The following is a 60948-nucleotide window of genomic DNA, read 5'->3' as shown; positions in this document are numbered from 1 at the left end:
CTTATGATTCAGCTATACCACTCCTGGGTATATGTCCAAAAGAATGTATGGCAGCCTAAAATAGACACCTGCACACTCATGTATATTACAGCACTACTCACACTAGTCAAGTTACAAAATAAGCCTTGCTGACCATGAACAGATGAATGTGCTGCATAAAGACAATGTGCCGCATAAAACAAGGAGTTTTACTTATAAAGAGATCTAAACTAGGTCTGAGGGCATGGCTCAAGTGGTAGAGCACCTGTGTAGCAAACACAAAGCCCTCAGTTCAAATCTCAGTAATAGTCCCCCGAAAGAATAAAATGGTGTCATATGCAGGAAAATGGATGGTATTAAAGATTATCATGCTAAGCAATATAAACAAGACACAGACACATATCACATGATTTTTTTCTCACATGCAAAAGCTAGAATTTTTTTTTAAATGTGAAAGTAGGAGATTCTTGCAGGGGAGGAGAGAAGGAGTCATGAGAGGGTGATACAGGAGTGACTTTGTTGCATTAATGCAATACTATGACATTGTGAAAATGTCATAGTGAAACTCATTCTTTTATATAATTAATATACATTAACAAAACAATAAAATTGTCAGGGTACTGGTGTCTCACATCTATAATCCTAGCTATTCAGAAGGATAAGATCTAAGGATTGCAGTTCAAAGCCAGCCCAGGAAGGAAACGCCATTAGACTTGTTTTTTTTTTTTGTCTGTTGTGGGGCTTGAAATCTGGGCCTGGGCACTGTCCCTGAGCACTTCAGCTCAAGGCTAGTGCTCTAGCAGTTGAGCCACAGTGCCACTTCCAGTTTTCTAGTGGTTAACTGGAGATAAAATTCTCACAGACTTTCCTGCCCAGGCTAGCTTTGAACCGTGATCCTCACAACTCAGCCTCCTGAGTACCTAGAATTATAGGTATGAACTACCAGTGCCCAGCTTCTTAGAGTCTTATCTCCAAGTAACCACTGAAAAATCAGAAGTGGAGATGTGGTTCAAGTGGTAGAGCACCAGTCTTGAGCAAAAAATAGCTAATAGCTCCCAGGCCCTGAGTTCAAACCCCAGGACCAAGTACCAGCACATGTGTGCATGCATGCACCCACACCCACACCCCAAAATAGTAGTAGTAATAGTAGTAGTAGTAGTAATTTGAAAGTTCTAAAAGGAAATGATTGCAGCTGGGCACAGTGGCATGTACCTATAGTCCCAGCTATTCCGGAAGCTCAGGAAAGAGTATCACTTGAGGCCAGCACGAACAAAGTAAAAACTCCCCTCCCACATACACTGAGAGAGAAAGAGAATGTGGCGGGGGGGGGGGGCAGGGGAGATATTCTGTGATGACCTGATGACCACACACTGGTTTTCAGGCTTTGTGTACTTGGTATGTGAGTTAATAGTTGGACCTATAGATTACAAATGTGACTGCCTTTTAGCGAACACTTACTTTATGCAATGACTGTGCTTTGCCCTGTTGATTTATGATCTTGTTTAATCTTCTTACCACATCTGTGAAGTAGAAAAGGGTTCCCATCCCACTGATAAATATAATAGGACCAGAGAAGTACACTAATTTGTTCAGTGTCATAAAGCTAATAAACAGAAGATCTGGAATTAGAACTTAGGTTTTCTGATCTTAGTTTTTGAGTTCTTGATCACTGTTAAAACCCCGCCTCTCCTCCTCTTTTTTGCTCATGGCCCCATCTGGCTTTCTCTCAGGGATAGGCTTGGGATTTATTTAATAAAACATCTTCCTGTCATGTGCTGAATTTACTCACCACCAATTTTCTTCAAGTAATTATTCTTACTTATTCTTGTAAGACCAGGTCAAAACTCATGTCTCCTACAGGAAGCCTTCCCCAGTCTTGTCATTTCTCCTCTTTAACAATGGCCTCTCCTAAATTCTTTCCAAAGAAATGTAAGGCCAATTAACTTAATTAATAGTAACCAGAGGCATCTGTTCCTATCTCAGGGAAAGAAATTGGGTTCAAATGTTTATGCAGATGTTTAAGGACACAGGAATTGTCTGATAGGAGAAAAAACAACATGGACTCACTGTTGGCCCACAGTACTCACCTATTAATTTGACCATGGACACAGGCCAGCCTCAGGTCCAAGTCAGTCTTTCTGGTTCCAAGAGACAGAAGGAATTGGTTGTGTTGGTGGTGGAGGAGGAAGAGGAGGAAGAGGAAGAAGAGGAGAAGGAGGAGGAGGAGGAGGAGGAGGAGGAGGAGGAGGAGGAGGAGGAGGAGGAGGAGGAGGAGGAGGAGGAGGAGATGATCACTTTAAGTACTTTTTTCATTACTGTAAATCTGACTATTGCTAGGAAGCTTTTTATCAAACAGCCACACACAGCAAGACTGTTATTTTATCTAGAAATCTATTACAAATTAAATAGAATAGCAATTTCTGAATAGGGACTTTCAGAATGGTAGAATAATAACATCCCCTAACCCACTTATAATAAGCAGCAACAAGCCAGGTGTTGTGGAACATGCCTACAATCCCAGCATTTATGAAGCTGAAGCAGGAGGATAATGTGTTTAAGGTCAGCCTGAGCTGTGTAGTAAGATTCTGTTTCAAACAACCAAAACCCCCCAAAGGCCAAATCAAACAAACCAAAAACAATTTTAAAAACCCACCAGAGATGCTAAGGACTGGTACTGTAGTCAGTGGTTGAGTGCTTACACAGCACACGCAATGTACTTGGTTCCATCCGCAGTACTTGTAAAACAGAAATAAAAACCAGCAATGACACTATTGGCAAAAAGTGTTAAAATTCAACTTTTTCCATAGTGTAAAAATTAACCAAAAATTTCCACAGTCATAGGGGCATCTATTCCAGCAAATCATAGTCAGGGTACAGATCTTTGTGGCTTTTTAACTTGCCCTATTCTCACACTCATCTCTCCTGCTCCATCTTGAAAACCCAGGAAGCTGTAAGACCCAGCTGCTGGCGTCCAACTGCAAAAAGAGTTGGACTCTTACCCCAGATTAAAATTATCTCAAAATGGGACAACCAGATTAATGTATTAGGTAAAAATATCAAACTCCTAGAAGAAAACAGGGTGTACAGCTTCATAATCTTAGAAATTCCCATGAACATTTACAATGAATAAAACAAGAGACACTGTATATTTTGGCCCATGCCTATGGAGTCAGTTGATGGTTATACTTAATATTTATAATTGATATAATTGGTATGGCTCTTATTTGGTGGTACTGGGGTTTGAACTAAAGACCTGCACTTGTTAGACAGGCACCACATGTTTTATAAGAAGGTTTTAACGTCTTTTTCTTTTATTATTACTATATACATATTTTGGCTGGTACTGGGTCTTGAACTCAGGGCCATCACATTCTTGCTAGGCATTTTCTGCTCAAGTCTGGCACTCTACCACTTAAGCCACACTTCTACTTCTTGCTTTTGGCTGGTTGATTGGAGATAAGAGTGTCTTGGACTTTTTGCCCAGGCTGGCTTCAAACTACAATCCTCAGATCTCAGTCTCCTGAGTAGCTAAGATGACAGGCATGAGCCACCAGTACCTGGATGTTTTTCATTACTTTTCAAATAGAGTCTTGCCCATGACCCAGGTGAGCTTGGATCATAATCCTCGTATTTTTGCTACATAGATGGGATGACAAACATGACCCACCGTACTCAACATTTTGGGTTGAGATATAGAACAGTAAAGTTTTTGCCTGGGTTGGTTGGTTTTGAACCACAATCTTCCCAATTTCAGCCTCCCAAGTGGCTAGAATTCAGACATGAGCCACCACACCTGAGTAATTTATACCTTCCAACTCTCACTAAAACATGCCAACAATAGTATTAGAGATAGGTAGCAGTTAGCGATGAATGAAAGGGAACTGCAAAGGAAATTTTTTTTTTTTTTTTTTTTTTTTTGTCGGTCGTGGGGCTTGAACTCTGGGCCTGGGCGTTGTCCCTCAGCTCTTCAGCTCAAGGCAAGCGCTCTACCACTTGAGCTACAGCACCACTTCCGGTTTTCTGGTGGTTTATTGGAGATAAGAGTCTCACGGTCTGTCTTGCCCGGGCTGGCTTTGAACCGCGATCCTCAGATCTCAGCCTCCTGAGTAGCTAGGATTACAGGCGTGAGCCACCAGCGCCCGGCTTTGCAAAGAAAATTTAAAATGGAGGATGAGATCACAGGATCTCTGCAAGATTGGCAAGTGACCTCAGCCCTGTAGACTGGGCCTGGAGATAGGAAGTTCTTATAGACAATCTAAGTACTAAAAACTCTAATGCTGTTGTTCTTACTCTAGAGACAAACTACTTTCAGTCTATCAAAAGTGTATTTGTTGCTGGGCACTGGTGGCTCATGCCTGTAATCCTAGCTACTCAGAAGGCTGAAATCAGAGGATTGTGGTTCAAAGCGGACTGGGCAGGAAAGCCCGTGACAATCTTATCGCCAATTAGCCACCCAAAAACCGAAAGTGGCATTGTGGCTCAAGTGGCAGAGTGCTAGCCTTAAGCTGAATAGCTGAGGGACAGCGCCCAGGCCCAGAGTTCAGGCCCCACGACCAGACCCCCCCCCAAAAAAAAGAAATATAAAACATGGCCATGTATGTAGACCTTAAAGTGAAGCAAGGTGGGTGTAGTGGTGCATGCCTGTAATTACAATACTCAAGAGTTTGAGGCAGAAAGATACTGAGTAGAAGCCATGTATGCCTATGTACCCTGGGCTATCTGTGGAAACCTTATCTCAAAAAGCCCCCTCTAAAGAAAGTGAACAGAATTTTATCAGATCAAAAGAGTGAAACTTCCATGGCTGTAACTGGAAATAATATTGTATTTTTCTCCAGTCCAATGAAAAGAGATGAACAAATACTTCCTTATTCTCTCATAACTAAACAGTTACTAAGGAAAATTGAAGAGTTAAAATTCTTCACAATTTCATCATTAATGCCTTGTAAGGGTCTTATGAACAATTCAAATGAATAATTTGTTTCATATGTGGAGGAAAACATTCATGTCCTTGCAGTAAAATAGAAGTAATTTTTATAAATATGTCAGGATAATTGGCTAGGCATGAGACAGCTTAGTGGAACTACCTCTTCCTGGTGCAGTGAAGCTGGAGCTAAACGTATTCCAGCGCTATTAGATACTGTTAAAGCACTGTTAACGTTAATGATAGGCCTTTGTTAAAAAGCACATTTTAAGGCTTACTCTTCCCGTAAATAAGCAAAGATGTTGGAGGTACAAGGAAATTTGACTCCCTGACAGTTGTTAGACCCTTCCCAGCATAGACTAGCTATACTGAGTGGAGAACTGACAGCCAAGCGGTCCTCTTTGGCAGATGTGTGAATTGCCCTTATGTAAGCCCAGCTGCTCTCAATATTCCACAGACATCTTGAGGAAGTTACATAGTAAAACCACAGCTGCTTACTGTCAAACAATACCTCTGGCTCTAAGAGGAACTATTTCATTTGCAACTGTCTGAAACAGCTTGCTGTGGACTCTTTGCCACCATAAACCTTAGTGAACTCCATCTAGCAGGCATTTTCATCCAGACTAGAGACAGACAACTTTACCTGGTGGTCCAGTGGAAGGTCTATAATTGATGCAAACACAGACCTTCATTTGCATAAAGGACTACATTGTGCCCCAGCCCTTCTTTTTTACAAAGGACTATATTGTGATTGGTGCAAATATAATCCTTCATTTGCATAAAAGACTATTGAGAATGGTGTAAACATACTGTAGTGCTGTACGTTCTTTATATTCATAAGGGATTATCTTGTGATTGTTGCAAATATAGTACTTCAATTTCATAAAAGTTGTACTGGGATTGACATTTCAAGTACACTTGCCACCCTGGGTTCCTCTGGGTACCACACACCTAAGTATTTCATAATCAATCACTCCTGGGTGTTGATTCTTCTGAGCCTTCTCCACGGGGTTGGGCATTAGGGGGTTTCCTCATGGGACCAAGCACCTTGACCTTAAGTGCAGACCCAACCACTCTACTACCCCCACCCCTTGCTCAAGAAAGCGATTGAGCACGAGAGCCCTGAACTGAAGAGAGAGCAAGGGAGCTGGAGAATGAAGAAGGGACCTGGAAGCAAAGCTGGATTGCCTGAGCTAAAGAGGGAGCCAGGTAGCAGAGGGAGCCAGGGAGCAAAGAAGGAGTTGCATAGTGTGGAAAGAAAGAGAGAGCCAGGGAGCTAAGAGGGAACCTAAACAGTAGCTCAAAAGCAAAGAGCACAGGAGCGGAAGAGGGAGCCCGGAAGCCAAAGAGGGAACCTGGGAGCCTAACAGGGAGGCTGGGAGCTGAAGAGGGAGCGCTGGGGAGCGAAGAGGTGGCAGGGGAACAAAGTGGGAGCCCGGGAGCCAAAGGGGGAACCCGGCAATGGAAGAGGGCACCCCAGAGAATAAGAAGGAGGCGACCGGAAACCCTGGAGCCCCAGAGGGAGCACGGGAGCACAGAGGGAATACCAGGAAGTAAAGAGGGAGGGCTGGAAAACAGAGGGGGCTCAGGAGCGAAAAGGGAGCAAATGTTTGGACCTAGAGCCAGACTTTATAGCCAAGAGCTTACATGAACAGGATGGCCAGTGCCTACGAAGTTTCAGAAATAAGATTAAATTTTATTTTTATTATAAAGGTGATGTCCAGAGGGGTTACAGTTACATAGGTAAGGTCATGAGTACACGTCTTTCTTCTTTTTCTTTTTGGTTGGTCTTGGGGCTTGAACTCAGGGCCTGTGCTCTTTTGCTCAAGGCTAGTGCTCTGCCACTTTGAGTCACAGGGCCACTTCCAGTTTTCTGGTGGTTAATTGGAGATTAGTCTCATGGACTTTCCTGCCTGGGCTGGCTTTGAACCTAGACCCTCAGATTTCAGCTTCCTCAGTAGTTAGGATTACAGGTATGTGTTACTCGCACTAGGGGAGTACATTTCTTTTTAAACAGTGTTATCCCCTCCCTTGTTTCACCCGTTCTCCCCCCACTTCCCACCCCCCCCCCAGTTGTAAAATTCAATTCCAACATAGTGTCTGGTAAATAAGGTATCCCAAACCACTCATCAGGACCCCCTCCCCACATCCCCACCTTTTCAAAACTAATTAAATCTCACATATGCTTGAGAATGCTCTCCCTTTTGTTACGGACAAATTCCTCACCTCTACGTAATCCACATTATTCCTAAAGGACTAGTGAAAATTAAGGTTTAATATTGAATATTGTAGTTATGTATGGCGATAAGGAAGAAACACTAGGGGCAAACACATCAGAGTGTCTTCCAACTCACTTGAAAGAAGAGTAAAACAGCCTGCTTATAGTCAGAAAAGGGGGGGTAGAATACACCAACCATAGGAAATGGTTATACAAATAAAGAAGTATAGTTGAATCAATCACAACAGATTTATTCAAATGAAGGGCTGTGTTCACATCATTCCTAGTGTATTCTATGTACAAGTACAAAGTTCTGTTTGCACCACAGTACAGTCCTTTATTCAGATAAAGTGAAGTACTTATCCCAATAAAACTGCAGTCTGCCCAGTGGTAGTGACTCAAGACTGAGTGAATCAGGAGGCTGAGATCTGAGGATCATAGTTCAAAGTCAGTAAGGCAGAAAAATCCCTGAGACTATTCTCTCCAATTATCCACCTGAAAAAATGGAAGTGTACTGTGGCTCAAGTGGTAAAGCGATAACCTTGAGCAAAATAGCTCAGGGACAGTGCTCAGACCCTGAGATAAAGCTTCAGAACAACAAAAAAATCCCTGCAGTTCTTTTAAAATAATGGATTGCTTCAAACACAGATAAAGACTTATATGAAGATGAAACACTATGTTTACACCAATTATAATGATTTATGAAGTATACCAAGTATAATGATTTATGAAGATTAATACAGTATAGATGAAGCAATGTGTTTCTGCCAATCACAATAAAGTCCTTTTATACAGATGAAAGGCTGAGTCTGGAAAAGTGGCTTAATGGTAGAGTGCTTGCCTTTCATGCATAAGGTCCTGGGTTCGATTCCTCAGCAACACATAAGCAGAAAAAGCCAGAAGTGGTGCTATGGCTCAAGTGGTAGAGCACTAGCCTTGAGCACTAGCCTTGAGCTGAAGAGCTGAGGGACAGTGCCCAGGTCCAGAGTTCAGGCCCCAGATTGACAAAAAAAAAAAAATAGAGTCTCCAGATGAAAGGCTGAATCTGATCAATCACAGTATAATCAATTACAGAGATGAAAGACTACTAAGAACAATATAATACAGTAGTTCTATGCAAATGAAGTACTATGTTTCTGCCAGTCACAGAAAAGTCTTTTATGCAGATGAAGGGCTGAGTCTGACCTATCACAGTGCAGTCCTTTTCAGAGATGAGAGGGGGTTTTTACCAACACGAATACTATATAGTAAGTCTATGTAAATGAAGGACTATGCTTCTATCAATCACAGTAAAGTATTATGCAAAAGAAGGGATGACTCTGACCTATCACAGTTCAATCCTATATAGACAAGAAAGACTGTGAAGGGATGATTTGGACCTATCACAGTACAGTCCTTTAAGGATATGAAAGACAGTATTTTTTTTGTTTTTGTTTTTTGTTTGCCAGTCCTGGGGCTTGAACTCAGAGCCTGGGCACTGTTCCTATGCTTCTTTTGCTAACGGCTAACACTCTACCACTTGACCCACAACACCAGTTACAGCTTTTCAGTGTATGTGGTACTGAGGAATCAAACCCAGGGTAAGCACTCTATCACCAAACCACATTCCCAGCCTTAGGAGATGAAAGACGGTTTAAAACTGGACGCTGGTGACACATGCTTGTAATCCTCACTATGCTGGAGGCTGAGATTTGACAAACGTGGCTCAAAGTCAGCCTGGGCAGGAAAGTCCATGAGACTCTTATCTCTAGTAAACTATTCAGAGAAAGTGGGAAGTGGCACTGTGGCTGTGGCTCCAGTGGTAGAGTACTAGCCTTGAGCAAAAAGCAGCACAGGGAAAGTGCCCAGGCTAGAGATGAAGCCCCAGGACTAGCCCCCCCCCCCAAAAAAAGTAAGAATGGTGGTTTCTACAAACATAGATAAAATACAATAGCTCTATAAAAATGAAGGACTGTTTTTCTGCCAAGCACTGTAAAGTCCTTTATGCAGCTGAAGGGCTGAATCTGATCAATCACAGTGCAGTCCTTTACAGAAATGAAAGACTGCCAATTTGAATATAATACAATAGGTGCATGCAAATGAAGGGCTTTGCTTCTACCAATCACAGTAATATCCTTTACGTAGATGAATGGATGAATCTGACCTATCACAGTATTGTCCTTTACAGAGAAGAAAAACTGTAGTAATATGAATAGACTAGTGTAGGTCTATGCAAATGAAGGACTGTGTTTCTACCAATCATAGTAAAGTCTTATATGCAGATGAAGAGCTGAAACTGACCTATCATAGTGTAGTCCCTTAGAAGAAATTCTCACAATATAAACCCAATAGAGTAGGTGTATGCAAATGAGGGGTGTGATTCTACCAATCACAGAAAGGTAATTTTTTCTTCTGTTCCATCTGGAGCTTGATATCTGGGCCTGAGCACTGTCCCTGAGCTCTTCAGTTAAAGTCTAGCACTCTGTCACTTGAGCCACAGCATCACTTCCGGTTTAATGGTATTTCATTGGACAGGAGAGTCTCACGGACGTTCCTGCCCAGCTTGACTTTGAATCACAATCCTCAGATCTCAGCCTCCTGAGTAGCTAGGATTACAGTCATGAGCCACTGGCACTTCGTAAAGTTCTTTATGCAGATGAAGGCATGAGCCTAACCTATTACAGTGCAGTCGTTTCTACAATCATACATAGAGTACCACCATGAACATGAAGGACTGTGTTTCTGCCAATCACAGTACCTTTCCAATACAGTATCACCTGAGCAAAGCATCCCAAACCACTCAGTAGGACCTCCCACCACACCACATCCCCACCTTTTCAAAACTAATTATGCAGAACAAGGTTTGAAGCCACCTTGCTTGCAGTTTGAAGCCCAGTGGGACAGGAAAATCTGCTAGACTCTTACATGCAATAACCTACTCAGAGAAAGCTGGAATTAGCAGTATGGCCCCAGTGGTACAGTGCTAGCCTAAAGCAAAAAGAAGCTCAAGGGCAGTACCTACCTAGGCAAGAGTTCAAGCCCCAGCACTAGGCAACAACAACAAAAAAAAAAAAAAAAGGAAAAAAGGCAGTTTCTACCAACATAACAGTAGCTCTATGAAAATGAAGGACTGTTTTTCTACCAATCACAGAAAAGTCTTATGGGCAGATGAGGGGTTGAATCTGCCCTATCACAATGCAGTCCTTAACTGACAAGAAAGACTTTCAAGAGGAATACAATATATTAACCCTATGCACAAGGAGGACTATTTCTGCCAATCACAGTATAGCTCTTTATGCAGATGAAGTAATAAGCCTGACCTATCACTGTGCAGTCATTTACGGAGATGAAAGTTTGACGCTGAGTGCTAGTGGCTGGTGCCGATAATCCCAGCTACTCAGGAGGCTGAGATCTGAGGAACAACAATTCAAATCTAGCCCGGGCAGGAAAGTCCCTAAAACTCTTATCTCCAATAAACTACTCCAAAAAAAAAAAAAACAGAAGTGGTGCTGTGGATCAAGTGGTAGAGTGCTCACCTTGAACAAAAGAAACTCACGGACAACACCCAGGCACAGAGTTCAAGCACCAGGACTGGCAAAACAAACAAACAAACAAACAAAAAATCCCGCCAACAACAACAACAAGAAACAACTGTTTGCACCAAGTACATTACACAGTACCCTATGCAAAAGGAATGTTCGTACCAGTCACAGTACATTACTTTATGCAAAGGAAGGAATGTTTAAGCTAAGCATAGTTCAGGCATTTAGGCAGATAAAGGATAAGTGCAGTCCTTTGTGAAGATGAACTGTGTTTGAATCCAACATAGTACAGTCCTTTTTGCAAATGGACTATTTGCACAAAACACAAATTGAAACCTTTATGCAAATGAAGGACATGGGAAGGAATATGTGTGCACCAGAGTTGGATCCTGCATGAAGGGGAAGGGCTCTATGCACAATCCTTTATGCAAATAGACTGTATGTACCAGTCACAGTACAATGTTCATACTAAACACAATATAATCCTTGATGAAAAGCTGAATCTGATGAATCAGGGTAGTCCTCTATGAAGATGAAGGACTATGTTTGCACCCAACAGTCCGTTTGTTTTTGTTTTTGTTTTGTTTTGCAAATGAAGGACTGTGTTTGCACTCAAAACAGTATAGGCCAGATGCCAGTGGCTCATAATTCTAGCTACTAAGGAGACAGATCTGAGGATTATGATTGGAAGCCAGCATGTACAGAAAAGCCCCTGAGATGTGTATTTTTTTTGCCAGTCCTGGGGCTTGAACTCAGGAACTCAGGGCCTGGCACTGTCCCAGACCTTCTTTGGAAAGAAGCCAGCACTCTACCACTTGAGCCACAGCACCACTTCTGGCTTTGTCTGAGTAGATGATTAGAGATGTGTCACATTGCTGGGCACCAGAGACCCATACCTGTAATCCTAGCTACTCAGGAGATCTGAGGATTTTATTTCAAAGTCAGACCAGGCGGAAAAGTCTGTGAGACTCCTTTTTTTTTCTTTTTTTGGTCCATCATGGTGCTTGAAATCTGGGCCTAGGCGCTGTCCCTGAGCTCTTCTGCTCAAAGCAAGCACTCTACCACAGCCACAGAGACACTTTTGGTTTTCTGGTGGTTCATTGGAGATAAGAGTCTCAAGGACTTTGTTGCTCAGGCTGTCTTTGATCTGCAATCCTCAGATCTCAGCCTCCTGAGTAGCTTGGATTACAGGTGTGAGGCACAGGTGCCATGCTTATGAGACTCCTATCTCCAATTAACCAGGAAAAAAACAGAAGTTGCACTGTAGCTCAAAGTGGTAGAGTGCTAGCCTTGAGGGAAAAATTAAGAGACAGCCCCTGGGCCCTGACTTCAACTACATGACCAACACACACACACACACACACACACACACACACACACACACACACACACACACACACACACACACACACACACACACACACACACACACACACACACACACACACACACACAGAATGTATTTGAATCACAATATAATCCTTAAGGAAGGACTGTGTACTAGTAACAGTACAATCCTCACACACACACACACACACACACACACACACACACACACACACACACAGAATGTATTTGAATCACAATATAATCCTTAAGGAAGGACTGTGTACTAGTAACAGTACAATCCTTTGTGCAGATGGATTATTCAGACCAAACATATTATAGTACTTTATGCAGATAAGGGCTGTAGTTTTTTATGAAGATGAAGGACTGTGTTTGCACCCAACAGAGTAAAGTCCTTGCAAATGAAGGACTGTATTTGTGCCCAGCACAACTCAGGGCTTTTTTTTGCAAATGGATTAATTGCACCAAGTATAATACTTTATGTAAGCACATAAGGGTCTGAGTTTCATCTGCCACAGCCCAGTCTTTTAGGATGATGAAAGTCTATGTTTGTACCCAAAACAGTACAGTCCTTTTTGGAAATAAAAGACTCTTTATACAAAAATAAGTAAAGAGTTTTATGCAAATGAAGGACTATAATTGCTCCAATTGCAGAATAGTTCTGCCTAAGGATGAAGGTCTGTGTTGTACCAAACACAGTCCACTCCCATACAGAAATTAAGGACTGGGTTTGTACCACAGTGCAGATCTTTATGAAAGATTGTGTTTACAACCAACAGGGTACAGTTCATTTTGTAAATGAAATTCTGTTTGCAAAAAGCACAGTACAGTTCTTTATGTAGATGAAGGGTGTAAGTATAGGACTGTTTCCACCAAGAGTAGTACAGTCCTTTAGGCAGATGAAGAACTGTTTGACCCATCACAATGCAGTCCTTTATGGAACAAAAGACTATTTTGTACCAAAAATGTTCACTCCTTATGCAAATTAGGGATTTTAATTATATCAATAATAATACAGACCATTATGAAGATGAAAGCCTGTATTTGCACCAAAAAAAATTCTGCTTTAGAGAGATGTAGAATTATGTTTGGAGTTCTGCAATTGGACACTCCAACTGGAGACGCCAGTTCTGGCTTTTTGTGGATTAATTGGACATAGTCTCATGTACTTTTCTACGTGGGCTGGCTTAGAACTGTGGTCCTAAGATCTCAGTCCATTGAGTAGTCAGATTAGAGGCATTTCTCTAAATTTTGACCAAACTGTAAATTCAATCTTCTATGTGTTTTAATATAATGTACTTTTTTTTTCTTAATGTGGGCACAGGTTTGGACCTGAAGATTATAGACTTAGACTCCAAAAAAGTTTCAGATTTACTTATGTCAGCTGTTCAAGAGCAGTCACAAGGCCAGTAGGATTAACAACTCCAGTGAGATTTGTTAGAAAGATAAATCCAGGGACCTATCAGATCAACTGAAAAAGCAACTATAGATGGAACCTAGCAATTTGTGTTTTAACAGGCCCTCCAACTGATTGTGTTTGGAGAAGTTTGAGAATCACTGGCTTTGGTTGCCTGCTATACTGTATTTTGCTTACAATTTCTGGTGGGTGCACCATTCCCTGCAGTGAAAGCCCTTAAGAGCAAGCCCAGAGCCGGTGGCTCACGCCTGTAATCCTAGGTACTTAGGAGGCTGGGATCTGAGGATCACGGTTCAAAGCCAGCCCGGGCAGGAAAGTCCATGAGACTCTTTTTTTTTAATTTTAATTTTAATTTTTTGTGAACATACTGTACAGAGGGGTTACAATTATATGGACAAGATAATGAGTACATTTCTTATCAAGCATTGCAGCCTCCTCCTTTGTTTACCCTTCACATCCCTTGCCAGCCTCCCCCGGCCCCCCCATGAGACTCTTATCTCCAATAAAAACCACTAGATTACCCTTCACATCCCTTGCCAGCCTCCCCCGGCTCCCCCATGAGACTCTTATCTCTAATAAAAACCACTAGAAACTGGGAAGAGGCACTGTGGCTCAAGCGGTAGAGTGCTTGCCTTGAGCTGAAGAGCTGAGGGACAGCGACCAAGCCCAGAGTTCAAGCCTCACGACTGGTCAAAAAAAGAAAGAAAACCCAAAGAGTTCAGGAGTACTTCAAATGTTCACGCTATCAAGTCTGTGCATCTTGTACAACATTCCTACTAAGATTATACAACAAGGGGAGATCTTGCTCTTAGGTAATACTGATTTCTCTAGAGTGGTCCCTGGGTGTTGTATAGGCAAACACTATAAAAAAATAAACTAGCTTGATGTGAGCATTGGTGGCTCATGCCTATAATCCTAGCTATTCTGGATGCTGAGATATGAGGATCATGCTTTGAGGCCAGCCTGAGTAGGAAAGTCCTTGAGACTCTTATTAACCACCAAAACAAGCGAAAGTGGAGCTGTGGCTCCAGTGTTAGATTGCTAACCTTGAGCAAAAGCTCAGGGACAGAACTCAGGCCCTGAGTTCAAGCCCCAGGACCAACCGGCATGTGCAGACATACACTCCCCCCTCAAAAAATAAAACATAAAAAATAAAATAAAAAAAAAACCTAGCTTGGTGCTTATGTTCTCTCTGTTTCCGGTTAGCACCACAAGACCTAAACCTAAATATGCTTGGATAAGCAAATTGTCTGAAGGAAACTTTTCCCTTTTGTTTACTTCAAAACAGAGGTTAAAACGCCATATTCAAAAAATGTTTGAAACTTCATAATCCAGGGAAATCAGGTTCTTCCCAGCAGATTTTTTAAACCGAGTATGCATCTATGTCTAACTCCTTACCTATGATTAAAAGCAGATTGCATCCCTCGATCTGTAAAAGGTGAGAATAAAGTCTAAGGGTGAGAAAATAAAGCCTTTCCTCAAGCAGAGGCTCTAACACAGTACTCAAAACAGAGCAAGTACAGAATTCAGAATCTGAAACTATCAGCTTTGATCATGCCAGTATAATCACCCTAAAGGGATTCTGCTCAGTCTTATCCATGCCCGGCCAACGACCCGTTTTAGCTGTTTCTTCCATCCGGTCGCCAGCTTTTTATAGCTCCTGTCTCCAACAAAAGATGTAGAACATTTGAACGTGAACACGGACTACAATTAAATGCCCGCTCAGTCCCATGGTTACGTCATCAAACTGCACCCACCAGGGCACTCGGTTCGTCACTTTCTTCCGACTCCACATCTTCATTCATTTCTGTTCCGCTTTCTCCGCTAAGCTGCTAGCCAGAAGTGCCGATCTTTCGTCGGATAAGTATTCCAAACGTATGCTTCGTCCATTTACCTGTGCCCGACGGCCCTGCAACCTCAAAGAATTAAGGTGGTGTCAGTGTCCAAAGGGTCATTGTTCCGTACGCTCCATATAAAGGCAGACACGATAGAAAGTGCACAGCTTATTTCCTTTGCTCCCACAATCCTCTTCGCCCCACCTCCAGCCCTCATTTTAACCCCTTTGCAGCTAGGAGTTTTTGCGTGAACTTGCATATTGAGGCCTTTTAAGGTAAAAGGCGTAAAAGCTTGTCCAGCGCCGGTGGGTCACGCCTGCAATACTAGCTACTTGGGAGGCTGAGATCTGGGGATCGCGGTAATAAACCAGCCCGGCCAGAAAAGTCCCCGTTAGGCTCCTCTCCAATTAACCACTCTAAAACCGGAAGTAGCTATGTGGCTCTAGTTGTAGAGCGCCACCTTGAACCCAAAGAGACTAAGGGACAATGTCCAGGCTCTGAGTTCAAGCCCCAGTACTGGCACACACACACACACACATACACACACATACACACACACACACACACACACACACACACACACGAAAAAACAGCCCGGCGCCGGTGGCTCATGCCTGTAATTCTAGCTACTCAAGAGGCTGAGATCTGAGGATAGTTCAAAGGCCAGGGCAGGAAAGTCTGTGAGATTCTTATCTCTAATAAGCCACCAGAAAACCGGAAGTGGCCCTGTGGCTCAAGTGGTAGAGTGCTTGCCTTGAGCTGAAGAGCTCAGAGAGCTCTCAGAAGAAAAAGAAAAAAAGAGCTCAGAGACAAATGAAAAACAAACAAACAAACAAACAAACATAAAAGCTGCCACAAAGGAGAGGACTCAAATAGTAATGGTCATAAGAAGCCCCAAGCTGCCTTTCACTGTGACACATAGGCCCCAATATTGCCTACTTAAATTGAGGCCACTGAAGAAAAAAGTACAAAATCCTCTCTTCATCTCACATCACTGTTGTGATAAAGCTGGATAGTATCAAAGATTTTGCCTGTTTTCAAACAATACTGAGACTCTAATATACTCTTTTGACTCCAGCCAAATTAGTGACAATTTCTATATTAGCTGTTTCTATGGTCAGATATTTCAGCCTTCCAGAAAGAATAAGGAACTCCTCTTTCCCAGATGAAACAATACAAGAATAATGTTCATTCTTGGAATGTACAGGACCCAGGGCTCACACCCATCACACTCAGTTCTCCGGCAGGTACAAAGTTCTTTCTCCCTGTCCCCAGGGAAGGAATAGTGATGGTGAAAGAACACAGGATGTCCCCAAGTTTCCAGTGGTAAATGAGGCACAATGCCTTTGCCCCACCTCTAAAGCTTCCACAACTCCCTGAACTGCTTCTACTCCCTCCTGGCATTTCAGAGCCTGTTGTCCTTCATGCCTAGGAAATCCTCTGTATTTGAATTGTAGATGAACAATGTTGTCTCCCCCCCCTCCCCACACACACACCCAACCAAACCAATAACATCACTATGCCTTGGCTTGGCCTTCTACTTAAAGGTGAGTAAATGTAAAAAGGAAACAGATGCCATGATAAAGATTTTTGCTCAATTTTCTCCATTTGTTCTTGGACTTAACATTGACTCACATTGTGGTGCTCCAGAATTACTCTTTGAGACTATACTAAAGCTGGTTTCCACCCAGCTTAGTTTTGTCTCACCTCCTTTTCCTGCTTCCTTCTTGCTCCTGTATGTAAGAGCACTCCCTCAATAAGCCACTTATCTAAAAATTATGTCCTACATAGACTCTGCTTTAAGGAATCCCTTATGGAAGACTCACACTTATTTCCTGGTTGTTAAGAGGACTATGTAAAGGTGAACCTATTCACCCCTCCATTGTGGGTAGAGAAGCTATATCTGTCTCTGGGGAGATCAGGAGTAACGTAAGGTACAAGTAGACAGGATCCCTCAAATTGAATTTAGGCTTAATGCTAACTTGAATCAACACAAGGCTCAGCCTATTCCTTATTGTTGGGAGCCAACTATCTCACTGGAACATCTTGAGGTTGAGTTTACAGAATCCTACCTTTTCACCCCGCCCTAAGTAAACACCCTGCAGCTACTAACGACCACCTTTTCACCTTGCCCTAAGCAAGCGCCCTGCAGCTGCTTTGGCCAATGAAAAGGCTTCCTTAACGGCCAATGAAAAAGCTTCCTTATTCCAAGCATATAAATACCCCTGTGTGAAAAATAAAAATTGGCAGCTTGATCAGAATCCTTGTCTTGCTGTCATTCTTCGTGTCTCTTGTCCCTTCATTCCTTCTTGCTTAGGTTCATTGCCCTGGTTGAAGTCCTGCGGGTCGGGACACTTATATATCCTGCTGACACTAACACCTGTTCTGTCAAATTGGAAATGAAGACATAGGTGCTCATGCTTCATTTTAAATTTTTTATTACAGAATTTGAACAAGACTTAGAATTGTTAGAAAAAAAGTTTGTATAAAAATTTGGTTTTGTTACTATTATTTTGTGATAGTAAAATAAGGGAGCTGAGTCTAAGTAATTTCTCACAGCCGTCCTGGTGCCTCTTGCTGGGTGGAGGGAATTCTCCCACCTGCTCATCTCCCAAGCGCTAACCTTCCTGGCTCCTGGCTCCCTTCCACGTATCCAAGCTCCCTCATGCCTTCCCATTCTCTCCTGTCTTGCCTCTCAGTTTGCCTCCTCCTCTTTCGGTGAAGATGCATCCACCATCTCCTCGGCACTCCCCTCATGACTACTCACTTGCTCTCTGGAATGACACACTTCCCTTACCATGGACTATGGCTTCTTTCTTCTCCTACCCTCAATCGGCGCTTTTGTAAGGTCCGCTCCTGGATGGCGAGCAGACTCCACCCTCCTCGCAGCAAAGTCTCCACCCAGTACCTGCGTTACCTAGGCAACTGGGACACCTGGAAGAGGTCACATCTGCATCCGCTGAGGTCACATCTGAATTTGATGTGGCCACACCTTTCCCCACCCATACCCTACATAAGGGCTAGCCCAGGCCCAGACTCCCTCCCTTTTTTCTCTCTCTGTTCGTTTCTAGCTCTTGCTGCTCTTTTCTTGCTCTCTTGCTCTCTCTCTTTCCCAGCCACGTGGAGTGCCAACCTTGCCTGGTCCCAGCAGGTCTACCCCTTACCTGAATACCACGTGAGTGCTACTGTTCTTACCCCTCTCTCTGCTCTTTTCTCTCTCTTTCCTCTCTTCCCAGCTCTCTCTCATTCCCAGGCCTTTCCCAGCCACATGGAGTGCCACCCTTGCCTGGTCCAAGCAGGTCTACTGAATAAACCTACCCCTTATCTGAATACCACGTGCGTGCTGTTGCAGTTCTTACTCGGCCACCTCTTTTTAAAAAACCTAACATAAATGGTGCCGTGACCCGGATAAAGGCTTAAAGTCAGGATAGCTGGGATTTCTCTGTTTTTTTCCCCTCGTTTTTTTTTTTTTTTTTGTTCTTCCCTTTTTGCTCTGAGGAATACCCGCAGTTCTGACGGCCTTTTGCGAACCAGTCTGTCTGCGGCGGAATCAACGCATCGATACCATTGCTGCCTTCACATCCACGTCCACACTTCTCTACTCTGGTGAGTGAAACTACTCTACGGCTCTCTGTCGCTCAGTCTCTGTCCAGACGTGGCGCCATGCCAGAGAGCTCCTACGGCCTTTAGCTGAAAGGCGGTCACCTCTGAAGCCGAGGACGCTTGGCTTTGGGGGCTTGGCCATTTCACTCTAGAGGGCTCTGGGGGAAGTCGGGACGCCGCTTCTGCCTGGTCAGCTCTCCTTCACTCACCAGACTGACTCTACTCATTTAATGGGGTGCTACGAATCACGCCTGAGTCGTGAAACCCCTTTGAAATGTCTCCCGCGCTCCCTGGAAAGCCAGAGAGCCTCATTTTTATGCCATTCTCAGAAGCACAGTTTTTGCTACTGCAATGGTAAATGGTCAGAAGTTTAATTACAGGCTCTTTGCTCTCTCTCTGCCATTCATGGGCAACTTTCTACCCTTTTTTTCTACAACTTTTTGGCTTGTGCCTTGAAGAGTGCGACGCAGGCTGGGTCCCAGGGACCCCCCTCTAGGTTCCCTCTCAAAGGCTAGCCAATGTAGGCTTAATCTATTCAGGCTTTCTTTGCATTCTTTCAGAAATTCGCCATCTTGAATCTGCCATCTTGGCCACGTGGTGGGTTAAGGGTTTGGCCCCATCTGACCCTTAACCTTCCACTAAGTTTACTACTCCATCTATTCTAAGGTGCCTTGCTAACAAGTTGCTCTTTTCACAAGCCCTAGTAACTGAGGCCCAACCATCTGATGTGCTTTGTTAGCAAAGATGTCTAAATGTTGTCAAAATTTTAGGTTTTGAGTTTTGCCTTTTTTGTTTTGTGTTGTGTATTCTACTACTGACTACGTGATTCTAAAATACTGGGCATATCTATGCTAAAATTTTCATCACATCTAATGAGTTTTGTCATTTCAAAATATTTGTTGGCAATTCTTGATAAGAACCAGGTAAGCTCTACTTATTCTACTTGATCTCCTTGTTGCCTTAATTGGAAATAATAAAGGGCTTTTGTGGCAAAGATTTCAGTTCAAAGCCAGCTCGGGCTAAAAAGTCCCTAAGACTCCGTCTCCCAGCTAAACTCTGCAAGTGGTACTATAACTCAGTGTGGTAGAGTGCTAGCCTTGAGCAGAAGTGCTCAGGGACAGTGCCCAGGCCTTGAGTTCAAACCTCCTTAAATACTAGTGGTACTATAACTCAAAGTGGTTCAGTGCTAGCCTTGAGCGGAAGCGCTCAGGGACAGTGCCCAGGCCTTGAGTTCAAATCTTGAATACCAACTGGGACAAGCCATCCCAGCAACGAGCACCTAGACTCAGCCAGTCTAGGGAACAAGGGAACGTGGAAAGGAGTAAGAGGAGATGATGTCACATCAGCTACTTTGTGCCTGCCCTTTCAAAATTAACCTGAGCTGGGAGGTCAGTAGGAGTAAGAAGCCTGCCCATCCAATGTCTATACCTGTCTACCTATTAACTGAACAGGGATTTATATTCTTGCCTTTGTCACCTGAATTCTCTACCTAGTCGCCAGCTGTCAGAAGTAACTAGGGACATTTCTACCAACATTTTCAGCCCCAAGTCCTTCCTCTTGCCATTTATTTGCTCTCTAGTATTTTTTTTTCCAGCCCCTCAATGCTCATGAGACTTCTCCAGATTTCATCTAAGGACTCACGCAACCAAGGGACAGCTGCTGTTCACTGCCTTCTCTGGGAGGAGACCAAATTCCAGCCTTTTACCCCTATTGTCGACGCCCCTTGTCAGCAGGAAGTAGCCAGAGAGAATCCTCTCCCTATTTCATGATTATTAAAAGGCTGGAATGTAAGGTCCGCTCCTGGATGGCGAGCAGACTCCACCCTCCTCGCAGCAAAGTCTCCACCCAGTACCTGCGTTACCTAGGCAACTGGGACACCTGGAAGAGGTCACATCTGCATCCGCTGAGGTCACATCTGAATTTGATGTGGCCACACCTTTCCCCACCCATACCCTACATAAGGGCTAGCCCAGGCCCAGACTCCCTCCCTTTTTTCTCTCTCTGTTCGTTTCTAGCTCTTGCTGCTCTTTTCTTGCTCTCTTGCTCTCTCTCTTTCCCAGCCACGTGGAGTGCCAACCTTGCCTGGTCCCAGCAGGTCTACCCCTTACCTGAATACCACGTGAGTGCTACTGTTCTTACCCCTCTCTCTGCTCTTTTCTCTCTCTTTCCTCTCTTCCCAGCTCTCTCTCATTCCCAGGCCTTTCCCAGCCACATGGAGTGCCACCCTTGCCTGGTCCAAGCAGGTCTACTGAATAAACCTACCCCTTATCTGAATACCACGTGCGTGCTGGTGCAGTTCTTACTCGGCCACCTCTTTTTAAAAACCTAACAGCTTTCTCTCTACATTCTTCAGGGCTTTCACCACACTCATGCACACTGATTCATTTTCCTGTCCATTGTGTGTCTTCAATCCTCCCCCCCCTCCCTGGGCTCTTTTTACCCTCCCTGCAGTTAGCATTCCCCTGCCTTCTTTAGGGCCTGTGCCTCTTTCCACTCTTCGGCCTCCTTGTTGTGCTTGTGGCACCCCACACATCTTTCCACTGCCTTTGCTCAATTGGCAGAATCTCCCATAGTCCCCTTTCTTGCCACTAGATGCATCCCAGGCTGGCTGTACTGGTGTGGCACAGCAGCTGAGACCCTTGTAATGTCAAGCTAATTGGGCAGTGGTGTCTCCTCCTGTGGTCTCCATTAGTTGCTTCTCACCTGTGCAATGCCCATTTTCTTTTCTCTGAACAAAGCAATGCAGTATAGGAATAGTGGCTGAGGCACTATTGTCTTCCTTTCAGAAACAACAAAGGTAGGCTGGGAAGGGAATCAGTGGTTGAGTACTTGCCTTGCATGCATGAGGCACTGGGATCGATTCCTCAGCACCACATAAGCAAAAACAAACAAACAAACAAACAAAAAACTGCAAGTGGCGCTGTGGATCAAGTGGTAGAGCCCTAGCCTTGAGCTGAAGAGCTGAGGGACAGAACCTAGGCCCAGAGTTCAGGCCCCACTACTGACGCCCCGCCCCCCCCCAAAAAACAGAAACAACAAAGGAAATCATCCTTAGGAAACAAAAACCCATGTACAATAGACTAGTGGGTAAAAGATTTGTCAGGCTGAAGGAACTTTACTCAGTATGAAAATAAGTCGAATCAAAGGAAAGAAAAAAAATCAAACACAGCTGTTCTCTTTCCTTTCTCCCTGTGTTCAGCAGGAGGAAAGGATTTTTCAAGTAATTAAAGAAAAGCTCTAGCACTTTATTGTCCTGCTGCAAATGCAGCCTCCTCCACCCTTAGATTTCTTATTGTTCCATCGTCCTGAATACATGTAATTATTCTACGTCTGGTATTATCTATTCCACACAAACAGCAGAGTATCTTTCTCAACTTTTGTCCTATACCACAAGGATCTACCAAAAATAAGCATCCACAGAATAGGAGGAATTGAAAGGATGCTTCCCTGTCTAGTGGAAAATTTAGAGGAAAAAGATCCTGCACTTGCTATACACATGAGCACACACACACACACACACACCCCTGAAAAGTTACATGGTTCTCTCAGGACTCGAAAAAGGCATAATTATAATGCGTTACAGCCCTCCTATTGCACTATGCTTGGGCTATACTGTAGGGATGTAGTCTTCACCCACACACAGCCTGGAAAGTGACAGGCTCGTCTTCAAACTGCCTCAAGAGTCATCTTTCCTCTGGTTGCAAAATCGGCTATGATTTCCTCCTGGGCACATGGCTCAATATATGTTTTTACATAGACAGGCATGGATGAGAAAGTCATTTTTCAAGAACTCACATCTTCAGATGTACATATGTATAGACACATAGCTGAGCTTGGAAACTTTGTATTGAGGGGGGACATCTTGTGGATTATCTTGGAATTGAGCATTTAAAGAAGGAAGGCCAGTAACAGAAACACCAAGGCAGATGATGGATGATACAGCCACTTTATGAAGGACTTCCTATAAGTCAGGCCCAGTAGTAGGAACTTTACATACATTTGCTCACTTGATCCTCAGAGTAAGCCTAGAAAGTAGGGAGTCTTTTCTTGTTCTGCAGGTAGGAAAACTGAAATTCGGGGAGACAAATAAGTATCTTACCTAAAGCTTCACATCTGCTAAATGGAAATGCCAGGACTCAATATAGATTTCTGAGACTCAAAAGTTAACCCGTTTTCCTTGTAATATCACCAATACTCTTAGCAACACTATGAGAACTGGCACTCTGTAGTTCGTTGGTTAAGAGTGCAGGCTTTAGGGCTGGGATGTAGCTCAGTGGCAAAGCGCTTGCCTAGCAAGTGCAATGTCCTGGGTTCGATCCCCAGTACCAAAAAAGAAAAGACAAAAAAAAAATACAGTTAAGAGTGCAGGCTTTGGCGCCACACTGCTTGAGTTTGATTCCAGCTCTGTTGGGTAGCCTTGACAAAGAAACATATCCAGATGACCCTATTGGCTCACTTCCTCCTTCTTTTAGGTAGTTTAGCAGAGAGCTGGCTCAGCTGCACCAAGCCTGTCTTCAGAAAGAAAAGGCTTTTGGCTAATGTTACTACTTCTCATAGGCAAAGCTGTTCCTAAGGCCTTCGGTATGCAAATGCTGGCCCTCCATAAGCATAGCCCATTTCCTAGTATGTTCCCTGGGACGAGAGGTCTTTTAGTATGTTTCTTACCACTTTAAAAGATGAGGTGCCATCGTAAACCATCTCAGGTTAATCTATAAAGAATATGTCACACAAGGTTGGGTCAGGGTTCCTTCTTGCTCATGGTGTACTCTCTGTTTGAGTCTAATTCTAATGTGCTGACCTAGGCAGACTCCACCCTTGCTGGAAACTTAACCACACAGAGTGCATACAAAACATCTCGGGCTGGCCTGGCAGGTGGCATAATGAGATTTCTGGGGACTGCATGCACTCTGCTCTGCCTTCACTTTTAAAGATCAGTCACACAGAAAGCCACAGTATATCTGTACCGTGTGGAACTAGGTGATGTGTACATGATTCCCTTCATGACAAAACTTGAACACACTCTGGTTTCCTCACCTCTAAAGAGGGTGAGATGAGAGCATTCAGAGCATCCATATAATCAGGACTGTGATGTTATTTAATAAGTACTCACTAAACATTAGCTACAAAGATAGCTGTATTCAGACTAGAAAATGATCTGAGAGCTCATTGGGCATAGGTCTCTTACTTTACAGATGAGGAAAGAGGCTTAGAAAATTGAAAGAAATTAAAACAAGGAGATTCAAGTACATAGTGGTACAATGAAAAAAGATCTTCCTCTCCCAGCCCAATAGGACTTGAAATGGTGGTGTATAAAAACAGCTTTGTAAAATGAGTGCAGTATTATATATCCCAAGGGTGCCAACTACTTAAAAGAGCCTTTAATCAAGTCCTTTTAGAATGTGATAAGTCCCTCTCCCTTACCCTTCTCTCTGCCCAGCCAGATCATCACCATGCTGAACATTTAAAAGCCCAGCTCAAACATCACCTCTAAAAAGCTTCTCTTCTTTCCAGCCTCACCCTCACCTCCTCTGAATTCTTACAGCACTTGTCATCTCTGCATACCATTTAGCACATAATACTCCCTTGTATTCTTGTGTAATGTTTCATGCTGTGAATCTCCTCTGCCTAGCTCAACTGTGGGTTCCTGAAAGGCAGGGAATATCTATCTCCTCTTCTTCACCTGTCTTACATCCAGTCCAAGAATTAAGCTGAGTGACTACTGATAGATATGTATTATCTCTTTGCTAAGTTTTAGATTCCTTTTATTAAAAACAAACAAACAAACGGGCACTTGCTGGGCAGGAGTGGCTTGCAACTATGATCCTAGCTTCTCAGGAAGTTGAGGTCTAAGGACCCCTTTGAAGCCAAGCCAGGCAAGAAAGTTCATGAGAATCTTATCTCCAATTTACCACTAAAAAGCTGTAAATGGAACTAAGGCTTAAGTGGCAGAACGCTAGCCTTGAGCAAAAAAAAAAAAAAAAAAAAAAAAAGCTAAGGCAGAGCCCAAGCTCTGAGTTCAAGGCAAGCAAACACACACACACACACACACACACACACACACACACACACACACACACACACACACACAGACACACACACACAGTGTAAACACATACACACAGTGTAAACATACACACACACAGTGTAAACACACACACAGTGTAAAAAGAAGCACATTTGAGCCACCATAAAAAGAAAGTCAGATGTATACAATGTCAAAACACACAGGACTTATTTAGAAGCTCATTCAGAATGGTCCCTAAATACTACATACTGTGTATACTAGGAACTGTTTTTAGAAGTTTCTCTACACCTACATAATATCCTTCTTGTATAAATTCATAGAAGGCATCAGGCTGTATTCCAAGCATTCTATACATATTAATTCATTGAATCTGTCCACTAAATTAGGTACTAGAATATCTCCATTTTACAAATGGTAAAATTAGTCTCACAGTGGTAAGCCACTACGTAGGATCATAGAGCTAGTAAGAAATTAAATCCAGATTCAAATCACACACACTGGCCTTAGAGCTCACACTTTGAACAGCTCTTGTGCAGCAGTGTGTGTATGTGTGCGTGTGTGTGTGTGTGTGTGTGTGTATGTGTGTGTGTGTGAGATCTGACTTCTCCAAAGCAGAAGCCCAAATATTTTCTGTGATAAAGCAGATGAGAAAAGCCTGCCCCTACAAAGTTACAATACGATTACTACATAATGCCACGACAACTGACAAGTGGAGAGAGCAATCAAATAGCAGCTGCTATGCTGTTACAGTTGTTAAGCACCAGTACACTGTGTGCATTCTCTCTTTGAATCTTTACTACAACCTTATGAGGTTGATGGTTTTATCTCTATTTTTTCAGGTAAAGAGGTGGATGTTTACAGAAATAGAAGGTTAGTTCAGAGGTGGGAACTGAATATTAATCTTATGCCCTACACTATATGCCATATGCCATCTTCAGGTCTTGGTTTTGCATAGGTGAAGAAGGTTGGAGCTTAGGTTTTCACTCTAAACTGGCTCTATTACTTGGTATTAAGCAAGGAAGCTTGAGTATAACCATGTCGCTCTGGAGAGCCACTAAAGCCAGGGTTACCAGAGAGGACCAAAAAAGATAAGAGCTACAAAACCACTAAAACTCAGAGCTAGGAGCATGTAAGAATTCTGAGACATATGAAATGATGGTAATATGAAGGCACACAATGGGCATCAGACATTCTCAAACCCAAGTGGACCTCAGAGCTGGGTCCCCATCCCAATTTCTAATACATTATGGCTCAGGCAGAGCGAGATGATTTGCATGTCTAACCTGGTCCCAGCTGATGCTAACACTGAACATCTTGGGACCACAATTTTTTTTGGGGGGGGGGGTCCGGTCCTGGGGCCTGAACAATGGGTCTGGGCACTGTCCCTCAGCTCTTCAGCTCAAGGCTAGCACTCTACCACTTGAGCCACAGAGCCACTTCCTGCTTTTTTCTTTTTTCTTATGTGGTGCTGAGGAATTGAACCCAGGGCCTCAGGCATGCAAGGCAAGTGCTCTACCACTGAGCTACCTTCCCAGCCCTGGGACCACACTTTGAGAATCAATACAATAGGTGATTCTGGGTAGAAGGCAAAACCACTTAAATTTTACCGAACATCATGTCCCGGGCCCTACATGCTTCATGGTCTCTACAGTGCACCTGTAGGTAGGCTCAGTTATACTGTTATTAAAAGACCAGTCCTGACTATAAACAAGAACTTCCCTCATACATATCTTTTAAAATGGCAACAATCAGTTTCTGCCTTAATCTCAATTGCTGCTTTAGAAATTCAATGCCCAATCAGCTTTAAAAGAAGTCCTTGCCAGGAGCCGGTGGCTCACACTTGTAATCCTAGCTACTCAGAAGCCTGAGATCTGAGGATCAGGGCTCAAAGCCAGCTCAGGCAGGAAGTCCATAAGACTCTCATCTCCACTAAGGTATTCACAAGAAGCTGCAAGTGGTGCTGTGGTTCAAGTGGTAGAGCGCTAAACTTGAACACAAAGAAGCACAGCAACAGCACGCAGGCCCAGAGAGACTTCAAGCACAGGGCCAGCAAAAAAAGAAAAAGAGAAAGAGAAAGAAAAAGAAAAAGAGGAAGAGAAAGAAAAAGAAGTCATGTTTGAATAATGTCACACCACCAAGCCTGGAATTCTGCTCTGACTGGAATTTGCAGCTCCTTGACTGATACATTGCTTCCTGTTGTCTGGCATGCCTAGTGAACCACAAATGATTATCCTCAGCATAATCTCTCTGCTCCCTCCCAATGGTCTCCCCCATCTCTCCCTTCCCTTCTATGAATGTGGAATGGTAGAAACCAATGGTTAAAAAAATGGAACCAGGAGGATTTGGGAAGAAAAAAGAGCCCTAGAGTCACCTGTCTTTAGAAGAGACTCCATGCTAAGGCAAAACACATACATGATTGAGGTCAGCTTTCCCAGAGTCACATAAAAGATCAATTTGGGGAACCAACAACCTCAGCAATTAATGAAAAACATGTTTTTGCCTATGATGAATCCTCTGAGTTTTATATCATGTAAGGCCTGAGTAGAACAAAGAACAATATGACATTGCATGTGAACTGCAAACTAAATGAGCTAAAGATGTGCTGTGAAAGTAGTATGAACTACCTGAGTAGCATCCCTATGTTTATTCATCATTACATCATACATTCATATGTGTATTCATACATTCATCATACAGTAGTACACCCTACATCATAGAATTTTTGCAACGATTAAGAGGATATCTGGGAAGCACATAGCTGCCTTCAGTGACTTGCATGTAGGAAGAACTATTCTTATTTACTATTTGTACAATTTACTGTGTAGTTACCTCTGAACTCACAAGATGATCCAGGAAGGGAATTCACATCTTGGGAGTCACCACCAAATAGCTGATTATTTTAAAATGATCCTGGGGTGGGGGAGGCGGCTTTCCCCTTCCCCATTCAGAGGTAACACCTATGAATTTTAACCAGTTTTAAGTGGAAGCCAAGTGAAAGATATCTCATAAAAACCTCAGCTGAGAATATAAAAAAATGTAAAATCAATTTTCCTAAAAGACAATTAGAAAAAAAGCAAATCGCTCAGTATTTTTTTTATTAATTTGTAATCTTGTCTGCCAAACAGGAATTTTTTAGGTTAATCTGCTTCTGTGAATCCTCAGTTGAAGCCACTGTCATTTTTCTGACAGGCACACATCTTTTCTAAAAGCCACCTCTGACACAGGCGGGGCTGGGCCTTTGCAAAAACCAGCCCAAAGCAGAAGCAGATACCTTAAGAAACCAACGGTGTGTGTGTGTGTGGTGATGTCAAATAAATTAACGAGGCACAGAATACAATGGTTTGGTGTTCAGATGGCATCTTTTGTTCTTCAAGGGAAGACAAGAAATGGGAAAGGCCACCTGGGAAGAAACAACCATATTTTATATTTTACTGGTCCGGAGAAACTGGACTTTGAAGTGGGGCACACCTTGCACACACAGTTCATTTATTTGCACTCATGAATCTCTTAATTTAACCAGAAAATAAACACCAACTTCATTTTAAAAACAACAACAATAGCAATACAAAGGGTTTCCAATTTTTCAGCAGAAAAATAACCTGAAACCAGCACCACCTGGTAAACGTTATACTATCAAAAGCTCACGCCACATTTGCTGACCCGTGGCCCACAACCAAACAGAGGGCCATCAAGGACAAGTGCTATCAGCAGGGCTAGAAGAACATGCTTTGACTGGGGGTGGCTTCACGCCAATTCCTCAGAGAGAAGGCTAGAAGGACCTTATTCTTGTTTAGGTCTTGGTGTAGAGAGAATATAGCAATGTGGAGACCACACCTTGGTTCTTGCATTCAAGAAAAACTACAAACCTATTAATTTCTGATCATTTGTCAGACTGCTCTCTGAAGAATCTTAGTCCATCCCCAACCCATCTAGGTGTGGGAAATCTTTTAAACTTTTTTAAACTACCAATGTGAATCATTCTTCCAGTGAAGCAAACTCCTGGTAGATTCAGGATTGTTGTAGGTTAACATTGTGGCCAAGTGATCAAGCATCCTGCTCACAGTCCAGAGCTTGTTTAAGTCTGACTGAACTTCACTCACTGACGTTTTCAGGTTACAGGAGGAAATCAAGTGTGTCCTGAGGAGGCAGACAGCGGCCTGGTCCTGGCCAAGTGGCATGAGCCCCCGCTCCTGCGCCTTCTGCAGTGACTCCATGGTGCTGTGTAGCTTGCCCACTCTTCTCTCCAAGTCAATCATGATATGATAGAGGGTCAGGTTGGACTCCACCAGGCTTTCCAGATGGTACAGGTTCAGGTTGGCCTCTGCCAGGTGTTCCACGTGCTGTTCATACCTTCCTCAAATCTGACAAAAGAAACTTTTCATCCAAATCAATACAAAAAGACAAAGAAGGACATCACATATTAATACAGGGAATAATCCAAGAAGAAGATATCAACAATATCAATTTATACTCTCCAAACTTTGGGGCACCCAAATACATTGAGCAAATATTCTCAGACTTACAGAAAAAATAGACCCAAATACAATAATACCAAGAGAGTTTACTAGTCCACTCTCAACAAAGGACAGGTCTACCAACCTGAGGATTAGCAAAGAAGCCTCTGAATTAAATAATACCATATCCCAAATGGACTTAATCGACATATACAGAGTTTTCCACCTAGCAACCCAGTGTACATTCTTCTCAGCAGCCCATGGAACTTCCTCCAAAATAGATCATATCATAGCTCACACAGAGTTTAAGAGGAGACCGTGTGGTGGATGCATAGCCAGCAATGGTAAGTATGAAAAGTCCAACGTGGGGTTCCTCTGCCTTTCTGCAGTTTGGTTCAAGGAGGTGCCATCTAGGAGGCGGGTTGACCCACAGAAAGAGGATGGGGGGGCGATCCAATGACTCCTGACTCTGTCCCCTCCCAGGTGTTCAGCACCTGGAAGGTTTAGCAAGAAGCCAATTCAGCTCCAATGGAGAGCTGAACTGGGACTCCATGACGACAGGAGATGCGCCAGGAGACAGGATGAGCCATAAGACAGAACACAGGACACAATCAAGGAGAGACAGGTGGCACAGAGTCCAGCCTCCATCCTCTTGTATTTGCTTATCTACATTTGATCATCAATGCGGTGCTATTGCTGATTTTATTGAGTGCTCTGGCTGATCCATATCAGTACCACTTTTCAAGTTCTGAATTAGGAAGGGACTTTGAGTTCCTGGATGATGCCAACATGTATATTGCTATTGCAATTTCTCTTCTCATGATCCTGATATGTGCAATGGCTCCTTATGGAGCATACAAGCAACATGCTGCCTGAATCATCCCATTCTTCTGTTAGCAGATCTTCAATTTTGCCCTGAACACCTTGGTTGCTTGTTTATCCAAACTCCACTTGGGAATACATTTGACAGCTGCCTCCTGATTTTCCCTACAAAGATGACATAATGTCAGTAAATCCTACCTGTTTGGTCCTTATTATTCTTCTATTTATCAGCATTATCCTGACATTTAAGGGTTACTTGATTAGCTGTGTCTGGAATTGCTACTGCTACATCAATGGCAGAAATTCCACTGATGTCCTGGTTTATGTTACCAGCAATGACACTAAGGTCCTATTGCCCCCATACGATGATGCTACTGCTGTGAATGGTGCTGCCAAGGAGCCGCTGCTGGCGCTGCTGCCACAACCACCTATGTGTCTGCCTGAGATGGGGTGGAGGTGGGAGAAGCAGCTCAGCTTTGCAGACATCTGAATAATAGTTCGGTATGTTTAGTTCCTAGATGAGCTGTTTGAGTTGTCCATTGTAAAATACCATATTTTACAATTTAGTTATGTTGAGACCTTGTATAGTCTCATACATGTACTTTTAGCTAGAGTTCTGGGGTATTGTACCTGGGTAGGGTTCTTTCTGTAGGAATGGGGTGTAATTGAGATCCATTAGTGTGTTCCAGAAATATAGATAGACTTCAAGCCTCTATAGTCTACTTTTGTACCTACTCAGTCCCAAAGCTGGGCAATGGGTTAATTTTTCCCCTATCTTCTCTTTCTCATGAAAGTGTAAAACAAAATCAAAATTAGATCATGCTTTTTCTCAAACCATTCTAGTAGCCTTACACATCCTCAAACAAAAGAAAGAAAACAAAATAAGGAATATTAATTGTTCAGTCATTGCTTTAATGAGGTAAAGAGGCACCCTCATATATATGTTAGAAAGAATGATCCTACTATTTCTATGACATTTTAAATTTGCTGATCAAGGATTTTCTCCATGGGCTGAATTACAAGCAGTAAGCAATACTGGACAGTGATAGCAGAAACTTACTGAGTTCTGGGTGGTGGGGATATCTCCTCTTGTTAGAAGGGAACTGATCTGTACGGCACTGTCAGAGACCTAATGCCCCTTTTCTTCCAGTTTCCAGCCTACCTGATACTCTCTTTACTAAGTGTCCTGTCCTAACTTGATCCACAGATGCTATCCATTCACTTTTCAAGGAGAATTTACCCATATGGTAATTTCCTAAACATATGGAGACATGCTTCCTTTTTTTCCTGTAAGGTCCATTCTGCTACTTTGAATTTCCAGGTATGCCTAGTTATCTTTAAAGCATTCAGGCTTTAGAAAAAAATGAAGAAGGTGGTTTTCTTTGTGGAATATTGTTGTCTTCATTGCTTGTGGTCATTTTTTTGTGTTCATATTAAAAAGGTTCTTTTGGGGGGTGGGAGATGGGAAGGGATGGAAAGGGAAAACAAAGAGGAGGCAACAATGCATGTTAAGAAATGAACTCATTACCTTCCCCATATAATTGTAACCCCTTTGTACAGTATTTTCACAATAAAAAAAGAATATAGACTAAATAAATAAATAAATAAAAGGTCCTCTTGCTTGTTTGTTGTTGAATATGCTGTAAATGAAGGCTTTTGCAATTAAACTGACATTTGTCCATATCCAAGAAAAAAAACAAGAGGATCCATATAATCACTTGTGTGTAATCGCTTAATCTCAATAAAAATTATTTAAAATAAAAAAGAGATGAATCTGAAAGCAAAATACACTATTCAATTCGAAAATTCTTGTGAGGGGCCTCCTGCTCTGATGTTATGCTCTGACACCAAAATCTCTGTGTCCTACTATTGAACTGAGGCAAAATGTTTTCAGTCTGTAGGAAGGTATCAAATGATGGGAAAATAAAACTTCACACACCCAGTATTATTTCACAACTTTTTCACTAAAATAATAGATTGCAGCAAGCACTGAAAGTTTCTTTCCATCAGCATTAACAGAAAACAGACCAAATTACATCACAGAACAACTCCAGAGACATTCTCATTCCTTTCTGAAATCATTTCACTAACTTCTGCAGTTCCCCCAAAGAAGCATCCATTGAAACTTACATTAATAAACTATGGAGCTTTTGTGGTGAGGTGAGCCAATAAAAGAAAAAAAAGGCAGAGAATTTGGAATCTGGGAGTGGGAAAGAGAAATACCTATTATCCAGCCACTAAACACACTGTCCTTTCAAAGCAGTGGGAGGGGTGTGGGGGAGTCTTAGAGGCTGAAATGGTGGCACTGGTGTGCCCACGGTAGCCTCCTAAGATTCCAAAGGACTGGATCATCATAACCAAAAAGCTACTCCCATATTCTTTCTACCCTACCTAAGCATTCCTGCCCCCACCACCCACCTTAATCATCCACCTGAATGCCTTGTCTGGCTGTTTTGCTCCGATCAAAAAACAGTAATGTGACTTGGCCAACAATGTCAGAAGATCAGGATGGAGACAAATCAAATGTCCCTAACCAAAGCAAGTGCCACTTCTTGGGCTTAGTCTACTTCAAATTCTACTGGGTCAGAATGAAAATGATACAGATGAGCAGAAGTTTGTCAGGTCTGGTCCAGACCAGACTGGCCAGACCTACCCCAAGACATGCTAGCAAAAATTAAGAGCTAACCCCTTGGGGATCAGTGGCCATACACAACCAGTGTGTTTTTGCTTGTGGCCATACAAAGTGAAGGGGTCATTTATGGGGTTTCCACCATGACTTTGTTTGAAAGTGGCCACATCCCAGTCAGAAATGGAACATCAGGTGAACGATGAGTCTCTCTCTAAGTGGCACAGCAAGCATCAGACCTACTCTTTCTCAATTTGTCCTCTGCTTAGAAAAAATAAACAATTTGTTTTCCAGTAATAAACCTTAGCTTTGTGGCTTTAAAAAATGAAAAAATTAAAGGGGAGCTTTACTAAACCTCACCTCTGTCAGGTAATCCTCCTGCTGGAGCTTGTCTTGGACAAGCGGCCGCCAGGGCGAGGTAGAAAAGGAAGCAGAGCATCCAGCCCAGTGGTGGCCAAGCGCGCTTGCCTTGCTGGGTCTTCAGCTGCTGCTGTGGGTTGGTGTTCCTGGCCCAGCGCCGCCCCAGGAGCCCCTTGGTCTGGCCAAGGGCGTGGCGCCCGCGGCGACCAATGCAGAGCGAGGGTCTTGGCACGCATGGAAGAAGCAGAGCACCTGTGGCTAGCGGCTCGGGCTCTTCACGTGTACAGGAAGCCTGAAACATTTTGTATTGGCGGGCAGTGAGCCTGGGCGGTGGGTGGGGTAGGAGGCCACACGGAGGCAGGGAGGAGGGGGAGGGAAGAGAGGGAAGAGTGGGAGAGGGGAGAGGGGAGAGGGGAAAGGAGGGCCTCCCCTGTGCCCACCCCACCTCCCGCGAAGGGAGAGCCGGCCAAGACGCAAGCTGCGTGCGCCCACCCCACCCCCACCCCGACTCCCACCCCACCCCGCCTCAGGGACTCCACGGTCCCTGAGCTTTTTGTGCTCAAGGCTAGCACTCTACCACTTGGAGCCACAGCTCCAGTCCCTGCTTTTTGAGTGGTTAATTGGAGATTAGAGTCTCATGGGGACTTTTCTGCCCCAGCTGGCTTCAAACCATGATCCTCAGATCTCAGCTAGGCTTACAAGCTTGAGATGCCAGTTCCTGGCTAAGTATTGCTGTTTTACAGATGAGAAAAAGCAAGGCACAGAGAAAATAAGAAATCTACTAGATTATTGTGCAAGTGGCAAGCAAAGGTAAAATTAAGGTACCAAGCCATCTCCTTTAAGTTCACTGCTCTCAATTATTGTCATGGTGTAGTTCACACAAATCTGGTATATTAAACCTCTTCATTCATAGCTATTTTTGCTTAGGACAAGGCTTCCTTAGATAGTTAAGATTTCCAAAAATAAGACAATTTAACTAAACAATTTAACTATCATCACATCTGATACCCAGATAGGGCAAAACCTGCAAAGGGAACGTGGATTTCTGAGGCTCAGATAACAATGCAGTAAACTGTGAAAATCTGAGTGTTTACAAGACACACATATCCTGTACCAATTTAAGCTACAGCACACCTGGACTAAAACCTCTATGGATTTACTGTGCAATAACAAATCGCAGCACCAAATGGCTCACCGGTATCTAACAAAAACTGAAGGAAACTTCCAGAACCCCCAACTCAGCTTGGAAAGTGCATAAACGTGATTAAAATCAGAGAGGCTGTGGGATTGCCATCCACTCTCTTTTTGAAAGTAAACTTGTCAAAGACCTTCCCTCTGCTGGATCAGGAGGCCAGGTAACTTACTCTTAGGCACAGTAGATAAAGGGTGCAACACACTTTCAGGAACCTTTGGAAAAGTTTAGTTTTTTTGTTTTTAATCAGAGGAAAAATAATAAAAAGCAAGCCTGTATTATATTCATTTTATATAAATGTAGGTGTAAACCATAATTTATTATTTTACAGAGAAAAGGGCCCATAAAATCCAAAATGTGGCTGGACGTTGGTGGCTCATGCCTGTAATCCTAGCTACTCAGGAGGCTGAGATCTGAGGATCATGGTTCAAAATCAGCCTGGGCAGGAAAGTCTATGAGACTCTTATCTCCAATAAACCACCAGAAAACCGGAAGTGGCACTGTGGCTCAAGTGGTAGAGCACTAGCCTTGAGCTGAAAAGCTAAGGGATAGCGCCCAAGCCCAGACTTCAAGCCCCACAACCAACAAAAAAAAATCATAATGTGGTTCTGATATAACTTAGCCTTTCGCAAAACCAACTCTGAGATCAATGCGTGCAGTGCTTGTCCCGTCAATTTCCCCCCCCCCAAAAGGAAAATCAGGTTAATAGCAATATCTCCACACGTATTTTGCTGAATCCCAAACCCCTGCTTTAAGGACACTGAGCTGTGGCACTGATGCAGAGGGAAGAGGCCTAAACTAGTGCAAGAGTAGAAGGTAGATGGCACTCAAGTTCAGGATTTGTTAAGATGACCCAATAGCCTTCAAAAAAAGACACAAAAAAACCCCCACAAAAACAAAACTCAAACCTTTCCAGCCCCCACACCAGTGGCTCATGACTATAATTCTACTATGCTATGCAGGAGGCTGAGATTTGAGGATTGCAGTTCAAAACCAGCCCAGCAAACTATGATTTGCAATTAAGCACGGAAAAGGCCAGAAGTAGTGCTGTGGCTCCAAGTGGTAGAGCTCCAACCTGGAGCAAAAAGAGCCCAGGGACAGTGCCCAGGCCAAGTTACAAGCCCCAGGACTGGCAAAAACAAAATAAAATTTTAAAAAACCTTCCCTTTCCTTCTAACTGGAATGTCATTACTCACATCTTTGAATTAAGACAGAAATAAGGGGGGCAAATAGTGCTAGACTTCGTGGTGAAACTGCTCAGGACAGTTGACAAGTTGCCTGATGCCCATGGGGCTCAGTCTTTTGTGTAAAAGAAAACAAGGGGCTAGGAATGTGACTTAGTGGTAGAGTGCTTGCCTAGCATGCATAAAGCCCTGGGTTCAATTCCTAAGTACCACATAAAAAGAAAACGGCAGAAGTGGCTATGTGGCTCAAGTGGTAGAGTGCTACCCTTGAGCAAAAGAAGCTCAGGAACAGTGCCCAGGTCACACACACACACACCCAGGACTGGCAAAAAAAAAAAGCAGAAGAGCAGGAGGGGGGCAGGAGGAGGAGGAGGACAGGAACGGGGAGGGGAGGGGAGGGGAGGAGGAGGACGAGGAGGAGGAAGAAGAAGAAATGAGAATGGTTAAGGTAAGACAAATCATTTTTAGTGCAAATCATAGGGGTCACTCTCAGAAGCCCTCGTTCTTATATTAAGGATGCCTGCAGGTCCCATTAGCACCTGGAAAATTTTTTCAGACAACCACGCAGCCTTCACCCAGAGTGGACCCTCAAGATTTGATACATTATATATTATTTAGGCTGAAAAGGTCTGGAGAAGAGTTCCAGAAAATGGGAGCCGGGAGGAGAGGCCTGGGTAGTTGGGACCTGGGGAATTTCCCTAGTCCTCTCTGGCACGTTTGGAGGCTCCTGCAGAGCAGATTTCTGCAAAGCAAGTCGCAGAAAAGCAACGTAGTGGTGCAAAAGTTGCAAATGCCAGAAGCCTCTGGAGGGAGTGAGGTGCTGGAGGCATAAACTTCCTAGATATACGAAGTTTTTGACCGGTTAGCTGCGGGCCATTGTGGGTTATCTCTAAGCTTTCAAATCCTTGTAATTCTCTGTGGACACCCCAATCTCTAGACGGCTCTGCAGACCGACTTGGAAACTCTTGCTCCATAAATTCATGGCGAGGTCTAGTGATTTCAAAATGTCACAGCAAGTAGCCTGTTAACAGGTGTTGTGTCTTATCACCAGCTTGGTTTGCACGGTTTGAGCCAGAAACCTACAGAACTAGCTACTTCTACCATGCCTGACCAGCTCCTAGAAAGGGAAAGTTAACCAGACCTCAATGCGAGCTGGAATAAAAACTTCAACCCGATTGGGGCGATCAGGGCTGCGCGCGCTTTCCCTAGCACTATTTCTCCGACTTGGAGGGATGTAAAGGATACCTCCAAGTTGCGCAAAGTGCACCAATTTGAGGTTTAGGAGTGAGAACCTCCTGCAATCGCGGCACCGCTGACGGTAGAAGCTAGTGTGAGATCTCAGCCTCCTGCCCCTAAATCGTCTTTCACAATCCAACACAGCCCGTTCCTCCAACTGGCCCTGTGCCCAAGTGGAGAAGTTAATCTGCAAACTGGAGCAGCTTCTCCACACAGGATGCTCACTGCCTGTCCCTTTTCTTTCTTTCTTTCTTTCTTTCTTTCTTTCTTTCTTTCTTTCTTTCTTTCTTTCTTTCTTTCTTTCTTTCTTTCTTTCTTTCTGTCTGTCTGTCTGTCTGTCTGTCTTTCTTTCTTTCCTTTCTTTCTCTCTCTCTTTCTTTGTGTCTGTCTTTCTTTTGCCGGCTTTGACCTCCAAGTTTGGAGCGAGCGTACACCCTGTGCGACCCCCATGTACGATAATATGTTGCATTCCAGACTATGCTAGCATGCATTGCGGCGTCGTGCGCACGAGAACTTTCACCCAGGGGTCACCGTGGTACAATATATAAGGGGCGCAAGACGCCGACCTCGCCACAAGCGCACGAGCTCCCGTGCGCGCTTCTCCCCGCCTCAGCCCTGAGCTCCAGCTTCTTCGAAAGCCCGCCTGACATGGCTAGCAAGCCCACGACCAACAACTCCGAGGCCGACTGCGGTGCCTTGGGAGTTGTGAAGAAAGAAGAAGACGAATGTGGTTAGAGCCTACCCTAGACCGGGCCGAAGCTACTGCCAAGTCCTCTCAGAGGAACTTGCACGGGAGAAGCGCCTGCACGGGAGGCTGGGCGGCTGTCGCGGCTACCCCACTCCGGCCTCTACGGGCTGGGCTGTGGGCTTCAATGCCATGATTTTTCTCCCCCCTCTCGCGCTCTTTCTCGCTTTTCTCCCTCTCTCCCTTTCTCCTCTCTCGGTCTCCTTTCCGTTCCTCCTTTCCCAGACGCAAAGCCTGAATGCACTTTGGAGCCTGGAGAGGTGGAAGTCAAAGACGAAGCGCAACCGGGACAACTCCTGTCCGAAGCTGGTGGCGGAGCGGGAGGTGCCGGCTTCTCCGCGGAAGGGAACAACTGCTCGTGCGCCCAAGCCAGCTGGGGCTCTGGCGGCTTGGAGAAGCCGGACAGACCGCTACCGCCGCCCGCACTGCTGCCGCCGCCCGCATTGCTGCAGCCACCGGCACCTCAGGCGGTTGAGGAACTGCTGGTTCCGAACCGTCAGCAGCGCCGCTACCGCACCGCCTTCACCCAGTACCAACTGCAGGAGATGGAGGAGTGTTTCCAGCGCGTTCACTACCCCGACGTGTTCGCTCGGTAAGGGGCTTAGGACAGAGGTGGTGTGCATTTTGCTACCGGGCTCGGGCCTGTCTCTTGGGACCCCTTCCCTCCCGTCGGGAGCCAGACGACTCCGGCTCAACTGGAGCCAACCAGCCCTGGCCCTCCTTGGGTCGGTGGGCGGGGCGAGGCACCCAAGGGATTTGGGAGACCGCAGACGTGGGGGAGGGCTACCACTAAACTGTAGCTAGTGCAGCCAGTTCCATCCCGTCTTAAAGTCTGCGGGAAGAAAGGGCACGGGGGTCGGAACGGAAAAGTGCTAGAGTCCCCTTCGCAACCAATAAAATCCAGGCGCGGTGGCGTGCGTCTAGGATCTCAGCTGGGAGTGAAAGGCGGTCTGCGCGGGTAAACCTAGCTACAAGTAAGGAAGCGCTCAAGGTGGGAAGATGTTTGAATTCTGCCCACCGCATACATAAATGGGAGAACCTTTTCAAAAACTAAAGTTAAAGGGAGCTGGACACATAGCTCAAGTGGTAATTTGTTTTGGAAGTGTTTTTTAAATTAGTTTTGCATTGGATGTATTTGAATAATGAAGGATTTTTTTTCTGTGTATGTGTCGGTAATGGAGTTTGAACTCAGAGCTGGGCTCTGCCTCTCTTTCCCTCAAGGTTAGTGCTCTGTCACGAACCACAGCTCCACTTCTGCCTTTTATTTGGGGGGGGGGGGTTAATTGGAGATAAGAGTCTCACAGACGGGGTCTAGGAAGGTGGCTCAGTGGTAGAGCGCTTGCCTTGCATGCCAGAGGCCCTGGGTTCGATTCCTCAGCACCACATAAGCAGAGAAAAAAAAAAGCCGGCAGTGGCGATGTGGCTCAAGTGGTAGAGGGCTAGCCTTGAGCTGAAGAGCTGAGGGACAGCGCCCAGGCCCAGAGTTCAGGCCCCACAACCGGACCCCCCCCAAAAAAAGAATCTCACAGACTTTCCTCCTTGTGCTAGCATTGAACCGCCATCTTCAGATGTCAACCTCTGAATACCAATGACATGCCTGAGCCACCAGCGCCCACTGAATACTGAAGTATTGCTTAGCCATATAATGAAGTTTTTGTTGTTATTTTGGTTGTTTCTTTTCTTTTCTTTTCTTTTCTTTTTTTTTTTTTTTTTTTGTTGGTTGTGAGGCCTGATCTCTGGGCCTGGGCGCTGTCCCTCAGCTCTTCAGCTCAAGGCTAGCCCTCTACCACTTGAGCCACAGCGCCACTCCCGGCTTTTTTCTGCTTATGTGTTGCTGAGGAATCGAACCCAGGGCCTCATGCATGCACCTACCACTGAGCCAACTTCCCAGCTATAATAAAGTTTTGGTTTGTTTTTTTTTTTAAAGAGTCCTTTCTTCACAGTTGGTGCTCCAGGCCTCTGCTGCTCTTGCCTCAGACTAGTCCTGGTCCTGCCTTGAAGTGCTATTTTCTAACCTAGCAGCAGTTCATAGCTTGTCAATGCTAAGCGAGCTTACCCTAAAAAGCTCTGGTGTAGGAAGCACAGTGCCTATTCTGTCCCTGAGAGGAGCTGAAGAGGGTGGGGAGGGCTCCATGGGAGGCGGATAAGTGGGGGAGAAGGCAAGGAGGGCCAGGAAGGAGGCCAGGGGCAGATAGGGGCTGGGCGGAGGAGAGCCAGAGAAGCCTAGGAGAGAGGGGCAGAGGAAGAGGGCAGTCCACAGAGGACCCGGACATGGACCAATTGATGTACAAAAAGGGAAGGCTTTTTCTTCCTTCACCGGCCACAGAACAGCAAAGAATAATTTCTACAGAGAACTCATGGAAGTCGTTGAAGACTTAGCCTCTCTCCTTTAGAATAAATGGAACTGGCGCCAGATAGCTCTCACCTGTAATCCTAAACTGCTCGAGGTTCAAAGCCAGTCTGCGCAGGAAAGTCTGTGAGGGTCTTATCTCCCATTAACCACCAAACATGCCAGAAGTAGAGCTGTGGCTGAAGTGTTAAAATGCCAACTTTGAGCTTACAAAAGCTCATGGGCAGTGCCCAGGCCCTGAATTCAACCCCCGGGACTGGCACCAAAAAATAAACATAAAAGGGCTGGGAAGGTGGCTTAGTGGTAGAGCGCTTGCCTTGCATGCATGAGGCTCTGGGTTTGATTCCTCTACACCACATAAGCAAAAAGAAAAAAGCCAGAAGTGGTGCTGTGGCTCAAGTGGTAGAGCACTAGCCTTGAGCTGAAGAGCTGAGGGACAGCGCCCAGGCCCAGTGTTCAGGCCCCTAGACCCAGACTCTAAATAAATAAATAAACATAAAAAAGTGATTTGCAGTCTAGGAGCCATAGCCGAAGTGCCTAGCTAATGCAGCCTTCCTTCTAGCCTGTGGGGGGGCAGGGTGTGTGTTACACCCCTGCAGACAAACTTCACAACAAACATATCTGGGATTGATCTCTGCTGTTTCACAAGCAAAAAAAAAAATTAAAAAAAAAACACATTTATCTCACAAACTACCAGACATTTTTACAGATACTTCCTTGTGTGAGTTTCAGGTGTGTTTTTTTTTTTTTTTGTCGGTCGTGGGGCTTGAACTCTGGGCCTGGGCGCTGTCCCTCAGCTCTTCAGCTCAAGGCGAGCGCACTACCACTTGAGCTACAGCGCCGCTTCCGGTTTTCTGGTGGTTTATTGGAGATAGGAGTCTCACGGTCTCTCCTGCCCGGGCTGGCTTTGAACCGCGATCCTCAGATCTCAGCCTCCTGAGTAGCTAGGATTACAGGCGTGAGCCACCAGCGCCCGGCTTTCAGGTGTGTTTTTGTGCTAGTATGCAGGCTTGAACAAGGAATCTCATACTCATGCTAGACACTGGTACTCCACTTGAGCCATGCCTGTAGTCCAGCTTTTGAAAGCAGATTAATTGGTAATAGAGTCTCTCAAGGTTTTCTGGCCATACTGGCTTCAAATCAGAATCCTCCAATCTCAGCCTCCTGAGTAAGTATTACTACAGGGGTTACCCTCTATTGCCCAGCTATTTATTTGTTTCTGTCTCATTAACAGACCAGTTGTCTATGGGGAAAACCCTCCCTAAAGAAAACTAAAAGATGTGTTGTTAAAAAGAACACACATTAGAAAGTGTGGATAGAAATAAGGGACACCAACATATTCCACTTTAGCCTGCACTCCAAACACTAATGATTTGCTCTTTTGTCCCCTCAGGGAGGAGCTTGCTCTGCGCCTGGGTTTGGCTGAAACTAGAGTGCAGGTCAGTGAATCTTATTAAAGCAATCTAGCAGATAACCATTCTAAAAGATGCTATCATTCTGTACATCTTAATTTGATATGTTTTCATTGTCTTTTTGATGTTTGGATCTCTCTCCTCTCTCCCTCCCTTGGTTCCTCCCCCTCCCCTCTCTGAGTATGTGCTGGGGGTTGAACCCAGGATCTGTTAAGAATATATAGAGGTACATCTTTAAGCACTTGCCTAGCATGAGGCCCTGGGGTTATTGCCAACACAACAAAACAAAAAAGACAGATGGGAGAAAGTTGCATAATGTTCCACTCACGTGAGAAAAAAATGGAAAGCTAGAGAAGAATTTTATCCAGTCAAATTTGTACATTGCAGATGCCACCCAAATTCGCCTTCATGAAATTACCAGATGCATAAGTGAATGTTCTCTTGAGGAATTTCTTACATCAAAGATTTTGTTTAGTATAGAGGTGGTATTTGTTTTGAAAAGATAGGTTTGCTGAAATTTGGTTTTGGAAGGTGTTCTTCAGGCCAGATTCTTACCGGTATTAATTTAAATGAATTTTCATTTATTCAGGCAGCAATGAACAATTTTGAAGGAATCAAAAGATAGCTATTTGAGAATATTTAAAAACCCAGTAACTGAGGGTCAGGCATAGTGACACTCAGTTATAATCCCACCTTTTCCAAGGCTAAGGTGAAATGCTACCCAAGGCAAAAGCCAGACCCTATATGACAAAAAAGTGAGGGTGTAAGCACATATGTGTACCTAGAAAAGCAGCCCAACAAAACCTCCCATTGAATACTGGCATGCTGGTGCCACAGATTAAGGTCACAGACAGGTCTAGCATCAGGTTGGAGAAAAGACAGAACAAAACTTAAGGTTTGCTTGTTTGCTTCCACAGTCACTCCTTCCTGGGTCTACCTGGACCTCTCAGTAGATTTCTGAAAGAAGGAAAGCAAAAAAAAAATCGCAAATAAGGAAATTTATAATGATCTACATTCTTTTAAAATTCTGCAGTATAAACACTTGTTTTTCTTTTTGTCTTTCTTTTCTTTTTATGGTATGCATGTTTGAAATCAGGACCTTATGCTTACCAGACGGTGCCTCTACCACTTGAGCGATACCCCTAGCCCTCCCTTGTGAAAACTTTTGATAATTTTCCTCCCTTTCTTTACCAAACATTATAGGAATAGATTTTTTTTTACTACTTTTGTATGTTTTTATATTGTATAAGTACTGTACAGAGGGGTTACAGTTACATGAGTAAGGTAATGAGTACATTGCCTATCGAGCATTGTTGCCTCCTCCTTTGTTTTCCTCTACCATCCCTTCTCTCCCCACCTCCCCAACTCCTCACCCCTCTTCCCCCAGGCTCCCCGCTGTGTAAAGTTGACTTTTAACATACTGTCTTGTACATCTCATTGTTACAATGGGTCAACCTGTATCCCTATTTAAGCATTTTGGTTTTTCCCTTCCCCTCCCCAAATAAGAAAAATGTATATACAAGATGCAGAGATTTATTGGTGGTGGTTTAGGATTTTTTTTAAACCAGAATTGAAAATACTGACTTCACATGAGCCTACACTGCAACTAGACATTAAAGTCTAGACTATTTAGGCACAGGTTAATGCCACATTAACAATGGAGATTAAAATATCAAAGAGATTTCCAATGGCTGCCCCAGAAAAACAAGCCACAAAGTTTCTAGGACCGACTGCATGGTCATATCACCCTTTACTTTACTGTCACCTGTTTAATTTTCCAGAGGAAGGATGAGCCTTTAAAATGTACTAGGGTTTGAACTTGGGACCTTGTACTTTCTAGGCAGGTACTATATACTATACCACTGGGCCATACCTCCAGCCCTGCCTTTTTTCTAGTATGACATTAACTGTTCAATATACTAAGGCAATCTTTTTCTCCTCTGAAGATCTGGTTTCAGAATAGAAGAGCGAAGTGGAGACGAGAACAGAGGACCCGAGTATATAGTCATCTAATTCCTACCACTCTGAGCCCCCCGATTGGTATAATCATCAATGGGCCTTTTGGTCCAATTCCTGTTGTGGAGGCTACTTGGAAATATTTTCCCGTGGTGCCCCAGCCCATACGCTTCCCTTTAATGCCTGTGGTAACTCAGCCATTTCCACCACCCAGGATGCCCTGGCCGCCCATAGTGCCTATGCCTATGTTTCCTGGGCATCCTGGGTTTTCTGGGCCTCTTGGTCCTGCTGAGTATCCTGGATTTCCTGGTCCTGCTGGTCCTGCTGGGTTTCCTGGGCCTCTTGGGTTTCCGATGTGTGTTGGCCCTGCTAGACCTCCTGAGGCTCTTGACCATCCCGGGTTTCCTGGGCATGTTGGTCCCCTTGGTCCCATTGATCCCTTTGGTCTCCTTGGTCCCTTTGGTCCAGTTGGTCCCCTTGGTCCCAATGGTCCTCTTGGTCCCCCTGGTCCCATAGATCCCATTGGTCCCATGGGTCCCATGGGTCCCATGGGTCCTGTCGGACCTAATGAGCCTCTTGGGCTGCCTGGGCTTCTTGGGTTACCTGGGCCTGCTGGGTTTCTGGAGCATGCTGATCCTGGGCTTCCTCTGCTTCCTGGGCCTCCCTTGGACATGGGCCCTCAAGATATGCCTAAGAACCCCTTCCACAACAATCATTTCCACGCTCCTCAATAAAACACAGTTTGCGTGGCAACTTTTGTCCCAAAGTATTTTTCTGCCAGATTTAAAAAGTATCCACAGAGGAACCAAGATTAGTTCACCAAATACCTCTCAAATGAAATCCTGACAACTATGTTAGTGCCTTGTTTATTTTTGTTGTTGGCCTTATGCTTATATGTTGTTCAATAAAGTTTTCCATCAGCATCTTTTGTGTATTGGTTTTGAGTGCCAAATAGGGATGGTGGAGGATAGGTAGGAATTGCTAAGGGGATGTGATATGCATGGAATAATAAAGAGGTTTCCTTTTATAAGATAACATAGGTAAGTCAGTATTGCTAGGCTGTGCACACCACAGCATTCTCCAATTGCCTAAAGCACGTTTACAGTGAACTGCCAAGTGTCCTTCCACTCCCTCAAAGCCTCCCCATTCACATTTTCTCATTTCCCAGTTGGGAGAAAAGGTGGGAGGTGCTGATTCTGTGAGGAACAAATGGTATTTCCAGGTCCAGTCATGGGAGGAGGCTAGGTGGGAGGAACTGAGTCTCATGGGTAAAAATGATTTTTTTTCCAGGTAGGGTCATGTTCCAATTGTGCTTAGAAGGCCACGCCAAACCCTAAGCTCTTGGGGAAGCTTCCTAAAAGGCTATTATTCATGGAGCTCTAAGGGAGGGTAACCGCCAAACAGCTGCACAGTATTTCTTATATGCCAGTAACACTCCTGCCCAGTATTTTTTTTTGAGGGTCCAGGGGCTTGAACCTGCTCAGGGCTTGGTCTCTGAGCTTCTCTGTGCTCAAGGCTAGCATTCTACCACTTAAGGCACAGCTGTCCTTCTGCCTTTTTCTTTTCCTTTCTTATTGGCCAGTCCTGGGGCTTGAACTCAGGGCCTGGGCACTGTCCCTGAGCTGCTTTTTTGCTCAAGGCTAGCAGTCTACCACTTGAGTCACAGTGCCACTTCTGGCTTTTCTGTTTATTTGGTACTGAAGAATCAAAACCAGGACTTCATACATGCTAGGCAAGCATTCTACCACTAAGCCATATTCCCCAGCCCCTTTGGCTTTTTCTGAGTAGTTTATTGGAGATAAAAGAGTCTCACGGTCTTTGCTTGGGCTGGCTTCAAACCATGATCCTCAGATCTGGGTCTCTTGCATAGCTAGGATTACAGGTGTGAGCCACCAGCACCCAGCTCCAGTATTCTTAATTCTGTAATCTACTTCCCTCCATTCTGTGGAGAAGATAGGGAAATAGGAACCATTGTGGTCCTCAGACCCCCATCACACCAAAGGAGCTACAGAAAGGACCTCTATCAAGACAGAAAAATGTCCTTCACACCAGGCACTGTTGGCTCATTCTTATAATCCTACACACATGCCTAATGGCATCGTTAACAGGTGATTCTGAAACAACCACTCTAACTTCCTGCTATTGATTTCTTTCTTGTTAGACAATGTATTTTTGATGTTTTAAATCTTAAAAACCATGGGGTCAGTGCAAATAAAAATTCCAGAACCCTATTAGGATTTATCACCATTAGCTTAAAGGCCAAACAGCATCCAGCACATAAAATCATATCCAATCTGACACATACAGACAGAGCATATATTTTAACTCAGATTGCCTGGAAGATATATATGGGAATATTCTACCCCACAAGTACACGAGGTATTCAAGAGACATTTATACTTGTGTATGTGTAGATGTGCATATGAACATGCACGTACAATACTTCTGGGATTGATTGCCTTCCCTGAGCATTTTTGCTCAAGGCTAGCACCCTACAACTTGAGCTACACCTCAATTTCTGGCTTTTTAGTGATTAATTGGAGGTAAGAGTCGCATGGACTTTTCCTGCCGAGGCTCGCTTTGAACCATGATCCCCAGATCTCAGCCTCCTCAGTAGCTAGGATTGCAGTCCTGAGGCACTGGCTCCCAGCTCATTTATAATGTCTCTAAACTCATTTTTAACTGCAGCAGTTTAAATGTTCCCCTCATTCTAAGTTTAGTATGTATGTATGCATGCATGCATGCGTTTTTGTGCCAGTACTAGGCATTGAACTCAGGGCCTGTTCCTTAACATTTTCCCTCAGGGCTGGCTGACTACCATTTGAGCTATAGGTCCATTCCTAGCTTTTTGCCATCCCCTTTCCCATTCACTGCCACCAGTGAGAAATGAGAATGCCCCAGAGTAAATTAACTAACAAAGGTTATCTACCATCCCACCTTAAACTATGCAGCTCAGTAATGGGGTGGGGAGGGATTGCATGAAACTTTAGAGCTTCTGCATGGCAAAGGACAAAGCTAGCAAGATCAATAGAAAGCCTATGGATTGGGAGAAGATCTTCACTAGCCCTACAACAGACAAGGGCCTCATATCTCAAATATACTTAAACTCAAAAAAATTAAATCCCCCAAGAATAAATCCTCAAAGAAACAACCACACCATTAATAAATGGGCTAAAGACTTATAGAGAGACTTCTCTGAAGAGGAAATAAGAATGGCCAATAGATACATAAAGAAAGGCTCAACTTCTCTAGCCATAAAAGAAATGCAAATCAAAACAACATTGAGATTCCACCTCACCCCACTTAGAATGGCTATAATCAAGAAATCTAATAACAACAGGTGCTGGAGGCAATGTGGCCAAAAGGGAAGCCTAACCCATTGTTGGTGGGGGTGTAAATTTGTTCAACCACTTTGGAAGGCAGTATGGAGGTTCCTTAAGACTCCACATAGAGCTCCCCTATGACCCAGCAATCCCACTTTTGGGCATTTACTCAAAGGATAACAAACAAGGTCATACTAAAGCTACCAGCACAACTATGTTTATTGCAGCATTATTTACCATAGCTAAGATATGGAACCAAACCAGATGCCCCTCAGTAGATGAATGGATCAAGAAAATGTGACATATATATGTATATGTATATATACATACAAATGTATATATACATACATATATATATATATATATATATACACACACACACACACACACACACACACACACAGACACACCACACAATGGAATTCTATGCCTCCATCAAAAAGAATGACATTGCCCCATTTGTTAGGAAATGGAAAAACTTGGAAAAAATCATATTAAGTAAGCCAGACCCAAAGAAACATAGGTCCCATGGTTTCCTTTATTTGCAATAATTAGTATATGTCTAGGATAATCTTACCAGACAAGCAGAAAAGGCCAAAATCTATGTACATATGACCATATAAGATGATTCTAAGTGAAATGAACCCCAAGATTGGGACACAAGTGGGTTTTTTTCTTTTCTGTTGGTTTTACTGTACTATGTGATTTTCTTTGTTTCTTTTGCATGTTCTTCCCCCATGGTATAACATCTGTTGTCACTGTATTTGATTCTGGTGCCCTGCATCTTGTATATATTTTTTTCTGTGGTTACTATTATTGGTTTGATTCTTTTTTTATTTTGAAAATACCTTACAGAGGGGTTACAATTACATGAGCAAGGTAATGAGTGCATTTCTTATCAAGCATTTTTGCCTCCTCCTTTGTTTCCCCTTACCATCCCTTCCCATTTCCCACCCCCCCATCCCCTCTCCCTGCGCCCCCCCCCGCCAAACTTGTAACATTCATTTTTGACATAACATCTTGTACATCTCATTGTTGCCATGGGTCCACCTGTATCCCTAGTTAAACGATTTGTTTATTCCCTTCCCCTCCACAAATTATACCAACATCAAATACAGTGAGAACAGGGGTAATACCATGGGGAGGGACATACAAAGCAACAAAGAAATATCCTGTAAATATGTTAGACACAATAGCAAGGAAGAAAAAACATTTGAGTCCTTAATTTGGGGTTCATTTCGCTTAACATCAACTTATCTGACCATTTCTGCTTGTCTCAGACATATACTAGTTATTGCAAATAAGGGAAACCATGGGACCTATGTTTCTTTGCACCTGGCTTACTTAATATAATTTTTCCAAGTCTTTCCATTTCCTAACAAATGGGGCAATGTCATTCTTTCTGATGGAGGCATAGAATTCCGTTGTGTATATAGACCACAATTTCTTGATCCATTCATCTATTGAGGGACATCTGGGTTGGTTCCATATCTTAGCTATGGTAAATAATGCTGCAATAAACATAGTTGTGCTGGTAGCTTTAGTATGGTCTTGTTTGTGATCATTCCAGTATAAGCCCAAAAGTGGGATTGCTGGATCATAGGGGAGCTCTATGTGGAATCTTTTGAGGAACCTCCATACTGCTTTCCAAAGTGGTTGAACAAGTTTACACTCCCACCAACAATGCAGTAGGATTCCCTACTGTCCACATCCCCTCCAGCATCTGTTGTTATTAGAGTACTTGATTATAGCCATTCTAACTGGGGTGAGGTGGAATCTCAATGTTGTTTTGATTTGCATTTCTTTTATGGCTAGGGAGGTTGAGCATTTCTACATGTGTCTATTTTCCATCCTTCTTTCCTCTTCAGAGAAGTTTCTCTGTAAGTCTTTAGCCCTCTTATTTATCCGGCATTGTTTCTTTGAGGATTTGTTGTTGGGGATTTAATTTTTTGAGTTCCAGGTATAGTTTAGATATGAAACCCTTGTCGGTTGTATGACTAGTGAAGATCTTCTACCAATCTGTAGGCTTTCCATTGATCTTGCTAGCTATGTCCTTTGCCATGCAGAAGCTCTGCAATTTCATGCATTCCCATTTGTCCAACCTTCCTTTGATTTCTTGTGTTTCTGAGTCCCTTTTAAGAAAATTTCGGCCTAGGCCAAGGAGAATTAGGGTTTTTCCTATAACATCCTGTAATGGTTTCCGAGTGTCTTTTTTGACTCCGAGTTCTTTGATCCATTTGGAGTTGATTCTGGTGCAGGGCGATATATAAGGATCTAGCTTTAGTTTTCTACAAGTGATTAACCAATTTTGCCAGCACCATTTACTGAAGAGGCTGTCTTTCTTCCATTCTCTTTTTTTTTTTAGCTCCCTAATCGAAGATTAGATGGCTATAGGTCTGTGGGTTCATTTCTGGGTTTTCAATTCTATTCCATTGGTCCTGAGGTCTGTTCTTGTGCCAGGACCAAGCTGTTTTGATTACTTATTTTTCTAATTTGGGGAAGGGAAGGGAAATAGCAAAATGCTGAAACAAGGACACAAGTTGACCCATTGTAACCGTGAGATGTATAAGACACTATGTTGAAAATGAACCTTACAACTTCTGGTGGCGGGGGAGGAGGTGAAGAGGTGGGGAGGGATGGGATACTTGGGGGAAAAAACAAAGGAGGGGGTACAATGCTCTATAGAAAATGTACTCATTATCTTAGTCATGTAACTGTAACCCCTCTGTACAGTAACTTTATAATAAAAATATTTTTCAAACTTTAGGATTAATATATCCAGGATTTGTGTGTGTGTGTGTATGTGTGTGTGTGTGTGTGTGTGTGTGTGTGTGTGTGTGTGTGTGTGTGTGTGCACTAGCATGCCCACACGCTGGTCCTGAAGCTTGAAGTCAAGGCTTAGGTACTGCCCCTGTGTTTTTGTGCACAAAGCTGGTGCTCTACCTCCTGAGCCACAGCTCCACTTTGCAGCTCTTTGGAAATCATCTCTCAGACTTTTCCTGATTGGGCTGGCTCCTCAGATCTCAGCCTCCTGAGTAGCTACAGTTACAGGAATAAGCTACCAGCCCAGGGCCCTTTTTTCAAACACCTAACCAGAATCTTAGAAATCTAACTTGACAATGCCTGATAATCAAAAAAACGAACATTTTGAGCCATCATGTGGTCTCCTATTAGTTAAGGAAAAGGGAGTACAGCTGTTTTCTTGTGGCTCACACCTGTAATCCTAGCTACTCAGGGGGCTGATGTGAAGCCATCCCAGACAGAAAAGACTGTAGGACTCTAATCTACAATTGACCACCCATAAAGCTAGAAACGGAGCTGCGGCTCAAATGGTAAAGAGCTAGCCTTGAGCAAAAAATCCAAGTGAGATCTAGAAGCCCTGAGTAATGGCACAAAATAAAAACATCTACAAATAATAATTTCGTTGAGAATATAAGGATCTGCCCTGGGCTGAGAAGGTGGTTCAGTGGTAGAGTGCTTGCCTTGCATGCATGATGCCCTGGGTTCGATTCCTCAGCACCACATAAGCAGAAAAAAAAAGTCGGAAGTGGTGCTGTGGCTCAAGAGGTAGAGCGCTAGCCTTGAGCTGAAGAGCTGAGGGACACCACCCAGGCCCAGAGTTCAGGCCCCACAAACGGACCAAAAAAAAAAAAATCTCTGCTGAAATAGGTGAGGAAAATGTTTACTTTTTTTTGATCGGTCGTGGGCCTTGAACTCTGGGCTTGGGCGCTGTCCCTCACCTCTTCAGCTCAAGGTGAGCACTCTACCGCTTGAGCCACAGTGCCATTTCAAGTTTTCTAGTGGTTTATTGGAGATAAGAGTCTCATGGACTTTCCTTCCCTGGCTGGCTTTGAACGATGATCCTCAGATCTCAGCCTCCTGAGTAGCTAGGATTACAGGTGTGAGCCACCAGCATCTGGCAAAGATGACTTTTTTTTTTGGGGGGGGGGTCCGGTCGTGGGCCTGAACTCTGTTCCTGGGCGCTGTCCCTCAGCTCTTCAGCTCAAGGCTAGCGCTCTATTACTTGAGCCACAGCACCACTTCCTGCTTTTTTTCTTTTTGCTTATGTGGTGCTGAGGAATGGAACCCAGGGCCTCATGCATGCAAGGCAAGCCCTCTACCACTGAGCCACCTTCCCAGACCAAAGGTGACTTTTTATAACAAAGGAAGAAGTTACTGTAAATATATCCTAAGCAGGGGAACACACTTTGATCTGATCCGTTTTCAGAAGAACAGACATGTGCCTGAAGTCTGATCTTCCAGTTGCTATTCCTAACAGTGGCAGTGCTCTCAGCACATATAGACGCATTACTTTTTCTTTTCTTTCTTTGTTTGTGCCACTCCTGGGGCTTGAACTCAGGGGCTGAGCATTGTCCCTGAGTTTTTTGTATTTGTTCTTGTTCTGTGTTTTGTTTTTCTGAAGGCTAGTGTTCTCCACTTGAACTATAGTTCTACTTCTTGTTTTTATGGTCCTTAATTGGACATAAGAGTCTCACAAACTTTCCTGCCTTGACTGACTTCAAACCACAACCCTCTCATCTCCGTAGCTAGGATTATAGGTGTGAGCCACCAATGCCCAGCTCTTTTTTATTAAATACCAATGCTTGGACTTCAACTCAGGGCCTTTCTCTCTAGCTTCACTTGTTTGCTCAAATCTGACATGTTCTACCACTTGAGCCACATCTCCTCTTCCAGCTTTTTGGTGCTTAAATGAACCTGAGCGTCTTGGAGAATTTTCTGGGCTGGCTAGTTTTGAACTGTGGTCCTCAGATTTCTGCCTCCTGAACAACTAGAATAATCGGTATGAGCCACTAGCACCTGGCAAGGTGCCAAATCATTCAAGCTGGTTCGATTCCCCAAAAACTGCTGAAATATGTAAAAACTTGAAATAGGTAAAATATGGTGCCCAAATACAATCCTTTGTAGTATTTCCTGATTGGCCACCTAACTTTACTAATTTGAATTCCCACAGCTCAGGGCCTCCTATAGGTAAAAGTGGAGGAGTTAGTACAAAGTGTGGCCCACAGAGCTTGTACTGGAGTTCCCAAACCTTGAGTGGGCACACTTGCTAGAGGTAAATGGTATCACAATATAGTCCTAGTCACATACCCTTTTTCTGGAGAATACTGTATTCACCAATATAAGTTGGGGATGGAGATTCATTTGAGATGTTCCTAATGTTCTAATCTCTCAAGGGAATAGGTTCTGTCAAAGAGAATGAGCGTTCTTCTCAGCTCCTCTCTTTGAATGAGAACTTTCTCATTTTACTTTGAGGTACCTTAACATAAGATCACTTTAATTTGGAAAGTGAGACTGATGGTTCATCAGGTCTATCCCAAAGGAATGACAACAGGGTCAGGTGCCAGTGGCTCAAGCCTTTGATCCTAGCTACTCAGGAAGGCGAGACCTGGAGGATCATGGTTTGAACCCATCTTGGGCAGAAAAATCTGCTAGATTTCATCTCCAATTCAACAGCCAAATGGCAGACTGGAGCTGTGGCTCAAATGGGAGAGCACCAGCCAAGCGTTCAAAGTGACCAAGCACAAGGTCCTGAATTCAAACCTCAGTCGCACCAAAATAAAAGTAAAATAATCTTCTGGAAGATACCCAATTCAAAGACAAAATAGGCTCACAATCCCTCAGCACACTCCCTGTATTTTACAGATGAGGGAACACAGGTCTGGAGAAGTGGAACAGCCTATCTAAGACAGCATGCAGAATTCATCCCCCAAAAGCCAGCTTCTGAGCGGACAGGTGTTCCCTTGATGCCCAGGATGCCCACCTCATCAGGCCCAGGTTCTCATCATCTACATCATTCCAGACTGCTTTCTCAAAAGAGATTGTAATCTCGGGACTCCACCCCAAGTCTTGGCACTAGGCCATTGTACCTCAAGGAAAAGTAAGCAACTTCTGATGGTACACAATCTCCTGGTGTTTATGCTCCAGTGCTGAGCAGCAGGGGCTTGAGAGAGTGATGCAATTTGTACCCTCCTCACAAAAGGCTGAGTATGCTCCCACTGCAATAACCCTCACTTCCCCCAATCCCTTTGCAAAGCTGGGTCTGCCAACTGGCAGCTCAACACATAAGCAACAGCCAACTCTGGGCTTGTGTTGAATTAACTTTTTTTGTAAAGTAGGCTAATAGTTTGAAAACTGTTCTTGTGCAATTTGTATTCGTTTTAAAGTGTGGTTACTTATGCTTTGCCTCAATCAATGTCACACTTTCTCCTCACATGCTAATGTGGTGTTGTGGGCACCCCAAGGCACAACTGGTATAAGTTTAATGTTCAAATATACCCCAGTGGTCTGTATGCCTCCCCAGGAGAAGTGAAGATCTTAAGGAGACTGTCTGGATTCCCAACATTTACATGCAAATATTTTTCAACTCTAGGAATACAAAAGACTCCTTCTGAAAGCACACTCTGTTGTGCTTCACAAACAAGGGAACACAAAGTGATTGAAGAGGCAGCAAATAGGCATGGGCAGCATAACTGATACACCTGGACACCTCGGAAGTGCAGCACCCAGCCCAAACTAGGGGTTCAGAGAACTGAAAGTGAGAATATGATTTTCTATCCCAGGCCAAGAGTCTGGGTTTAAGAAATAGACAAGGGTAGCCAGGCACCGGTGGCTCACGCCTGCAATCTTAGCTACTCAGGTGGCTGAGATCTGAGGATCGAGGTTCAAAGCCACTCACACAGGAAAGACCGTGAAACTCTCATCTCCAATAAACAGCCAGAAAACTGGGAGTGGGGCTGTAGTTCAATGTAGCAGAGCACTGGCCTTAAGCTGAAGAGCTCAGGGACAGTGCTCAGGCCAAGCATCAGCCCCACGACTGAGGAGGAAAAAGAAAAGAAAGAAAGAAATAGACAAGGGCTGGGCACTAGTGGCTCACACCTGTAATCCTAGCTACTCAGGAGGGAGAGATCTGAGGATTGCAGATCATAGCCAGCCCACCCCACCCCACCCCACCCTCACACCAGTGACATTTTTATCTCCAATAACCACCATAAAGCCAGAGATGGAGCTATGTCTCAAGTGGTAGAGTACCAGTCTTCAGCAATAAAGAAAAGGGACAGTACCCAGGCCCTGAGTTCAGGACTCAGTACCAAAAAAAGAAAAAAAGAGACAAGGGTCAGAACAGAGACCAAGAAAAAGTGTCTAGTCAGTTCTCCTTGAACAAGGGAGTCAAGGAGACAAAGCAGGTGTTTTGGAGACCAGACAGAAAAACCAGCCTCTGGTGACCCAACATTGAAAGAAGTCCGTGCTCACAGCCTGCTTTCTGAGCTAATGGTGAGGTGTAGGGAGTTAGGTGTATAGAGAGTGGCACTGAACCAGTGGTGTTCAAGGAGGTGGTTCTGGTCAGCTGTGCTTTCCAAAGAGAAAGGAAAAAATCACTTGTGTTCATATGCACACCAGTGCCTAGAATCTTCTTCAGTCCCTAAGACAAGGTAAATCAATGAGGTAGTCCTTTGTCTTTTTCTATCATCCCTGTGCTCCCATAACTGATCACCTTCAGGTAAGTCTCACTAGGACTGAAATATCATGAAGAAAGAGGGAACATCAGGATACAGTTGGAGGAGGGGACATCCTAGAATGTGATTGTCCCTTGTGGAAGTCTCCATTTCCAAACCTTATTTTAAAAAACCCAGGATAATTCTATTTCTTGATTTTGACCAGAGAGAATTTCCAAACATATCCAGTGAATTCCATGGGCCCATCTGCCACTTCAAAACTCAATTTCAATAGGCGAACAAATATTGCAAGGCACAAGGTTATTCTGCATCTTCAAGGTCAAATCTGGCTTTCCATTGGGTAAACCTATCAAATTTGTAAATTCTGCTTAATATTCTACTTAAGTGTTCAGTTCCTTTATTCTAAGTCATTTTATCCCTGTTCAAACACCATAGAGTGTACTCACACAAATTAAAATGGCCCTGATGTCACTGGATGATATAACCTCATGGGACTACCACTGTATATGTATATGTATGTGGTCAATAGCTCGCCAAACCATCATTTTGTGGACTGTGACTGTAATTGTTATACACCACTATTTCAAAAAACACCATCAGACTTACAGGGCCGCATTGGTTCAACAGGATTGTATATTTATAACAGGAAAAATTATCAGGAAAACTGTTTTTCCTAGTTTTGAATCTCATTTTCATTTTATTGTTGTTCCTGTTTGTGTTGTGCTTTGAATGGCATTTAAAGAGGGCAAGCCACACAATCAGCTAATTGCATATACGCTTTTCAGCTATCGTCCTAGCGAGGAGTTTGATCTCCAGAGTGATGAGTCTGATAATACACCTCCCAGCAGGTCCCCACAGCACCACAGCACGCCATGCTCATTTCTGTTCTACCCTGCCTTTCCTCCTCCCCTTTCCTCCTCCCTTTTCCTTCTTTTCCAAAATCTCACCTTCCCAGCTATTTACTCCATCTCAGACCTCCTGTACGCCCAAAATGTGCTTTATGCATTCATCAAGAACCTCCATAACCTGTAGCATCCCACTGACCCTTCAGTGACTATAACTCATCCTTTAACTGCATTGTAAGCACCTGCGAGTTCTCAATGGGACTCCTAGTTTTCTTTTTTGTGTGTGTGTGATGGTGTGTGTGTGTGTGTGTGTGATGGTGTGTGTGTGTGTGTGTGTGATGGTGTGTGTGTGTGTGTGATGGTGTGTGATGGTGTGTGTGTGTGTGTGTGTGTGTGTGTGTGTGTGTGTGTGTGTGTGATGGGGGTTAAAATGTGGGCCTGGGCGCTGTCCCTCACCTCTTCAGTTCAAGGCTTGTGCTCTACCACACTGACTGAACTACAGCACCACTTCCAGTTTTCTGGTGGTTCATTGGAGATAAGAGTCTCACGGACTTTCCTGCTCAGGCTGGCTTTGAAGCGCGATCCTCAGATCTCAGACCCCTGAGTCAGTGGCATGAGCCACCGACACCTGGCTAGTTTTCTTTTTCTTATTATTATCTTCAAATAGTTGCACAAAGGAGTTGCCATTTAACAAAAGTTTAAAAATAGACTATATCTGGATCCCGGTCACTCCTTTCAACATTCTCACCCATTGCTCCCCTATGTTTCTTTCCTCCTTCCTTTTTTTTTTTTTTTTGTTAGCAGGTGGGCTTGAACTCAGGGCCTCATGCTTGCGCAACATTTTTACTCACAGTTGGTGCTCTATAATCTGTGCTAAGCCTCCAGTCTACATTTTGCTGGCTAATTGGAGATGAAGTCTCAAGGATTTTTCTACCTGGGCTGACATTAAACCAAGATCCTTGAGGTCTCAGTCTCCTGAGTAGCTAGGATTTCAGGTGTGAGCTGCCAGTACCTAGCTACTTACTTACTGTTCTTCTAAGATGTTGCTTTACAATTAACATTAGTCAACAGTGATAGTGGTAGGAGCAAAATTTTTTCTGAATCTGGTGCTGGTGGTACGGGCCTGTCATTTAGCTACTTGGGAGGCTGAGGCTGGGAGGATAGAGGTTCAAATGTAGCCCACATCAAAAAGTCCGTGAGACTTCATCTAGCTGTAGCACATGCCTATTATACTGGCTTTGATACGGAGCCTAATATTGGTGGACCGTGTGCAGGTGTATGCCAAGGAAAGAAGCAAGAACTTGTCTCAAAAAATAAATGGCAAAACCAGGGCTATTTCCATGGCTCAGCAATATGAGAACCAGCCTAATAACGAGAGGCCCAGAGTCCAAGCCCCACTTCAAAAAAGATAAAATGCTGAAGGATTATAACACGTTAAATACAGGCTAGGCAATCTTCATGAGTTATGGTTTTTTTGAAGATGAAGAAACTAAGGATCTGCCCCAAATCACACAGCTAACAAGTGCCTGTGATAGAATTCAAAGCAATCTTTGTCACTTTGTTTAATATATAACCTTTGATTTAAGCATTTCCTTCTATTTTCTAGAGGGAAGATGGTCTTCTTAATGTTTTTACAACTTTTCCAACAGAAAAGATCTGAGGATCATGGTGGTTCAAAGCCAGCCTGGGCAGATAAATTCAAGAGGCTTTTCTCACGAATTAACTAGCAAAAAGCTGGAAGTGATGGTGTGGTTCATGTGGTAGAGCTCCAGCCTTGAGGGAAAAAAAGTCAGAGTGAGAGGCACAGAGTTCAAGCTACAGTATCAGTATACAAATAGCAAGGTACCATTTGCACAAATAAGCCTGTTATGATGGGTCTTGACTGTAATTCCAGCTATGTGGGAAGCACTGTAGTTCAGGTATGACACCACATCTAAAAACATAACACAAAAAGAGCTAAGGAATGGCTCAAGTGTGGAATGCCTGCCTAGCAAGGTCAAGGCCCTGAGTTCAAATCTTAGTAATGACCCACAAAAGATAAGTGATAGACGCGTTTCTCTAGGTGAAGAATGGGCATTGTGTACTTGTGCTATCATTACAATCTTGAATTTTCATACTTACAAAAACAACGCACAAATATTACCTATAATGTTCATTTGAAACCAGCATTTCTGATCAATTGATTGTTTGATAGTAGCTATTTTAATAGATGTCGAGTTTATGGTTTTGCTTTGCATTTTTCTAGTCATTAGTACTGTGGATTTTCACTTTTTTCTCTTTCTAAGAATCTAAAGCCTGTGGCTTGAGGCCAAGCAGGGCAAAAAGTTCATGAGATTCCCATTTCAACCAGTAAAAACCTGGGTGTCCATGGAACACTTTTCATCCTAGCAAAATAGGAAATATAAATAGAAGGACCACTGTCCGGCTAGCCCCAGCAATAAATTAAATCCTATTTGAAAAACAGAAGAAAAAAGGCTGGCTGGAGATATGGTTCAAGTGGTAGAGCCTCTGCCAAGAAATCACCGGGCTTTGGGTGCAAATCTAAGTACCATCAAAGAATAAAAATAAAATCCAGAGCAGGACACTAATGGCTCACATCTGTAATCCTAGCTACTCAGGAGGTTCAAATCCAGCCTAGCAGGAAGCCCATGAGACTTTTATCTCCAAGTAATCTCCAGAAAGTGAGAAGCAGAGCTGTGAGTCAAGTGGTAGAGCACTAGCCTTGAGCAAAAAAGCTCAGGGACAACACCCAGGCCCTGAGTTCAAGCCCAATGACCAGTACCAAAATATAAAAGGAAAATCCAAAAGCTTGAGAAATATTTTGTCAATATAACAGCCCCAACAAAAAGGGCAATTCTTCATCAGAGAAGAACCCCTGGGAAGCCGGGTGTTAGAAGGACCAGCAAGTGTAACATCCAAGACTCACAAGTCTGTCTTGATTAAGAAATATTGAGGAAGAAACCTACCTAACATTTAAAAGAACCTTCAACTAGACTTGGTGATGTACACCCATAACTCTAGCAATCAGGAGGTAGAGGCACAAGGATTGGGAGTTTGATGCCAATCTGGCCTATAAAGGGACATTGTCACACACACACAAAAGGAGTACTTCGAATACAGATTTGTGATTTAAAATGTGTGTGTGTGTGTGTGTGTGTGTGTGTGTGTGTGTGTGTGTGTATGCATGCACACGCGCGAGTGTCCCAGTCTCTTAAAGAATCAGTGTCAGTATTGAAAAGGGCCTACAAATTCAAAGGGACACAGAACATAAAACATCCCCATTCCCTCACTTCTTCAACCTCACCCCAGAATCCTGCCATGTTCTTTTTAGTGGCAACCTTGTACCTGCCTTGAGGAAGGTCTCAGCTTGTGTGGAGGGCTAAGAATTGGTAGCCAAATATTCCCTGTAGCTTATTTAAGTCTAGTTGAGTATTTAAGTAAGTATTTAAGTCTAGTGAGGAAGGGATCAGCGACATAACTATGTCACTGATATAGTTCCTCCCAAGCACTTACTTAATAAACCCAAGGAATGGCACCCCAGCTAGGATCCCACGGGGAGACATTTGGGAGCGCCTAACCAGCCCAGCGTCTTTCCAACAGCGATTGGTCTATGTCCTCCTTAGTTGATGGGTATGCCCATGGTTTAGTCCCTGAGAACAATACATATCATCCTTTGGAAACCCTCCAATGAGCAGCATTGCTATTTCCTGGGAGCAGGAATGGGAAGAGGAAATAGGAACCACAGGCAGGCAGGGGCAGGCCACTGGTGGAGTAGGGTTGCCATGGGCAGCTCCCGTGAAAGTGCAGTACATTCCAGATACAGAAACCATTTTCTTTTTTTTCATTCATTCATCCGTTCACTTTTTCAAGCCCCAGTACTGGGGCTTGAACTCAAGGTCCGGCTGCTGTCCTGAACTTTGGTATTCAAGGCCAGCACTCTACCACCAGAGACACACCTCCACTGCCAGCTTTTTTCTGGTTCACTGGAGATAAGACTGGCACAGACTTTGCTGCCCACGTTGGTTTTGAGCCTCGATTCTCAGATCTCAGCTCTTTTATTTTCGTTTTTACGGCTCAGAAAGAACCCAAATTGTTATTGTTTTTGTACTTTCTAAGTCTTTACTCTGCATATACAGACATGAATACACATGTATTTTTTCAAAAACATAGTTTGTAAGCAATTTTTACAACATGAGCAGTTCCTTTTGTTTTCCTATGAATTTCATTTTATTGGCTGCAAAGTATTACATGCAAAGATATTTATGATTTGTTTAACTTTTTGTCATTTGTTTAAATTTACCCACTTTTTTTTTTTTTTTTTTGCCAGTCCGGGGCTTGAACTCAGGGCCTGGGCACTGTCCCTGAGCTTCTTTTGCTCAAGGCTAGCACTCTACCACTTGAGCCACAGCACCACTTCCAGCTTTTTCTGTTTATGTGGTTCTGAGGAATCGAACATGCTAGGCAAGCACTCTGCCACTAAGCCACATTCCCGGTCCCAACTTTACACTTTTTTGTTATTTGAGTGGTTTTTATCTTTCATATACTTGTAATAGTTTCTGATCATTTCCTTACGACAGGGAAGAGCTAAATGTTTTGTTGTTTTCATTTGAAAATACAGCTTTAAATTTTTATTTGAACATTTCTGCTTCTCATTATGTACTACTTTACATATAATTTCCATTCTCATTTGAACAATTATTAAAAATTTTATGAAGAAAGAAATCTAGAAATACTTGAGCTAGTGCCGTCCGTGCTACCAAGATACTCTGAGCTTTGACTTAAGGATTGGGAATTCCAGATTTTTGAACCTGATTTCAATAAAAAGCTCAATCTGGTATCTTCTGAATTCTTTGAAGAGTTTGATTCCCATTAAAGCAGTAGTGGGTAAGTTTATATGTGTGTTTGTGTGTGTATGTGTTTATGTGTGTTCTGAGTGTTGGTGACACATAGTCAAGTCTAAGACCACGGATGTAATTATTTTCACTTCATATACTTTAACAGATGGTAATAGTTAGGATGAGCTAAACTTACAAGAAAATGTCCCCATATTCCTGAAGTCCAACAAAATAGAGGATAATTCTTCACCATGCCTTATGTGAGTGGGACTGCCAAGATGCCATGTTTCACTCAGCTACTCAGGGACCCAAGCTTCCCACACCATGTGTTCACAGCACATTTCCTCATTGGACACAATCAAAGGAAGAAAATGAGAAAGTTAATTCAAGAGGTGCTTAATTGTTCAACAGAGCAAGGGAGTATTGTCCCCTCTCCACCCCTATCATATTCAACATGTTCTTGAGCAACAAATATCACCTGGTTCAAACTACACACATTGGAGACTGAAAGAGTTTTTCTTTTTTTCCAGAATGTAAATATATATACACCTACAATAGCTTTTTTTTTTTTTTGGTTGGTTATAGGGCTTGAACTCTGGGCCTGGGTGCTGTCTACCACATTGAACGACAACACCACTTCCAATTTTCTGGTGGATAATTGGAGACAAGAGTCTCACAGGCTTTACTGCCCAGGCTGGCTTTGAACCATGATCCGCAGATCTCTGCCTCCTGACTAGCTAGGATAATAGGCAGAGCCACTGGCACTGGTTAGCGTTTTCCTTTACACCTCATTTCCATTTGGTGGAGTTGATTTCGGTAAGTATTATTTTATGTAGATTAGTGGCACAAAGAAATTGTGCCTTTGGGGCTGGGAAGGTGGCTCAGTGGTAGAGCGCTTGCCTTGCATGCCTGAGGCCCTGGGTTCGATTCCTCAGCACCACATAAGCAAAAAGAAAAAAAGCAGGAAGTGGTGCTGTGGCTCAAGTAATAGAGCGCTAGCCTTGAGCTGAAAAGCTGAGGGACAGCGCCCAGGCCCAGAGTTCAGGCCCCATGACCGGACCCCCCCCCCCCAAAAAAAAAGAAATTGTACCTTTGTGCTCCTCCCCTAAGAATATCCTCCTTTGGTCTCACTGTGGATCTCAGCCTCTTGAGTAGTTAGGAATAACAGGCATGAGCCACTGGCTTCTGGCACATACAGAAGTTTTTGTAGCAAGAGACAGACTTACAGAGAAAGCTGCATGGAAGCAGTATGCAGTAATAAAAACGG

At 43.7% G+C, this 60948-nt stretch overlaps 1 pseudogene; it reads left to right on the top strand.

Moving 5' to 3' along the window:
• Positions 1 to 2080: 2080 nt before the first annotated feature.
• Positions 2081 to 30632, top strand: LOC138839778 (lysosomal-associated transmembrane protein 4B-like; annotated as a pseudogene).
• The last annotated feature ends 30316 nt before the right edge of the window (positions 30633 to 60948 follow it).

Source organism: Dipodomys merriami, unplaced genomic scaffold, assembly GCF_024711535.1.
Source record: "Dipodomys merriami isolate MVZ:Mamm:240054 unplaced genomic scaffold, mDipMer1.0.p SCAF_3, whole genome shotgun sequence".
Classification (NCBI taxonomy): Eukaryota; Metazoa; Chordata; class Mammalia; order Rodentia; family Heteromyidae; genus Dipodomys; species Dipodomys merriami.
The sequence above is the reverse complement of the archived record's forward strand: the minus strand, read 5'-3'. Positions and strand labels throughout refer to the sequence as shown.